This window comes from Cornus florida, unplaced genomic scaffold, assembly GCF_030987335.1.
Source record: "Cornus florida cultivar Cherokee Brave unplaced genomic scaffold, ASM3098733v1 CherokeeBrave_3.0.0_Hap2_Chr11, whole genome shotgun sequence".
Lineage (NCBI taxonomy): Eukaryota > Viridiplantae > Streptophyta > Magnoliopsida > Cornales > Cornaceae > Cornus > Cornus florida.
In genome coordinates this window covers 54196076-54257023 of record NW_026775581.1, presented here as the reverse complement: position 1 = coordinate 54257023, position 60948 = coordinate 54196076, and the positions used below count along the sequence as shown (strand labels likewise).

At 38.0% G+C, this 60948-nt stretch overlaps 3 protein-coding genes and 1 non-coding gene across 5 annotated transcripts; 2 read left to right on the top strand and 2 right to left on the bottom strand.

Annotated features, from left to right (window-relative positions):
- Nucleotides 1-690: 690 nt before the first annotated feature.
- LOC132282861 (uncharacterized) lies at nt 691-13964 on the bottom strand. Of its 2 annotated transcripts, XM_059784672.1 has the most exons (3): nt 13631-13964; nt 12970-13418; nt 691-1381 (listed from the first exon to the last, which is right to left on the bottom strand). In XM_059784672.1, the coding sequence occupies exons 1-3, from the start codon at nt 13793-13795 to the stop codon at nt 931-933; spliced, it is 1065 nt and encodes a 354-aa protein (XP_059640655.1). In that variant the 5' UTR covers nt 13796-13964; the 3' UTR covers nt 691-930. The 2 variants fall into 2 exon arrangements, 1 of the variants encoding a protein (XP_059640655.1); XR_009471906.1 differs by lacking the exons at nt 12970-13418; nt 13631-13964 and adding an exon at nt 11410-12963 and having other exon boundaries at nt 1244-1381.
- A 2452-nt stretch (nt 13965-16416) lies between these two features.
- LOC132281088 (uncharacterized) lies at nt 16417-20627 on the bottom strand. The gene is made up of 3 exons (XM_059782825.1): nt 20588-20627; nt 16661-16959; nt 16417-16569 (listed from the first exon to the last, which is right to left on the bottom strand). Exons 1-3 carry the CDS (start codon nt 20625-20627, stop codon nt 16417-16419), a joined length of 492 nt encoding a protein of 163 aa, XP_059638808.1.
- A 1325-nt stretch (nt 20628-21952) lies between these two features.
- LOC132281087 (uncharacterized) lies at nt 21953-30948 on the top strand. The gene is made up of 3 exons (XM_059782824.1): nt 21953-22078; nt 29842-30105; nt 30211-30948. Exons 1-3 carry the CDS (start codon nt 21953-21955, stop codon nt 30946-30948), a joined length of 1128 nt encoding a protein of 375 aa, XP_059638807.1.
- Nucleotides 30949-46432: 15484 nt separating this feature from the next.
- Nucleotides 46433-46541, top strand: LOC132287559 (small nucleolar RNA R71). Its single transcript, XR_009473064.1, has one exon. It is a non-coding gene; the product is annotated as a small nucleolar RNA R71 (small nucleolar RNA).
- Nucleotides 46542-60948: the final 14407 nt, after the last annotated feature.

Here is a 60948-nt window from a genome sequence, read left to right as displayed (position 1 = left end):
AAGTTCCAGAGATTTTTCAGCAGATAATTCCCCAGATCAATTGTCTGGCTTTCTATTATTGCTCATTTGGTGGTTGAGAAAACTGTACCTAAAGAAAAGTAGTTTTGTGATAATAATTTGGTGGTTGCAATGCTGTTTAAGAATTCTAATTTTCTTCCAATATTTTAGTTGTGACTTGAGTTCGAAATCGAAAACAGCCTATCCTGGGCTAGGGTCGAGAAACAGAATTGTGCTCTAAAAAGTGAATCAGGTAAAAATATATATATATTCAGAAATCACAATTCGATGAGGTTTGGTTTGTTCATAATAGGGCTCTTTCATGGTCATGCAACGCATTTCAAAGACAGCTTTGAAAGACATTTAATTAAAATTTTAAACTAAATTCCTTTAACTCTTCAAATTCCAAATATTCTTTCAAATTCCAATATACTCCCAAACACAACATGAGCTCTTTTACTAGGCTACCAATGCCAGTAAAATAATTTCTCCCCACTTTGAATTAATGAAATCACGCAACGTTATACATAAGACCATATTTTTCGCTGTCATGACCTATTCAATTAAAAAATAAAAAAATAAATAAATAAATAAAATAATTCCTCTGTTTTGCTCTATTCAATTAATGAAAAAATCAATTATCACCGCATTTGAACCCTTTCAAATTTGAAGGTCCTGGTAGACGAACCACCATAAAAAGCATGCATTTGAGAGACTAACCATTAATAACGGACGGTTCACACATCTTAAACATAGGGTACATGTTGGAAAAATACTTGAAGTTGAAGACATCATCTATAACTACCTTCCACATTAGACACAAAAGTTATTTGTTGAACCCAAACTTCAATAATTATCAAAATGACCAAACATATATTACACATTCTATAATGCATGAAGATGAGTTCATAAAACTGTTTCCTTCATTTAGAGCTAATACCACAGGAATTTCATCTCAGGGGAGCCAATAATTTGTTTCTGCTCCGCAGTCAGCCTTGTCGGGAACTTGATGTTGAATTTGATTCTCAGATTTCCTTTATTTGAAGGATCTTTTGGGACCGGCATCCCTTCTTTTTGAACCACCTCTTCGTAACTGGGATGAATCACATTATTGATTGGAATGGTTAAACTCCTGCCATCAAGGGTAGTGAGATGGACAGTGTAGCCTATCAAAGCTTTAGCCACAGGTATCTTCAGTGTGACAACCAAGTCATTCCCGTCACGAGTGAACACACTGTGAGGTTTCTCGTCGATGACGAAGACAAGATCTGAAGGTATTACATTTGGCCGCTCATTACCTTTCTCTGGGAAGGTGATCTTTGTGCCTTTCTTCCAGCCAGGCTTGATGTCAATAGTTAGAATCTCCTCCACTGGCGTGGTCTTGCTGCACCAACAAAAGAACACACAAGTTAGAAAAATGGTTGGGCATCATAGCAACCAAACAAGGTATACCAGCAAAATGCAACAAACACCGGCTTTTCTGCGCATCACTAATGAAGTATGAACTCTAGATAACTTCTATTAGTAACCTTATGCATATACAGCTGAATGTCACTGAGTGTAATAAATAAATTAGTGACAGCATCACCACCTGATACAATTTAAGGGAAAATTTTTATCGCTATGGAAAGCTAATAGTTCACACGCAACGAAAAGAAACATTGCTCTGAGGTCCTAACTTGAGACATCCTTCTTGTGATGTATAAGATCTTTTAAAGTATTTTAGTCCGTAGGTGGAACAAAATATAGAAGCTGCCGTTTCTGAGAAGAGAGATGGTCAAAAAAATTGATAAAAAGCACAAAATTTGGTATAAATTGAAGCTCAGAGTTCAGTGCCTAAAGTTTAGGTTTTTTTTTTTTTTTTTTTTTTTTTTTTTTCGATGCTACATTTCTACACAATGTTTGCTTATGCGGTTACTCTATCCCAATTGTAACGACCTGAACCCGTAGGTCCGAACCGCTAGCCGCGTCCTTAACCGGACCCGAGGTCAACTAAGGATAACACTATTTTTTTCTTACATCAATACATATTATACGTGTCATTCCGGGTTTATAAAGAATAAGTAATAATAAATAAATAAATAATAATAATAAAATAAGATTATATCTACAAATTATGTCAAAACAGTTCACTAGCCCATCGAACCCTGTTGAGGAGCGTCGTCCGCCACCTGCCTTCCGTGTCCTGAAAAATGTTAATGTAATGAGGTGAGCAAATTGCTCAAAAGGTAGCGCCTAAGACCCACCTCTTGTAACCCCGTGAATCCAAACAATGAATAGAAATTGAGAATAGGATTGTAAAGTTTTTGACTTTTCAATTGTGGGGCCCACTTGAGTTATAAGGGTCATTACAGACCCATTTAATCCCAAATTGCTTTCTCTCTCTCGGGCAGCTAAATCTCTCTCTCGCTGCTTCTATTTTTTTTTCTTTTCTTTTTTCTTTTTCAACTTCAATCCTTGATTTCTCTCTCAATTCTTGGCGGATTTAGGTGCCGTTTGAGGCAAAACGACGAGCACGACGAGCTCTACGTGCTAGTACAGGAAATTCCAGCTTATGGTCCTCTTTAGGAGCTCGAATTTAAGGACCCAATTTCAAGGGTTTGGTTCAATTTAGAAGTAGGGGCTCTTAATCCATGTTTTCTTGCTCCATTGTGAATTATATCTCTCTTGTTGTGACAAGCATGTTTAATTTGGAAGTTAATTGTTTCAATGATTATATAAATGATGTTTAGGAAAATTCATGATTATGAATATGAGTAGAAAAGCATGCTTAGAGGTTGTCTTGTTGTGTTTAATGTTTTGATAATTCATTTGGAGATGTTGAACATGATGTATGCTTAATTTTGTGGTGTAAAATTTTGTGTTGTCTTGTCGTGTTTAATGTGTTGATAATTCATTTAGAGATGTTAAATATGATGTATGCTTAATTATGTGGTATAAAATTCTAAATGCCATAATATTGAAAGCATGGGATATATATACATGTACATACCATTGGGTTTGCATGAAATGGGAGAAATTGTTCTTGAAATAAATATGGGGAATTTCAGGGAAGTGTTTTTGATGAAATGGTTTTATGCGAAACCCGGTCGCTGCGGGGTTACCAACGGGCCGGAGGTTAATATAGCCTAGAGGGGACTAGGGAGTCGCCCTAACGTGGTTGAGCTAGCTGGGCCCCATAATGACGCCGCGGGGTTACCAAGGGTCAGGGACACTAGCCAATCCTTCTCTCATGTCGCGGTGGGGCTACCAAAGGGCGGGCTGTATTAACGGTTTGGAAATGATGTTTTGGATTATGAAAATGGGGAGCGACATCGGCATGCATTTGCATTCCATGGCATTGCATTGTTTGTACTTGAGTTTGGTTGAAATGTTGTATTATCCCGACACTGTATGATCCCCATTCCTATTGATCTATTCTTTGTATGGATTCACAAGGACACAAGATGCGTGTCTTAAGTGTGACCTACTGAGCATATAGCTCACCCTGCATACTTATTATTTTTTTTCAGGAAACGGGAGGCGGATGACTTTCCACCACAGGCCTAATCTGAATTAGAAGACTTCTTTTGCTATTTTTGTATTAAGTCCCATATTTTTGTAAAATCTTAGTTTGTTATATTTGGTATAGAGATTCGTGAACACTTGTTATTGTAACTATATTTTGGGACTGTAATTATGATAATTTGGATTAAACGGTATGTAGATGTTCCACCATGAGATGAGCCACGTTGAGGTATATTTTTTTATGTGTTTTGTGTATTGGGACAGGTTTTTGAAGGCCCATTTTTAGGGGAGGTTATGCCGAATTTTTTTAAATTTTGGCATCAGCTAGGGTCGTTACAAATTTAGTATCAGAGCGATGGTTCGAATACCATTAGGACGACGGGTAGAGGCTTGCCTAGGGTTGTCTGGGAAGTCATTTGCATTGTTATTTTCTTGTTTGGAAAAGTGTTTAGCTATGTGAAAAAGCATGCTTAACTGCTTACTTGCTTACGTGCTTATGTGTTTATATGCTTACATTAATGTGTTCATTGCATAGTATTACATGCTAAATGTTTGTACAGTATGTTTTTGCGTTAGGTTGTTCACGGTTGGACCTTAGTGTTATCGTTCTTGAATTGTTTTCTTTGTTTTATAGAACGATGTCACGGCGTGAGGAAATCAGGGAAGTTGGCCCTAGACCGTCTAGGGGTGATGTTGGCGAGAGCTCCAGCTCCAATCCGGAGGAGCTAAATGATGAGGACACACTTCTTAGGGACTTTATTCCCCCGAGAACTGTCCCCACAAGGAGGGATAATGTTGAAGCACCCGTAGAAGTGGGTGAAGGTTCTGTGGCACTGGAGTTTAATCGTTTGTTGCAAAATGTCGTGAGGGCAACGATTGCTGCTCAGTCGCAGTCGGCACCACAACCTACAGTTCAAGTTGAGGAGACGCCAGCTCAGAAGCGTCTCAAGATTATTAAGGGGTTTTCTCAGCTGATGCCGGTTATGTTTGAGGGTGGTGCGGATCCAATGATAACAGATGACTACATGGAGCAAGTTGAAACTCAATTGACTTCTATGGATGTGACAGAGGATCATTTGAAGATCATCCTAACTGCTTATAATTTTGCTAAGGATGCTAAATTATGGTGGAAGTCGGTTACGAGCTGATACAAGCTGGAAGAGATGAGTTGGGACAAGTTCAAGGAATTGTTTTATGAAAAGTACTTTCCGATTTCCAAAAGATAGGAGTTACAAGACCAGTTTCATAACCTTATCCAAGGGAGCATGTCAGTGGCAGAATATGAAAACAAGTTCACTTCACTTTCTCGCTTTGCTCCAGAAATGGTGAGAGATGAAGTTAACAAGACTCAGAAGTTTGTTTCTGGTCTTAATGATCGGATGAGGCCGTTGATCACAGCACAGTTAATTAAGGTTTACTCTGAAGCAGTGGAAATGGCTTTGATGCTGGAAGCTGATAATAAAGAGAAGGATGCAAGAAGAGAGCAGTTGAAGCAAAAGAGGGGTGCAGGGCCATCTTCAGAAGGATCTTCTTGGAAAAGGAACAGGGGCGGTCCATCTCAGTTTCAGGGACAGCAGTCTGCACGATCTACTCCTACCACTCCGTTGCCAGCTGGATCTGATAGGAATGCAGTTGTTTGCTTTCAATGTCAGCAGCCTGGGCATTACAAGTCCAGTTGTCCTATGAGATTGACTTTAGTTTCTTCAGCTCCGAAGGCTTGTTATGGGTGTGGCCAGCAGGGCCATTTGATTCGGGACTGTCCGAGTCAGGGAGCAGGCACCACTAGTGGCAGAGGGTCACGGCAGAGGCCGTTACAGTTGGCTACAGTTCAATCAGGTTTCAGACCACCGCCGCCACCACCACAGCCTGCCTTATCTTCTCAGGGTTCACGACCAGCTAGGAGGGATACTCCTACTGTGTCGGCACAACAGTCTAGTGTTCAGATTAGTAATTCACAGGCACAGGCACCGCAGAGGCGTGTTTTTGCCCTTGCACCAACTGATGCATCTCTTGGATCTTTAGTTCTCCGAGGTATATTTCCAGTGTTTGGTTCTTAAGCCCGTGTTTTGTTTGATTCTGGTGCATCTCATTCTTTCATTTCATCATCATTTGCACTTGCATCGGGGTTAGAGGTCAGTTTTATGGATCGGGCGTTGTGTGTTGATACGCCAGTTGGAGTTTCAGTGTCTTTGAGCCAAGTCGTGAGGGACTGTTCCATTGTGATAGCCGGGCGAACTTTTGTGTTTGACCTTATCCTCCTAGAAATGACTAGCTTTGATGTCATTCTCGGGATGGATTGTTTAGCTTCTTTTCATGCCACGATCGACTGTTTCAGAGGAAGGGTTATAGTTTGTACTCCCGAGGGAGACTGTTTCTTTTTCGTGGGAGATCGGAGTGATTCCCACATTTCATCGTTTTATGGAATTCGTGGACGGAGTCGTGATTACTTTTTGGCTACCCTTATAGCCGAAGAGGATGATGTTGTGAAAGAATATTATCCTGCAGTTGTTCGTGATTTTCTGGATGTGTTTCTGAAGGATTTGACAGAGTTGCCTCCACACCGAGAAGTGGAGTTCTCTATTGAGTTAATGCCAGGTAACGCGCCGATTTCTATGGCACCGTATCGTATGGCACCAGTTGAATTGGAGGAATTAAAAAAACAGCTTGATGATTTGAGGATGAAAGGTTTCATCCGACTGAGTGTGTCACCATGGGGCGCACCGGTCTTGTTTGCTAAGAAGAAAGATGGTCCTCTGAGATTGTGCATCGATTATCGGAAGTTGAATCGCGCCACCATCAAGAACAAGTATCCTTTGCCAAGGATAGATGATTTATTTGATCAGTTGAGGGGAGCCAGTTGTTTCTCCAAGATTGACTTGAGGTCTGGTTATTATTAGTTGTGGGTTAGGGATGAGGATATCCCGAAGACAGCATTCCGTACACGGTATGGACACTATGAGTTCCTTATTATGCCTTTTAGCTTGACTAATGCTCCAGCGGCATTCATGGACTTAATGAACCGCATCTTTCACGATTACTTGGACTAGTTTGTGGTAGTTTTCGTGGATGACATTCTTGTGTATTCTCGGGAGGAACACGAGATCCATTTAAGTATTGTTTTACAGATTTTGCGGGAGCACCGGTTGTATGCCAAATATGAGAAATGTGAGTTTTGGATACAAGAGGTGAAATTTTGGGGACATGCTGTTTCAGAAGGCGGTGTGTCAGTTGATCCATCAAAGATTGAAGCTGTTTTGAATTGGGAGCGACCCAAGAATGTGTTTGAGATCCGTAGTTTTCTTGGTCTAGCAGGTTACTACCGGAGATTTGTGAAAGATTTCTCCCGTTTGGCAGCGTCTATGACCCGTTTAACCCGGAAAGGGATTAAGTTTGCATGGAATGAAGCCTGTGAGTCATTTTTCCAGGAATTGAAGACAAGATTGACTACGGCTCCAGTGTTGGTGATACATGAGCGTGGCTTGGGTTATGCGATCTATTGTGATGCTTCACGTGATGGTTTAGGGTGTGTGTTGATGCAGGATGGTAGAGTAGTGGCTTATGAGTCTCGACAGTTGAAGACTCACGAGTACAACTACCTTACTCATGATTTGGAGTTGGCGGCAGTTGTGTTTGCTTTGAAGTGTTGGAGACACTACTTGTATGGTGAAAGATTCGAGGTGTACTCGGATCATAAAAGTCTCAAGTACCTTTTCTCCCAAAAGGACTTGAACAATAGACAAAGAAGATGGGTTGAATTCTTGGAAGATTATAATTTTGACTTGCAGTATCATCCGGGCAAGGCAAATGTGGTAGCAGATGCCTTAAGTCGAAAATCTCGTGGAACTTTGGCCTGTCTGGTTATTTGGAAGTGGAAAATGCTTAAGGATTTGGCAGAGATGGGATTGTATTGTTTTGATGACGATGTTGACAGCGAGCCGGCATTCTTGTTTAGTCTTATGGCTCAGCCTACTCTTGTTGTACGAGTGATTGAGTCACAGAGACAGGACCCGGATTTAGATGCCATTCACGCTTTGATCTCCAGTGGTGCGACAGTGAAAGATTGGGCTTTGTATACAGATGGGGGTCTACGGTTCAGGGGTTTGTTGGTGGTTCCTACTGTTTGTGGTGAGGACGTCTTACGGGAGTTTCACACTTCCCGCTTTGCAGTTCATCCAGGTGGTACCAATATGTATCACAATTTGAGACGTCAGTATTGGTGGAACGGGATAAAAAAAGATGTTGCACAGTTTGTGGCTAGATGCCTTACCTGTCAGCAGGTGAAGGCCGAGCATCAGAGACCAGCCGGTTTGTTGCAACCATTACCTGTAGCGCAATGGAAATGGGAGCATATTGCTATGAATTTTGTGACAGGTCTTCCAAGGTCACGAAGGGGCAATGAGTCCGTATGGGTCATCATTGACAGATTGACCAAGACGGCTCACTTTTTGCCTATTAAGGCAACAGATGATGCAGAGAAGCTTGGTGTTCTTTATGTGAAGGAGATTGTAAGGTTGCATGGAGTTCCAGTAACCATTGTTTCAGATAGGGATGCTAAGTTCACTTCAAGCAGCGTTTGGCTCAGCGTTGCACCTAAGTATGGCATTCCATCCACAGACTGACGATCAGTCAGAGCGTACTATCCAGATTTTGGAGGATATGCTTCAGGCATGTGTGCTTGACTTGGGTGGTAGTTGGGAGGATCACCTTCCACTTACTGAATTTGCCTACAACAACAGTTATCAGGCGAGCATTCAGATGGCTCCATTTGAGGCGTTGTATGGTAGACCTTGTAGGTCTCCTGTTTGTTGGACTGAGGTAGGCGAGACAGCCGCCTTAGGACCTGACATTGTACTCGAGACTACTGAGAAGATTAAGTTGATAAGACAGAGGTTACTTACAACTCAGAGTCGACAGAAGAGTTATGCGGATAAGCGGAGACGGTCGTTATCCTTTGAGGTGGGAGACCACGTTTTTCTTCGGGTTTCTCCACGGAAGGGATTGATGAGATTCGGGAAAAGTGGCAAGTTGTCTACACGATTCATTGGACCATTTGAGATTTTGGACCGTGTAGGAGAGGTTGCCTACAGACTTGCTTTGCCACCACAGTTGGATAGGGTCCACAATGTTTTCCATATATCGATGTTACGGAAGTACGAGCCAGATCCATCTCACATTTTGAGTTGGGTTGATGTAGACATTGATGAGGATGTTTCCTACGAAGAAGGACCAATTCAGATCCTTGACACACAACAGAAGGTGTTGAGGAACAAGACGATACCCATGGTGAAAATCCTTTGGAGACACCACGGAGTCGAGGAGGCTACTTGGGAGCTCGAACAGGAGGTTCGCTCCAAGTATCCAGAGTTGTTTTCTTCTCCAAGTATGTCCTGATTTCGGGGACGAAATCTTTTTTTAAAGTTGGGGAGAATGTAAAGTTTTTGACTTTTCAACTGTGGGGCCCACTTGAGTTATAAGGGTCATTACAGACCCATTTAATCCCAAATTGCTTTCTCTCTCGGGCAGCTAAATCTCTCTCTCGCTGCTTCTGTTTTTTTTTCTTTTCTTTTTTCTTTTTCAACTTCAATCCTTGATTTCTCTCTCAATTCTTGGCGGATTTAGGTGCTGTTTGAGGCAAAACGACGAACACGACAAGCTCTACGTGCTAGTACCAGAAATTCCAGCTTTTGGTCCTCTTTGGGAGCTCGAATTTAAGGACCCAATTTCAAGGGTTTGGTTCAATTTAGAGGTAGGGGCTCTTAATCCATGTTTTCTTGCTCCATTCTGAATTATATCTCTCTTGTTATGACAAGCATGTTTAATTTGGAAGTTAATTGTTTCAATGATTATATAAATGATGTTTAGGAAAATTCATGATTATGAATATGAGTAGAAAAGCATGCTTAGAGGTTGTCTTGTTGTGTTTAATGTTTTGATAATTCATTTGGAGATGTTGAACATGATGTATGCTTAATTTTGTGGTGTAAAATTTTGTGTTGTCTTGTCGTGTTTAATGTGTTGATAATTCATTTAGAAATGTTAAATATGATGTATGCTTAATTATGTGGTGTAAAATTCTAAATGCCATAATATTGAAAGCATGGGATATATATACATATACATACCATTGGGTTTGCATGAAATGGGAGAAATTGTTCTTGAAATAAATATGGGGAATTTCAGGGAAGTGTTTTTGATGAAATGGTTTTATGCGAAACCCGGTCGCTGAGGGGTTACCAACGGGCCGGAGGTTAATATAGCCTAGAGGGGACTAGGGAGTCGCCCTAGCGTGGTTGAGCTAGCTGGGCCCCATAATGACGCCGCGGGGTTACCAAGGGTCAGGGACACTAGCCAATCCTCCTCTCGTGTCACGGCGGGGCTACCAAAGGGCGGGCTGTATTAACGGTTTGGAAATGATGTTTTGGATTATGAAAATGGGGAGCGACATCGGCATGCATTTGCATTCCATGGCATTGCATTGTTTGTACTTGAGTTTGGTTGAAATGTTGTATTATCCCGACACTGTATGATCCCCATTCCTATTGATCTATTCTTTGTATGGATTCACAAGGACACAAGATGCGTGTCTTAAGTGTCACCTACTGAGCATATAGCTCACCTTGCATACTTATTATTTTTTTTCAGAAAACGGGAAAGAAGTGGCGGATGACTTTCCACCACAGGCCTAATCTGAATTAGAAGACTTCTTTTGCTATTTTTGTATTAAGTCCCAAATTTTTGTAAAATCTTAGTTTGTTATATTTGATATAGAGATTCGTGAACTCTTGTTATTGTAACTATATTTTGGGACTGTAATTATGATAATTTGGATTAAACGGTATGTAGATGTTCCACCATGAAATGAGCCACGTTGAGGTATAATGAACGGATGAATGGGATGCTAGAGTATATTTTTTTTATGTGTTTTGTGTATTGGGACAGGTTGTTGAAGGCCCATTTTTAGGGGAGGTTATGCCGAATTTTTTTAAATTTTGGCATCAGCTAGGGTCGTTACAAGGATCATACTAGGCTGGAAAAGAATACGACATCAAATCCAATTTCAAAGTAACAATACCATGTCATGATATGTGATGCCATGAATGTCGCTCCTCATACTTAAAATCACTTCCATTTTTTACTTTTCAAACTGTTAATGTAACCCCCTTCGCTAACCCCTCAGCGCCGAGAGAAGGATTGGCTACTGTCCCTGACCCTTGGTACCCCCGCGGCGTCATTTGGGGTCTAGATAGCTCAACCACTCTAGGGCGATCTCCCTAGTTCCCTCTAGGTTATATTAACTCCACGGACCGTTGGTACCCCCGTGGTATCCGGGTTTTTATAAAAATCATTTTATCAAAATTTATTCTCCCAAAAGTCCCTTTCACTTTCATTTCAAAACATTTTCCTCTTTTCTTTCATGCCCAATGCTAGGGATGCATGTCATGTATTTTTCCAATAATATAAAAATAAAGAAGTTTACACTTCACAATTTAACATGCTTCTTCATAGAAATTTCTAAAAAAATAATAAACACCATGGTATTGAAATTAACATTTAAACATGCTTCTCACATAATACCATCAACACGAATAAACACAAACTCTTTATTATAACAATTATATCATTTTCAAGGCAAACAATTTAAATAAGGCATGCTTTACAAGAAATTCTAAAAAAATTTATACATGCTTCCATACATTATTTCTAGCAATTAGTAATATAATAGACATAGGAATTCAATACTTAAGCATGTTTTTCATACACATCAATTAATAAATAAAATCAAGAACTTTATACACCACAATAAAATCATTCTAGGATTAATTAACATCAATTAAATAAGTTAGTAATAATTAACAAGAAATTGACTCACAAAAGAACAAAAAATTAGGAATTAGAAACTCCTACCTTGAAAAAGAACTTTTTCACACTAAATCATCAAAGCTTCAAGCTCCAAGACCTCCCTTATTTCTCGAACTCTCAGCGCACTCTGCCTTCACGCTCTGTATCACTCTAATTTTATCTTGCGTTCTGTATTACCAAAGTCACAAGCAGATACATATACAGAGAAGGTCCACCGACACAATAAATATCTCAATACAACTCACTAACAAAAATCATTTCAATTGTAAGCTTATCACTAAAGTAGACCCCTCCACTATCACTTTACTTTCGGCTGTCTCCTTTTTATGTCCTTGTCTCTTTACATTTGATTCATTGCACAATACAAAGCCATTTGCACGCCAAAGTCAAACAAAGTTGCCCAAACAAAGCCTCAAGTGGGTCCCGCATCACATCATTTCTTTTTCTCATACTGCATTTCTTTCCTCACTATTCGGTGGCAGGTGCATCTCCTTTGCACCAGACCCTGTATATCTACATATGTCTAAATAAAGTAACTAAATCAACAAACCTTGTGAGACCCACGAAACTCACTACATTTCCATCACCATTTTCCCTTCAATTTTGCTGCATGCTATGCACAAATATATATATATATATATATAACAATTGAAAATCAAACCCATTATTCTTCAAAACAAAAAAAAGTCACGTGGGACCCGCACCAAAACCTTTTTCAATTTCACTCACTCTTTGTCACCTGCGGCAGGAAGTTTCCTTATTCCATCAGACAGTTATATATATATATATATATATATATATATAACACAAAATTACAAACTGCAAGTCTCCAATTAATTAAATACTCAATCCTAACTAAAAATCACGAAATATAGATTAAATTAAAATCGTAAACATCCGGTCACCACACCAATCCCAAAAAACGAAGTGGTGTATTTGTTTTGCACAATTTAATCAAGCAGCAACAAACAACAATATGTAAAATTGTGCACGAAGTTGAAGTACCCGGGGGGGGGGGGGGGGATGAATCTACATGTCCTTCCACTTCCACGCTCTTGAGACAACCAAACCATAGTAGATTGAAAAATCATATTCATTGAAAATCGGGGTCAACATGAGGAAAAATAATACTGAAGTCTAGATTTTCAAAATATATATACATTATCAACCATGGAATGCCCCTGTGCAAGTGCGTAGAAATCTGACATAGGCACAGTAAATACAGAGTCATTGATGCAATATGCATCCATACTTGAAAATGATACATTTCCGTAATAAGAAGTTTATACGGATATATACACAAATATTTCACATTAAAGTGTCAACAAAGAAAAATGTACTACCGAATTGGAACGTCTCATTTCATAAAACAATATGATGTCCTTGTTATGATTGTACGAAGAACACCTAGACTTTACCAGCTAAGCTACTATTGGGCACCGACATCCCATCCCATCCGAAATTTTATACTACTAAGAATCATTTTTGTAACACATACAATACACAACAAATTCTTATTCCTCATTACTTAAACAAACACAACCCTGGATTAAAGTAAAAGAATCAAAATTCAGAACAAAACAATGTTGATAGCTTAGTACTTACCCACTTGCATCGGCAATTTCTCTGGAGATCTTCATCTTCTTTGTTGTACCCTTATAAAGCTCTTCAAGGGTACAAGGCACAGTTTGCTCAATTGGAGAGGCTTTGCGAGGAGCAGGTGGGTGCATGTGCATTGATCCTCCACCTCTTTCTCCAAAAGACCCAAAAATATCATCACCAAATAACTCACTTGAGAAGCTGGACTCCCCTCTCATTCCTCCACCACCACCACCACCACCCATTCCTCCAGACGGGCTTGAAAAACCGAAAAACTCCGAAAATATGTCATCTGAGTTCCTAGGATTGAATCTAAATGTAGTCGGCCCGTCTCCGGTTGAGAAATAGGTAGCTCCGCCTGGTACGCCGCCATCTGGTGGAGGTGGCACCTGACCCTTTAGCCCGTCTTCACCATATTGGTCATATATTGCTCTTTTATGCGGATCACGTAGAACCTGAAAAAGTTCACATCTCAAACAGAAAAACCCATTAATTTTAAAATTAAATCATTTCGGTGGCAATCTTAGAAAGCTAAATTAAGAGGCAATCACAGATACCCATATAGCAAGATCAGATTTTGAGATCGAATTCCTCTATATATATATACAATTTTAATTATATAAGGGGGTAATCTTGCAATTGATGACGCATTGGTGAACATACATACCTCATAGGCTTCAGAGATCTGCTTAAACTTGGCTTCTGCTTCTTTCTTGTTATTGGGGTTCTTATCGGGGAGCCACTTCATGACCAGCTGTCTGTAAGCTTTCTTCAAGTCATCATAATTGGCCTTCCTATCCACCCCCAATATCTTATAATAATCCACCGCCATAGCTTCCTCTCTTCTCTTCCTCTTCCTCTTCTTCACTTTGCTACATATTTTACAATACTTCTACTTATTCCAAGTTATGAATTGTCTTACATCAGGCTTTGCATAGCTTACATCTGGTGCATATGTGATTGCTTAGATCAGGCTTTACTTACATCATCGCATACAGCATCAGGTTTTGTTTACGTTAGTGCTTACTCCTGTAAAGGTAGATTTGTTGGTTATAAATAACCCTTATATCTCATAGTTTCAAATCATTCGAAAATTCAAGAGCATTCAAGTAAGGATTAATTTGGATCAAGAAAAGAGAGGTTGAGTAATATTTATTTTCTCATTTGCGAGTCTTTTGTAACTTTTTGGATTTTGATATAAATACATTGATCTAGAACTCCTATGAACGTAAGTACATTGTCGAATTATATAAATTTTTGTTTTCTTTTTGTGTGAGTTTTTTCTTATTTATTATTTTATGAGTGCATTCTTATTACAACCACCATTATTTATTTGTTAGTCCCCGCTTTCGCACAACATTTTCTAACTATGCCTATCAGATTGGGTGTGTGGACGAGGTTTTGGCTTTAGAGTCTTGCTTGAGAGTTGTGGTAGAACTTTTATTTGAGAGAGAGATGGAGGAGGGAAGAATGAAGAAGAGAGGAGAGTTGTCTGGAAATTAAGATGAGAAGTACGTGAAACGTTCCTGAACTAGCCTTCAACTGACCTCCGTATCAATCTTCATTCTGACAGTTGGCAACAATTATAGCTCCGACCTCTGTACTTTTAGGAAAACTACTACTCTATTTTTACCATGCAACAAACAGTGAAAGTTTAGATCCACTTATGCCTTTTGATCCATAAAACCCATACGAGGCCCGCAACAGGATCATGATCATGGCCAGGTACATTTTGTGATCCACCTCTATCTGGTGCCCTTTATGTTAACAATTTCACACCCTATATCCGCGTCATTACATTGTGCAATTTATTGGGAAAAAAAATTCAATTGGCCCCTCCAAAATTTTTCAAAACATTTTTATTGGCAAAAAATAAATAAATAAAAATAGTTTTTTTTTTTTTTTTTTCATGACAAGAATAAAGATTTATTTCATAGGAAATCAATTGGTTACAAGCTTGTCCTGATCCTGAATACCATCAGGCAAAACATTAGTAAAAGTAAACTCTCTATGGGACCCCAAAGCCAATTGACCCACCTGATGGGCCAAGTCATTAGCTTCACGAAGAACAAACGCCACTGAGAAGAACTGATGAAAAAGAAGAACGTTCTTCATATCATCAACCACAATATCTAAATGTGGAGGGCAAGGACCGGACTTCAAAATAGCTTTCACCACTACTTCCGCATCGGTTTCAAAAATGACTATATCAAAACCCCATTGAAGTGCCTGAAGCAGTCCTTTTCTTAATACTAAAGCCTTTGCCAAAGAAGGATGTGAAACATACAGGAAAAGAAATCCAGCTCCTCTCAAAGAACCAGCATGATTACGAACCACAATACCTCCCCCAGCAATACACGATTTAGAATCAAAAGCGGCATCACAATTAATCTTTACAAAAGAAATAGGAGGACAATTCCACACAATACTTTGACGCGTAACATGCCCTTTTGAATTTCTGGAAGAAAGATGACCCACCTCAAGAGCATCAACATACTCGGTACAATGTTTACTTGCCACTTCGGCTATATCATCAGCTTTCCACCATTCCTGTTTGTAAATCCAAGCATTTCTCGCTTTCCAAATTTGCCAACAAATGCACGCAACCAAACTCTGCAATTTACCCAAATGATCTCGAATGGAACAATAGTGAATCTGCTCTCTCCACCATGCATCCCATTGCCCATGAGATGCATTCCCAAAATCAATTCCAATTTGAGAAGCCTGCCAAACTTGAATAGAACGAGGACATCTACAAAATAAATGACTCACTGTCTCCGGCTCCAAACCACAAAGCAAACAATTCAAATTAGTGCCCATATTTCTATGAACAAGGGTTTCCATAACAGAAATCTTATCAAGAAGACATTTCCATATAAAAATCCTAATTTTGGGCTTCACCTTTAACTTCCATACTATAGACCACTGCTTTGCTTTATCCACATTATTACTGCTTTCTTCCCCATTTTGAGCTTCAACCATCTGATCCTTTTCTTCCAAACCCAAAGCCAACTGATAAGCCGACTTAACTGAAAACTGACCATTAGAGGCATATAACCAAAAAGGCCTGTCCCTTACAGCAGTACAACTGAGTGGAAGATTAAGAATCCGTTCCCAATCTCTTTTGTCAAAAAACTGCTTGATGAGGCCTACCTTCCACCCCTTAGACACTGGATCTATCAAATCTACCACCCTAAAAACTGACGGGTCAACAATTTGAGAATACAACCTGGGATTACCCTTATCAGGTATCCAATAATCATCCCAAATTCTCATATCCGTCCCATCCCCCACATGCCAACATAGACCTTCCTTCACTAAATTTTTTGCCTTAATAATACTCTGCCAAGCCCACGAAGCATTAGACCTTTTAGTAGCGTCCAAAAAATCACAATGAGGGAAGTATTTGCTTTTCAACAAGTGATACAGTAGACCTTTTCTTTCAACTTGAAATCACCACCCATGTTTTGCCAAGAAAGCTAAGTTAAAAGCATGTATATCGCGAAATCCCAATCCCCCATTTGCCTTTACCTTTGTTAACTGCTTCCAATTAATCCAATGAGTCTTATCCTTTCCATTTGAATCCGCCCACCAAAATTTTGAAATCTGCCCGTGTGCAAGTACATACGTCTTGAGACAATTTAAAGCAAACCATAGTATACGCAGGGATAGCCTGGAGCACACTTTTGATAAGAACCTCTTTACCTCCTGCAGATAGCAATTTCCCTTTCCAACTTTGAATGTTGTCTGACACTCTTCTTTCTATATAGCTGAAAACTTCCTTCTTTGAACGACCCACAACTGACGGTAAACCCAAATATCTCTCTTGCACACCTTCTCGAACAATCCCTAAAAGATCACGTAGCTCCATCCGCAACTGCTCATCTGTGTTCTTGCTAAAGAAAGTAGCCGACTTTTCCAAATTAATTGCTTGACCTGAAGCCGTCTCATACTCTCTCAAAACAACAACTAGCCTTTTCACCTCTTCTTTATCAGCTTTGCAAAATAATTAACTGTCATCAGCAAATAGGAGATGGGAAATCTTAGGGGCTCGCCTAGAAATCTGAATTCCAGAAATCTCACCATGGTTTAAAGCAGTAGATAACAATCGCGATAAACCCTCCACACAAAAAATTTACTTTTATTTGAGAAAAGGTCTACTGTATCAATTTATTTGAGAAAAACCAAAAAAATTACTTTTATTTGAGAAAAGCCAAAAAATTTACTTTTACATTGTGCAATTTATTGGGAAAAAAAAATTCAATTGGGCCCCTCCAAAAATTTTCAAAACATTTTATTGGCAAAAAATAAAAAAATAAAAATAGTTAGCTTGGAAACAAATATAACTTATAATTTTCAAAATTAAATTTTAACTTGAATCGTTTTAGCCTTTAATAATATTCATATGCGAGTATTTGAAGCTAGGAAGAAGTGAAATTTGAAGTGCTATGATACAAAAATGACAAAAATGTCAATAACAACAAATAATATTATAGGGTCGTGATAGATAGGCCGATGATTTTGGCAGATTAGTTTGGCAGAATACACATGGTAGTCCAGGTAAACAATTTTAACAATTAAAAAAAGAATAAATAAAATAAAAGGAGAAATATTTCTTACCATCTTAACTTGAAGAAAGAAACAACCTTTGATTTTTAGGGTATGGTTGCAACTTCATATCATATGTCATATTCATATATATATATATATATATTAGAGAGAGAAATAGAATGAGAAAAACAAAGAAAGGAAAGGGAAAGAGAAAGAGAGGGAAGTATTCTTCGGCGCCGACGAACCAGCTTCAGAACAGACCCACTTTTTGCTTCTTTCCCGGTGAGTGAGATATTAGAGAGAGAAATAGAATGAGAAAAAGAAAGAAAGGAGAGAGAAGAGATAAGAGAGAGAGAGATGGAAGTGGCCTAGCTGGACAGGCCACATAGATTCTGTCAAAGTAATCGGCCAGATACTTCAGTTGAAATATCATTTTCCAATATTATATAAGCTAATATTTTTAGGTGTCACTTGTTAAATAAAAAATTCAATAATTACTCCTTATATAAGTTATTAAAGTATTTTATATTTTGTTCCTAATAATACTGTTTTATAAAAATGTGTGGAGTTTTGTTTAAAATGATACTTTTTATCATTAGTCTCTCATCAAGTTAATAATTATATATCTTTCTCAAACTATAATCGAAGTACTTTTATTTTGTTCTTTCAAAATTTGAATTTACCAGAGACAAAATTAAAATTTTAATTAACAATAGTTTTGCTTTACAACTTCTCTTATTACATATAACTTATCATTTTTTCTTCTCTATGTGTTTTCTTTTTCCATATCAATTTTTCATCTCTTTTTATTTCAATTGCAATTTTCTAATTTTTGAATTATATTTCCCTCTGTGCATATACCAAGACTAATATTGGAGAAAAAATTATATTACAATCGATTTATACACGTAAGTAAGACAATGCATCATTGCTCTGTAATACATGGAAGAGTATGAGAATAAGGGTGTGAATCTATTCAAATATATTTTATTTAATTATATCTATTAGATCGAGAATATAACAAAACCATTAAACGAGTAAAAATAATAATTTCATCTATTATGTTTGTCCAGATTAAAGTTGCATAGTTTATTGACTATCATTTTGCACGCAATCGTTTTAATGATGTTTCAATGAAATCCAAGCAAAGTGATCTTTCCACACAAATCAAATAAGACTCAAATTATGTTCGCAGTAGTAATCCTTATGATGCGTAAGAAGGAAAAAAATTGAATGGAAAAGAGAAAAAAAAGGATGACTGAGATATTCCTGGAGAAGAGATAGGGTTTCTCTCTTTTTATTTGGTTAGATGGAAAAGAATAAAAAAAACTGACAATTTAATTTGATCGGTACAACAAAAAGAAAGATAAATTTTTAAGTTATTTTTACCATTAAAACCATCCCTTACTTTATTTATGGAATTTATTAAATATTTATGAAGGGTAATGTAGTAATTAAAAATTTCTATAATAAGTTCACTTGTTTTTCTCATATCTTTCATCCATATTTGTGCAAATGAAAATTTGTAAAAGAGTACTCATCCTTCTTATTATCCTTTATTTCCTTATATCAGTATTTTAGTCGGCTTCCTATTATTCTTTATTTCCTTATATCAATATTTTAGTCGGGCAAATTTCTGAATACCTTGATTACTTAAAAATAATATACATACATACATATATATATATATATATATATATATATATATATATAAAAACTGACTTGACACTGAGGATTGAAATTTAAGTGGGTAATTTTTATAGATAATGCTATTACTGTTGGAGAGAAATTTTTGCTAAAAGTTCAGTTTGCATTTGCTATTATTAGTAGTTGATTTTTATTGCCAAAAAAAAATTTATTCGTGTCCAAATCGTTGACTCTTTCTCATCTTGGTGTGGACACCTTAATTTAGACATGGTAAATTGGTTATGCCATTCAAGCATCTATCTCCCATCTGGGAACTCATGGAGTCATGTGAACCCCAAAAGTCTGTCCATGGCGTTAATGCCTGGAATTATACTTGTCAACACTCTTTTGATCCATTTCAATTATAGGGTGCTGTCACATGCCCCATGTCTCTACTCACATAAAATAGATTCACCAATTCGAATTAGGAGGATGTATCTTTTTCCACGATTTATCAATTCAAATTAAGAGGATGTATCTTTTTCTAGTCAGATTTGATATGATCCTAACACCTAATTTCAGAACAAATCATACATCAATCAAATATTCAGACTTTTGATATAGAGTCCATTTTTTGTATCTAACATTGTGTATTGTGTATCGCTCGCTGAATGCAGTAGATAGATGAGAGAATAGCCATGGAGGGTACCGAGGATTAGGCGTCTTGTTGTATGGATATCAACTAAGAGAGTTGGATCAAGAATAGTGATTAGACTTAGGTTGTAGGTACATTTCTTTCTTCATATTTAGTAGATTGATTTACCAGCTGGTTAGGTTTGGTGATCTTTCCACGTTAACATCTGGTATGCATGATCGTGGATTATCTTACTTTTATTAATGTACTTTAAATTACTTATTATTATTATTGCATGATTGATAATGTATTCAGAAGCATAATATATTCCATGATATCAATTATTCACAAGCATAATACACAACTACAACCTCATCCTCTACACTTCCTTCAATCCATGTCCCTACCCACCTCCAACCACACATTAACCCACATATTTAGTAGTGATTTGCTTCTTTTATTTCTTTCCTTCCACACATGATACACAAAACTAGCCAAACCTAATTTTCAAACCATGACTCGGATTCTTTTCAGTTTTTGTTTCCAGTTGGAGGCCCAAATTAAGAAATCTTTCCCAAGAGTTTGGGTTTGTTTAAGCTAGTCCATATGGTTCGTGACTATCTACATTGATGGAACCTAAGTCACATAATTTTTTTCAACACTTGCTGTCTAACTTGTAATTCTGCTATTCACATCAATCGAAAACTAATTGGTATCAAAAGAATACCACGCTATCAGAGTCGAACATCCCCAGTACTTTCAGCACTGAATATCATGAATGCCCAGTCCTCCTGCATGCTTGGGACTGCATACCTACCTGTTCCCATTCAATCTTTGCTCTATATTTCGCCATACCATTTACCTCCCCACAAGAATCTCTACATGATTTGATTCATTTTGTCACAAACTTTTGCCGGTATGATGAGCAAATTGGTCCAGTAAATATGCATACTAAATAGAGTGGCTTGGTTCAGTTGCGATCTTCCAGCAAAACAAAGAGCTCTAGCTGTGCAACTTGTAATTCTGCTACACAGTGCTATTCATATCAATCGTAAACTAGTTGGTGTCAAAAGAATACCACACTATCAGAGTCGAACATCCCCAGTACTTTCAGCACCAGAAGACGTGAAGAAAATTACAGAACGACCTCAAACTCTCCCCTCGCCTAGCCAAATGTTAAAAACTTAAAATTCAAGAGAATAAACACACACACACAGTGGGGTCCAATGACAGGTCCGTCTCATCTTTTAAGGAGACACGAGCATGCATGAGAACACACATTATGTGCTACTAATAAGAAGGCGGTTTAAGACCCAAGGACAAATTTACAGACAACTTCTATCTGTTGGCACCCATTTTGGTGAACAATTGATCTGGTCTTCGGTTGGGGTAGTATGATACAGTTAGGAGAATGTTGGGCTTCACTCGTCACATGGATTGTGGTTGGTTTGGATGACATGGCAGAAATTACAAAGGAACAAATCTACATACAAGGGCGTTGCAAATAGGATAGAAGATGTTTGAATTGTAATTACATTAGAGAAGAGTTATATATTTATCTTGTATTTGAATGGAGTTAAGAGTTAGTATTTAGTTAGGATTAATTAGATTTGAATAATTATTTAGATGTATTATAACACAACTAGGATGCTTATATTTAGATTTTTGTTTTACTATTTACTCTACAAATAAACATAGAGGCATGCTGTGCAAAAGGTCCAGCACCCTCAGAATCTTTTAAGTTATTTGTTTGCTTTCTCAAGTCCTTTCTAAGAATAGCATCCTTGCTATTTCTTCTTTATCTCTATCTCTCTATCTCAATCTCTTGATCTCTCTCTTTCTCCCTTCTCATTCTTCTCCTTTCTCTTCTTGCTATATCTACTTTCTTCCCCTTTCTATTTTCTTGTCACGTTACTATAAATTGTTTATGGAAAGTCCTTTTAACTAAGGCATTTTTGAACTCAAAAGAGGAATTTTATTATTCCCTTTTTCCTCGCATCGTCTGAAAGTCAACCTTCTCAAAGGGACTAACTTTGACTATTCACAATCGAATCACCCAGGTGGTTCTGGCATGCCCGGTTTACATCAAATTAAGATCGACTCGAGTTAGCCGATTTTAGGGTCAACATTCTTGGCACACCCGGTGGGACCCCATAAGGTGAGCAAATTATAGTAAAAATGCCTCCAAAGCTAAGAAATTCGAAAGGTGTGGCTACAGGTGACAATACTGATGAAGAAAATCAACAGATCAGCATAGGCGATGTTGCCGACTCTTTTATTCCATCCGACGTTCCTTTGGGTCGGGTACTGGAATCAATTATGCAAAAAATCGATGCCTAGCAAGCACAGATCGACGAGGTGAGATCTCAAATGGGAGAATCAAATCAGCTTTTGGTTTCTCAAATTCATGAGATGAGGTCGATGACGGGGGAGTTAAACCAAATGATGTACGCTCAGTTGGAGAAGATGAATCAAAAACTTGAAACCAATATATCGGCTAATCAAAGCTGACATGATCAAGCCGAAGCATCTCATGCCAATGAGTCCATATTTTAGCATATGACGGCGCCATTGGTACATATATCCCAAGGGCCTCAAACAAGCACCGTACCGCCAAGTGCAGGACTTGGTATTACAATTGACAGTGTGCCGAATCATACACTCGGCATGCCAATGGGAAATCCACCAATCTTATCAGGTCCGCTAGTAGTGAATACAGTGCCGGTGTACCAGCCACAAATGAATGATCAGCATGTGCAGCGTCCCAATGTGCAGCCGATTCCACTAGTGAGAGATCAGCAAGAAGTGGTCGGCAATTGTGATACCCCTCGGATCTGAGACACGGATTGATCAGGCCCAGGCCCAAACATGAGGGAAATATCAAACAATAAATACTTTAATGAACACAGAATACAAGATGAAATAATAAGAAATAAATAAAAATAGCTAAAAAGAACCCTAACTGAAAATCCTCAAAATAATAACATAAAATCCAACTCCAAAACCTCCAATTAATTAACAATTCGGGAATCCATCTAGTGGACCCCTAATAAAAATTTCAACTGTAAAATGAAATAACTGAAATATGATCCAAGGCTAATAAGTAAGCAATCCTACGTAGTCGGTGCAATAGAAGTCTGTATCTGCTCTGCACGACCAAGCTCTAACCCTGGAACTGATGAGCACCTGAAAATAATAAAAGAGTGGGTCAGGCCCACATACAAATCCTGATCTACTATGATCCAAACAAGAATCCAATACGCAGATACATCTTAAATAGACTCAACAATATCTAGAGTAGTCCATATATGTATATACTACACACTATAGGACGCTCACTAGTCCAATAGGTCTGTCTCAGCGTGAGTAGAGATACCATGCAAATCGCACATTACGTGGTCATGTGTACCTAGACCTACCAGGGAACAACACCTCTGCTCAGCTATCCATCCTAGGCAATATACGCACCCTAACCATGGTCATGAAACTCAAGCTCATACCATGGCATCATAACATAAATATGTAAAGTCCGTGTCCTCCTAATACAGAATACTATCCATCTGATATAGTGGCTCGATATTTGTATAACAATTCATCCCAGAAATCTAATTATGTCATTCAGTTACTTACTGACCTGACACTAACAGAAGTCAGACTTAACTTTTATTGTTAATCTGAACCTCAATCCAGATTAGGTAGGCTGAGTGTTTGAACCAATCCATACCTGGTATGCCACCGTCCCATACCGGTGTATACTATCCTCCAGTTAACATAGTTGACAAAATTAGTATAATTATTAATCAACCACATTCCAAAATAAGCGTAAGTATAGTTTAACATGGGTGTAACTAAACCATGCCTCCACTGAAAGATTCAGAATCCAAGTTTCAGTCCATTAAATTGATAAAACAGGTTTATGCAACTTGCTTCTTCAAACAGTACCATAACTGGTGCATTTATGTATAGATTTAAGCATCAGTTTATTCCAACTAAGCATACACATTATTGAACAACAACATGCTTATAACAGAGCTGCAAAACATGATTCAAAATTTAAGAACATGCAAAGAAATCAAATTGCAAATCAGTACCCAACCTAGGTTGATTATTCAATTTTCCACATACGGTTCTGTGTTTCACCTTATGTTAATTTCGTCCCCAATAACTAATTGTAAACATGTTTTTCAACATATTCTTAAGTCCTGAGCAATGAACTACACCATCCAATATCCTTTAAACTGTTTTAGGAAACACAGTCTCAGCCAAACAGAACATAAAAACTCAGTTTTATGCAATACCAAGAGAAAAAGAAGGCTCTTAAACTCAGAGAGCCTTCTTTATTCAAGGAGAGCCTTCTCTACTTCAAGGAGAGCCTTCTCCACTTCAAGGATAACGTCTGTTCTTCTGTTGTCTTCTCCGACTCCGGTGGTTTCCAGTCTTTGAATTCAGTTTTATTACATGTTTTATGGTTCCATCCTCATCCCAGATTGATCACAAGATAGAATTATACAACTAAGAATTTATTTACATATCAATGTTTAAAGCAAATAACAACCATATATACACTGCACTTGTAACAACAGCACAACAGATTTAATTCAATGATGCTAAAAACTGATTTAACATGTATAAACGATGTAATTAAAACTTAGTTTAATTCCTGGAGTCTAACTAAGCATGCACAGAACACAGATTCATAGGAAAGAAAAGAACAGAGACTTGCCTTTGAGTTTCAGATTGGAAACTCTAATTCCATAGTTTCTATATGATATGTTTGTGTCCTAAACTACAAGTCTGCTCCTCCAGTGCTTTGGTTCAACCTAGAAACACCTCGTCCAATTATCCTTGAACCTCTCTGGTAACCTTTCTAGTTTTCGCTCTCTGTTTCTTTCTGTCTCACAGTATAAGTGAATAGGATTTTGTGTGTAACCCTAAACAACTGTATAATGAATATATATATAGGCACCACTAGACTTTAACCTAATTCTAATTCCTTTAGGAACAGGAAACATAACCCCAGAATCCATTCTCTAACCAAGTCGGCGACATGCGGGTAAAGTAAAACCCTAATACTATTAAAATAGTTAACGTAAACAGTTTAAATTACGTAATATTAAAGCACTTAATTTAATTAATTCAAATATCACAAATAAATCATATAATTAATTTAATAATACAAATAATTCAAATAAAACAAATAACTCAAATAAACACATAATTCAAATTAAATAAATAATTCAAATTAAATAATAATCACTTAAAGCACCACAATATAAAACACATATGATCCTATAAAAAAAAAAATGCAATTAAATACCAGAAAATATGCAATTAACTACCAGGAATACCCTTTTAAAATTAGGGATATTACATTCTTCCCCCCTAACAAAAGGAATTCCATCCTCGGAATTCGCTCTTACCTTCTTCTAATATTTCAGGAAACTGCGAGCGAATGACATCCTCTCGTTCCCAAGTGGACTTAGCCTTATTGTGATGACTCCACTGAACACAAACTAATGGAATAACGTTGTTATGAAGGATTTGATCCCGCCGGTCGACAATACGACACGGTGGCTCCAAATAAGTTGCATCCGACTGCAACTCAATCTCCCTAACATCGATATGCTAATAACGATCCTCATCGCGCAGAAATTTTCGCAACATGGAAACATGGAATACATTGTGCACACGATCCAAATTATCCAGAAGTGCCAACCGATAAGCAACAGCTCTAACTCGATCCGCAATCATAAATGGACCGACAAATCACGGTGACAACTTCCCTTTCTTCCCAAAGCGTATGACTCATTTCATAGGAGACACTTTGAGTAGAACCTAATCCCCAACCTGAAACTCCAAAGCACGAGTGCGACGATCAACATAGCTCTTCTGCCTACTCTGGGCAGTACGCATGCGATCCCGAATAAGAGCGATCTTCTCAGAAGTATCGTTGATAAACTCAGGACCCAAGAATCTGCTCTCACCAACCTTCATCCAACAAATAGGCGATCAACACGGTCGGCCCTATAACGCCTCAAATGGTGCCATCCCAATAGTCTTCTGGAAACTATTGTTATAAGCAAACTCCACAAGCGGTAAATAATCCTCCCAGTGGCCCTTGAAATCAAGAATGCACGATCGAAGCATATCCTCTATGATTTGATTAACCATCTCAGTCTGACCATCAGTCTGAGGATGATAAGCAGTACTAAGGTGCAACTCTGTACCCAAAGCCTGTTGAAAACTCTTTCAGAATCCTGACACAAAGCTCAAATCCCTGTTCGATATAATAGACAATGGAATGCCATGCAACTTCACAATCTCTGTAATGTAAAGTCTCACCAACTGCTCCGAAGTGAAGTCAGTACGAATAGGCAAGAATGAGCTGACTTCGTCAATCTGTCCATGATAACCCAAATGGAATTGTGATCCTTGAAGAAATTTGGCAACCCTTCCACAAAATCCATAGAAATACTCTCCCACTTCCACTCCGATATCGGCAGTGGCTGTAGAGCTCCTGGCGGCCTTTGATGATCAATCTTGACCATCTGACAAGTCCTACATCACGAGACAAAAAGAGCAATGTCCCTTTTCATACCTGCCCACTAAAACTGCCGCTTCATATCCTGATACATCTTGTCGCCTCCTGGATGAACAGAAAACTCAGAGTGGTGAGTCATAGTCATCACATTCTTCCTTAAATCATCAGCAGAAGGTACCACTAACTGTCCCTTGTACCTAAACCTCTATCAGCCCCAACATAGTAGAATGGAACCTCTCCTGAAGCTATCTCTGCAACTTTATCAATACACTGCTGATCCGTGAGTTGTGCCTTCAAAACCTTGTGAATGATAGAAGGTGTAACTACCATGCAAGCCATGAAAGCATCCGACAACTCATCCACTATCCTCAAAGTATTCCACTCAGTGGTAAATAGAGCAGAAAGACTACCGACAGGTCGGCAACTGAGTGCATCCGCCACCACATTCGCTTTCCCTAGATGATACTGTATAGAAAAGTGATAGTCTTTTTCAAATTCCAACCATCTGCGCTGTCTCATATTCAGCTCCCGCTGAGTGAACAAGTACTGCAGACTCTTGTGATCACTAAACAATCTAAAGGACTCACCCAACAGATAATGCCTCCAAATCCGTAAGGCAAAGACCACAGCTGCCAACTCCAAATCATGCGTTGGATAATTAAGCTCATGAGACTTAAGCTTCCGAGATCCATACAAAATCAGTCGCTCCTCCTGCATCAGAACACATCCAAGACCCTGCAACGAAGTAGCCATGTAGACCAGACACTCTATCCCACTCTATGGGGTAGACAAAACCGGTGCAGAAGTCAACTTAGTCTTCAGCTCATCAAAAGCTTTCTGACAATGTTCATCCCACACGAACCGTACACCTTTCTTAGTCAGATAAGTAAGTGGTCCTGCTATTTTTGAGAACCCCTAGATAAACCTCCTGTAATATCCTGCCAAACCGAGGAAACTCCAAATCTCGGTAGGTGAAGTAGGCTGTCCCCACTTAACCACTGCTGAAACCTTGGCTGGATCCATCGCTATTTCCCTTTCTAACACCACGTGACCCAAAAACTTCACCTCCCGCTGCCAAAATTCACATTTCTCGAACTTGGCATACAACTGGTGCTCACGAAGCATCTGCAAAACTATCCGTAGATGTCTAGCACGATCGTCCTCAGACCTAGAATAGATCAAGATATCATCAATAAAAACAATGACAAACTGATCCAAATAGGCTTTGAAGACCATGTTCATCAAATCCATGAAGACTGCTGGTGCATTAGTCAACCCGAACGGCATCACCTGAAACTCATAAGATCCATATCTAGTGAGAAACGCTGTCCACAGAACGTCCTGCTCTCGAACCCGAAATTGATGATATCCAGACCGCAGATCAATCTTAGAAAAATAGGTAGCTCCCTTCAACTGATCAAACAAGTCATCAATCCGGGGCAAAGGATACTTGTTACAAATTGTAACCTTGTTCAACTCCCTGTAATCTATATACAGGCGGAGCGAACCATCCTTCTTCTTCACAAATAACACTGGCGCTCCTCAGGGTGAAGTACTCCTGCGAATGAAACCCTGGCTGAGTAGCTGTTGAATCTGATCCCTCAGCTCACGCATCTCCACTGGTGTCATCCTATAAGGTGCCCTACCAATAGGCGTAGTACTTGGAGCTAAGTCTATCACAAAGTCGATCTTGCAACTAAGCGGCAACCCTGGAATCTCCTGAAATACATCCGGGAAATCTTGTACAATTGGTATATTATCCAATGATACAGTAGTCCCCTCCTCCGTTTCTTCTTCCACATGGAACAAATAGGTGCTAGTGATCCTGCTAGAACGTGGCATAGCGACGACATACATATCATGTCTAGGTATGGTGAAAACAACTGACCTATTAAAACAATTAACTTAGGCAAGGTAGTGAGACAACCAATCCATCCCAAATATCACATCATAAGTGTGCATGTCCAGGACTAAAAGATTTGCTAGAAATCTGAGTCTACCAAAATTTAGTGTCACATGTCCATCCTATATGGCAGTGTTGCCTAAAACAAATATCCTAAGGTTTATTGTATAAGTGTATCACCAACCAATTTATAAAAATTCCCTGTTTCTGAATATTCCGTAGAGCAAAACATATAAAGTGAACAAAATACCCCGCAATCTTCCCATATTCAGACTATTGTTCTATCCTGGGAATTCCACCTTCTAAACCAAACCTACCATATTGATTTACACAAGTTCTCTCACAAACTCCTTGGTAATCATCCTATCTCAACATGATGTACAACAAGCAAATATCTGTTTGCCTAAGCAAAACCAATCTCTCTACTGTGATAGACATTTATGAGCCCAACATACACATTCTAATACAGCCTAATAAAACCATGTGTATATAAACCACAAAAATGCCATCACAAAACACAATAGAATAGCCAAAACTATTAGTTCACTTTATTAAGAACTTTTCCAAACCAAAACTATCAAACAAATAACCGTAAGGTATTCTTTAACATAATCCTAATATACGTGATTAAATCCGTACTACATTCTTACTAATACCTCCTCCATTACTAGTAATTCAAAGTACTCTTTAAAAAAGTAGTCATTCTTGAACTCTGGTGCCCTCCATCTTGGATACTCTGGTATCTCCCCCATCCTGATCTTCTTTGGGGTCTTCCTCTCCGCTTGGCTCAGCTTCGAGCACCACCGAAGTTGTGTTAGGTCCATAGTATGGTGGCCAATCCCGCACATAAGAAACTTTCCTTGACTTATACTCTGAAGCAACGCCTACTGGAATCAACTCCCTGGTCTCCAATTCCGCCTTCTTGGTCGGCCTTCGTAGGGGAATCACCGGAGTAACCTTCCTCGGCCTTGGGCCTATCTTTACTTTCATCGCGGACCCCATCCTTTTCCTAGTGCCAAACATTCTGCAATTACAGAATAAACTTGACATCAGTACTCTCTAAACGAACCGGGAAGGAATACTATGAATCCTAAACTTAAGCTCTAATCAAGAGATAACGCTACGCGGAAGTCTTAATACGAAACATCCTAGAGACACTTGAACCTGGAGTGCTCTGATACCAACTGTGATACCCCTCGGATCTGAGACACGGGTTGATCAGGCCCAGGCCCAAACCCGAGGGAAATATCAGACAATAAATACTTTAATGAACATAGAATACAAGATGAAATAATAAGAAATAAATAAAAATAACTGAAAAGAACTCTAACTGAAAATCCTTAAAATAATAACATAAAATCCAACTCCAAAACCTCCAATTAATTAACAACTCAAGAATCCATCTAGTGGACCCCTAATAAAAATTCCAACTGTAAAATGAAATAACTGAAATAAGATCCAAAGCTAATAGGTAAGCAATCCTACGTAGTACCAAGCTCTAATCGTGGAACTGACGAGCACCTAAAAATAATAAAAGAGTGGGTCAGGCCTACATGCAACCCAAATGATCCTCCAGGAAGAAATGCAGGGATTGATAGGGCTCAGATTTTGGCTTTAATATAGGCCGAAGTAGCACAGGGTCGCAGACATGCTCGGCCAGTATACAGAAAGCCGTATCTTGACCATGTCAATGCTCATGAGCTGCCTAGAAATTATCGGTATCCCAATTTTTCTATGTACAGTGACGAAGAGAATTTCTCTACGGTGCAGCATATTGCAAGGTTCATTGCACAATGTGGTGAAGCAGGTCCTAGCCCTTGGTTAAGGATGAGGTTATTTTCTAGTTCTCTTGCCAGGGTGGCATTTGAATGGTACAGTAATTTACCGGTAAATTCTATTCAGACTTGGGATGAGATGGAGGAGGTGTTCCATACCCAATTCTACCGAACAGAGATAGAGGCTACGCTAGCAGACATATGTCGATTATCTTAGTTACCGAGCAAATCGGTTGAGACTTTTGTTACCAGGTTCAGAAAGGTTAAACTCAAATGCCGAGTAAGTTTGCCAGAACCAGAATACATCAAGTTGGCATTGAATGGTCCAGACATTGAACATCGCAAGAGGTTTGATGGGGTTGAGTTTCAAGATCTCTTCAACTTAGCAAACATGGATTCTCGGTATGAAAAAATACTAAAAGAAGAGAAAGAAAGGAAGAATTCTTTTAAGGGTACTTGGTACAAGGACCCTAATTATGAGGTATTCTCAGCAGAAGTTGGAGATGAATTAGATGTTGACGTTGCAGAAGTCAATATCAAAAAGCCATACGTTTGTGAGGCGTTGGTTAAACCTAAACCGACCACGGGGGGCAATGCATCATCAACATCAACATCGGCAGCGAGGAAAGGTCCTGCCGATACCGGGAAGAATTATTCGTTCGACTTATCAAAAACAGATCAAATCTTTGATCACTTGATGGCCGATAAGATGATATTTTTGCCTAAAGGGCATAGGATTCCATCAGCAAGTGACTTGAAAGGAAAAAAATATTGTAAGTATCATAATTCTTGGAACCATGCTACTAATGATTGTATTGTTCTACGAGGTGTATTACAGAAGGCTATCAACGAATGTACTTTAAAGTTCCCAGAGAAAAGTTCAGAGACCATGAAAGTGGATACTAACCCATTCCCCAAGATCGCATCTACTAATGTGATAAACTTTGCCAAGTGAGAAGATCGGCAAGAGGTTGAAAATGCATTAGGTGAGTTTCTTTCATCAAATGTGACTTTTGAAAAGATGGTAGAGCTGCAGAAACAGTTGAGAGAGGCCTAATTGGCTCTGATAGATCAGGGTTGTTGCCCAAATTGCAAGGGAAAGCAGAAGTCTAAAGAAGAAGAGACAATGGAGGTTCAACCAAAGAAGAAAGGAATTTTCAAAAGACTTACCTTCCCAATCAATCCTGGTGAAAAGCCTCGGCAAGATAGTTACACTAGCAGTTGTGTGAAGGCGGAGAAGGAGAATCGGCAAGAAGATATATCTAGCCGATCTCATCCACAAAATCGGGATCTTTGTTTTAAAAGGCAGTTACCAGTTCAATTAGAAATTTGGGTACAAAAGGGAGCCAATTTATATAAGGTACGGACTGTAAAACCCAAAACAAACTCAGCGGAGGACAAATGGAATCGAGTTAATCATCCAAAATTCCCTAAAGCTCAACAATATCAGAATGAAGGCCTAACTCGATCTAAAAAAGGAGAAGGGCTGAGGTAAAAAAGAAAGCCAAGGAAAGAAGCAAAGTAGTACCAGCCGAGGAAATCGGTATTCCAGATCAACTGGATAAGGAGCATCAACCTACGTAGCCCAGACGCAACAATGAGTTCAAAATTCAGTTTGGTAATTTCCTAGATGAAATGTTATGTAATATGACATTTGTCTTACTAGCAATGTTCCAAGCCCCATCAGCATCAAATGCAAGTATTAAAAAAAAGGCTTAGCCGATTTGGAATTTATCAATTCTTTCTTCAGAATCGGCAGAGAAAGTAGTTTTCGAAAAACCATTGTTAGCAATGGCTCAACAACTCAAGCCTTTGTATGTTAAGATATGGGTAGAAGGTCAACCTATTAGTCGAGTCTTGATAGATAATGGCTTGGTTCTGAATGTTATTCCAGCTAACACATTAAAGAAACTCGGCAAGAGTATGGAAGATGTCATTCCTACTGATGTAGCAATTTGTGGTTTCAATGGAGGTTCTACTAGCACTAAAGGGATCCTTCCTTTAGAAGTAGAAGTTGGAGGAAGGACGTCTTTTGCGGCAATTTTTATTATCGAGTCCACAACTTCATATAATTTGTTATTGGGCCATGATTGGATTCATCCAAATATGTGTATTCCATCATTGTTACACCATATGCTAATTTTTTGGGATAGAGATAAGGTAAAGATAGTGAATGCCGATGACAAGCCATTTATGGCAAAAGTATACTCGGCAGATGCAATTTTGTATGATGAAGAGTGTGTTCTTATTTGATTTATGGGAACAGGAGCTGATGGAAGACCTACATCGGCAACCATGAGAAGAAGTTTCGCCGATTGTGAAATTGGCGAGTTGCAGTAGGAGAATTCTAGGCCGAAGGTAGAGATCCCTCGGCTTACTATAATTAAAGAAGTTGTTGATGGAAGTGAAACTTGAAAGGAAAGCTACTTGGCAGCAGGCCTTTAGGGCCGGTTGCTTTAGGGTACAAGCATATATAGCTGAGAAACGGCTAGAAAAAGAAGCAATAATAGAGCCAGGACCATCGGTTAATCTTACTAAGATCGATCGGTTCAATAATGAAAAGTTAGATGCAATTCAGTTGGAAGACTTGGAATTGGCACTAGCTAAGCTCGATGATCTTAAAGCAGAAACTCAGGATCCATTAAAGGAGGTGAATCTAGGCACTAACGCAAAGCCTAGACCAACTTATATCAGTGCACTGTTAGAACTAGAATTACAAGCCGAGGTTATTGGCATGTTGAAACAATACAGTGACTGTTTTGCTTGGAATTATGAGGAAATGCCAGGTTTATCTAGAGGTCTGGTAGAACATCAACTGCCCATCAAAGATGGTTACAAGCCATATAAACAACCACCTCATCGAATATCTCAAGAGGTGGTAGACAAAGTCAAAGTGGAAATCGAACGATTGTTGGATGCTGGCTTCATTCGAACTATAAGGTATGTTGAATGGTTATCAAATGTAGTTCCTGGTATCAAGAAGAACGAAAAATTACGTATATGTGTTGATTTCTGAAACATAAACCTGGCAACTCCAAAAGATGAGTATCCAATGCCGATAGCCGATCAACTGATTGATGCGGCTACAAAGCACCAAATTATGTCCTCCTCAGCTATATAAATCTGATTATAGCCTGAGTGTCTATCTATAAACCTTTGAATGGGTGGTAATACCTTTTGGGTTGAAGAATGCTAGTGCCACATATCAGCATGCCATGAATTCTATTTTTCATGATATGCTCTGCAAGTTTATGGAGGTATATATTGATGATGTAGTAGTAAAATCAGTAACAAAAAATGAGCATTTGGTTCATCTCAAAGCATCATTTGAGAGGATGAGGGCTCATAAGCTAAAAATGAATCCAATAAAGTGTGCCTTTGGAGTATCGGCAGGAAAGTTTTTGGGTTTCTTGGTTCATCAAAGGGGTATAGAGATTGATACGAATAAAGCTAAGACAATTATTGATGCTAGTACGCCGAGAAGCAAGAAACAGTTGCAGAGGTTAATTGGGCAAGTGAACTATCTTAGGAGATTTATTGCCAATACAGTTGGGAAATTACATGTGTTTCCCCGCTACTCAAGTTGAAGCCGATGGAAGAATTCAAATAGGATGATACACATCAGAGGGCATTTGACCATATTAAGAAATACTTGTCGAGTCCTCCTGTCATGATGCTACCAAGGAAGAAATGGCTGATGAAGTTATATTTATCAAATGCTGAAGAATCCATTGGAGCTATATTAGCACAAGAGAATGAAGCAGGAAATGAACAAGCAATATATTATCTTAGCCGAGTTTTAACTCCAGTCGATTGTAGATATACACCGATTGAGAAATTATATTTGGCTTTGTATTTTGCAGCAATGAAATTAAGAGTCTATATGTTACTTGTTTTGGTTTATATTACTTGTCAAACCGATCTTATAAAGTATATGCTATCAAGGCCATTAATCACATGCCGAATTGGCAAATGGGCTTTGGCACTAATGGAGTTCAACTTTGCATATGTTCCACAAAAGGCAATTAATGGAAGGGCATTGGCGGATTTTCTTGTCGATCATCCCTCGCCTGAAATTGAGTCACAAGTATTTAATGAACTTGACTTGGCATCCATATTCCTGACCCATGGACTTTAATGTTCGATGGGTCGAGTACCAGTGAAGGCTCCGGAGCTGGTATAGTCATAGTATCCCTAACAGGGAATCAAACTTCATTTTCCTTCTTTTTGAATTTCAGGTGTTCAAATAATCAAGCCGAGTATGAAGCATTAATTATTGACTTGGAAATCCTGCTAGAAATGGCAGCCAGAGACGTCCACATTGATTAATCAAAATTCAGAAGACTTTAGGTGTTTAAATTGGCAATTGAGACCATTCCATTTGTTGGCAACCCAATTGGTCAACCAATTTCACAATGTGACTTTGGAATACAGACCGAGGGCCATGAATAAAATGGCTAATGATTTAGCACAGATTGCTTCAAGAGTCAGGGTGTCGAGTAGTATGAAGGAAAGGATAATGAAAATTACACGCCGATCTCTTCCATCAGCTGAAACAAGAAATCAAGTTATGAAAGAAGTCTTTGCCACTGATGTTGCCGAGTTAGATGATGATGATTGGCGAATCCCTTACATATTGTTCTTGCAACATCCAACTCCAGAAGCCGATCGAAGAATAAAAAGAAGTGCAGTTGATTATGTGTTAATGGATAGAGATCTTTACAGAAAATCGGTTGATGATGGTTTGTTATTTTAGTACATTAGTAAGTTTGAGGGTTTGAAGATTATGGCGGAGGTACATGAAGGGATATGTGGAGCTCACCAAGCAGGCATAAAAATGAGGTGGTTGATACGTCGATATGGATATTATGGACCTGGAATGAGAAAAGATTGTATGACTTATGCAAAAGGTTGCATAGACTGTCAAAAGCATGGCCCAATGCAATGGGTTTCAGCAATAGAGATGCAATTAGTAGTTAAACCATGGCCTTTTAGAGGTTGGGCCATGGATTTAATCGGCAAAATTAATCCTCATTCATCAAAGGGTCATCATTGGATTATTTTAGCTACCGCTTACTTTACCAAATGGGTAAAAGCTGAGGAATACGTATCAGTAACTCATAACATGGTGATACAGTTTTTGGAGCGACATATCTTTCACTGATTTGGCTTACCAGAAACAATTGTTGCCGATAATGGATCTGTGTTTCGAGCAAATGAAGTATTACAACTCGGCATTGATATGCAAGTGAAAATGGTAACCTGAACACCCTATTATGCTCAAGGAAATAGCCAAGCAGAAGCTTCAAATAAAGGTATGATTGAAATTATTGAGAAGATGATAAAAGACAAGCTGAGGTGTTGGCATGAAACCCTTTCAGAAGCCTTATGGGCTTATTGAAATTCAAAAAGGATGAGTACAGGAACAACTCCATATCGGCTAACATTTGGTCATGATGCAGTGTTGCCGATAGAATTGAATGTAAAATCAATAAGGGTAGCTTTGCAACATAATCTTATACCTGCCGATTACAATCAAGCTATGCTTGCCGAGTTGGAGGATTTAGATGAGGTTCAAAAACTTGCTTTAGACCACCTTATGGTCCATAAAACAAAGGCAATGAAGGCCTACAACAAACGGGTGAAGTTCAAGTCATTTGCAGAGGGTGACATAGTGTGACAAACAATTCTTCCACCTGGAAAGGTGGATAGAGTTTATTGAAAATGGTCACCCACTTGGAAAGGCCCATACATGGTTCATCAAGTGTTGCATGGAGGAGCTTACAAGTTAACAGATTTAGATGGTGAAGTGCATGAAAGGCCAATATATGGAAGGTACCTTAAAAAATATAAGCCAACTATTTTTGAGCTTATGGAAGAAAAGAAATCTCCAGTTAAGTCAAAATAGATGGATTATATTTTGCCTTTTTGTTTTCAAGCAAATTATGAATAAGTTTGTTTATACAGTGAATAAAATCTCAGTATACTTTAAAGGTCAAAATATCATTTAGCAAGACTGTTCAAAACATTCCATTCCCAAAAAGCAAATTGTTTAAAACCATATCACAGACCATTATAGAAAAGATAGTAATAATTGATCAAAGTTGGGTAAAGTTCCTGTGGAAATCTTCAAATTTGGCCTTGAAATCAACCCAAGAGGTGGTGGTTTGTTGGACCTTGATCTCCACTTGCTTCTTAGATCACTCCAACTTAGGCAATTGGGTCTGCAGCGCCTTGAATTTGGGAGTAGCAGTTTCGGTCTGAACTTTTAATTCCATCACCTTGTCATTGAGTTGGGTTTTGTCTAGCTGCAACTGGGCAAGCTCGACTAGAAGTCTCTTTTCTCGGGTTTCTAGCTCGGCAGCTTCTGTCTTCAAGGAGGAGTGGAGTTCTTTACCTGTTTTCAATGTTCTAGCAAGCTTCTTTTTCTCTTGGTGTTGAATGGAGTAGTGTTGGAGCACCTGGTTTGATTCAATAAATGCAGTGATAATAGTAGGAATTTGAAGCTGAAATTTTTTGAAAATGGTCGAATCACTTAAGGAGAATCCAGGGTAGCTGCTCAGGAAAGAGAGTGTCTCAGTCAATTCGTTTTTGAATGAGAGGGTGAAGGATAGGTCTTGCTGCACCATGTTGAATAAAACTTGCACAGCCTGTATTACTTCCAAATGAGTGTCGGGAACTGGTCCAGTTGGGATTGCAGGGGATTCAGAATCTAGGGAATCGAGTACAGAGTCAAATAAAGAGTCCAGAGTGGTGAATAGTGAACTTGGGTTGGATCTTGTAGGCACAATAGGAGAAGAAGGGTCTTTCTGCACCTGTAACATCTTGAATCAATTTCAATCATCATAAATAAATAAATATCATGTTCATTTTGGATACTTACTTCCTCAGAGTCTCCAACTTGTTCTTTCATTGGAACTAACGCTAAATGTTGAGAAGAAGCTGGAGAGATCTTTCCTGAAGGATTTTGTTATTGCTCCGCTGAAAACTCACATTTTCCTTGTCAATGGTGTCCACAGTAAAATCTCGACTTGACTTTTGTTCCGAAGAAGGTGGAGTTTCCTGCTGTCGGTTTCCTTGAAGAGTTGTGAATTTAGGAGGTGGCCAAGTTTTACATTTATAAAAAGCCACTTCTACCTTTCCCTATATAAAATATAGATAGGGCAAGTAGGGATCGTCCCAAGGGATTTGATGGTATATCGAATTGTGAAACTATGGTAATTAGGGTTAGTAGGTTGAGTGATCACACAATTGATTGATTGGTTGATTAAGCTAAATTGAATTCAACTAAATAAAATAATATGAAGTAAATAAGAGAGAGAGAGGTCTTGGGGTGTAGAGATCACCACCAAGCAATACTTTTCTATACTACTAACAAGTGATCAATTGAGGGTAATGGATGTGTTGCAATATGATAAGGGTGTGTGTGCATTAGGTTGATTCAATTGGCAAGGATGACAAATCAAGCAAGTATTGTCTAAACATCATGTGAAAAGCACAATATATCTAAACAATAGAGCATATATTGTCTAGACAACATGGGGATAGCACAATAGATCAAAACAAGTCATTAATCCTTCATTAAGCTCACAATCCACATACAACACAACATTAGAGGAATATGCCATTTGGACTCATAAGCATGGAACATCAAACATCAAGAGTAGATTGTCCTCCCATCAAACATTACACTACCACTACACTAAATCTACACTACTAGCATGAAAATAAACTAAGGGAGAGGCACAAACCATCAAGAATAGGCATAAACCATCAAATGAACCAAAATAGCATTCATTAAGCATATCATCTTGATAATCTCTAGATCTATAGCATCAATACACATAGACATGCATCGAAAACACTAAATCTAGAGATAAGCATATGAATATCCTACTCTAGCATACATAGACATATGGATAGAATAGAATAGTCAATTGGAAGCATTAAACCATACAAACCATGAAATAATCAAGATTTATATATACATGAATATCAAGATGTATCATACAACACTAATCCCTCAATAATACACAAGATTAGAGTATAGAAAGCATGTTTGGGGCTAACTCTAGCCCCAAGAGGATGTCTAGCCACTCATGGTAGTGATGATCCAACCCTTAAGGGCTAACTCCATGGCTGCTCCTTGTTAGTGAAGATCTCCTCCAATGGTGCTCTCGCTTCCTCCCTTCTTCCTCTCTAAGAATAGCCTCCAAGATGATTTTCAATGTGTGATAAGAGACTCTAGAGACTCTCCCAAAAAGTGTATCATATTTCTTATATAGGTAGGTCAAATACACCCCATGATGAGCTGTGGTCGTGCAAGGCATATTCTCCAATGATTGGATGAAGGATGGAATAAATGGGTTGGACTTTAACTTTTTCTCGCTGGAGGAAGTTCGATCGATTGAACCTTAACTTGGATCGATCGAAAATGTGTTCGATCGATCGAACTGCATCTTGGATTGATCGAAGTGGTCTGACTCCTCCGGATAAGGACAAGGCTGAGATATTTGGAAGATATTTATGGGGAAAAGGACAAAAGTGGTTGGTAGGCGTACAACTGTGGATAAGATCAATCATTTGAATAGGACAAAATAGGGTTCGATCGATCATAGATGATGTTCGATTGATCGAACTTGGAATTTCAGCAAAGGCCAAGGTTGGATCTATCGAGAAGTACTGTGATCGATCATAGATGTTCGATCGATCAAACTCTAAGTTGGATCGATCGAACTTTTCAGCTGCACAACTTAATTCCTTTTTGCTCCTTTCTTTCTCCACTTTGCTCCCTCCTTTGGTTTATCTCAGGATTGCTTCAATTAAGCTCTTATTTGGCTGAGTTGGCTCAATTTTGGGATTAGTGCTTGAAAATATAAATAACACGTAATAAGTCTAAAATGGCAAAGTAAGATAGATAAAGGTACTAGAATGCTTAAGCTTAACGGGTTTAAATGCGCACTTTTCAGTGCTCATCACACCCCCAAACTTAAATATTGCTAGTCCCTAGCAATGAACTAAGAAGTAAAGGAATGAAATAAACAACTATATAAGTATAAACTGGAAAGCAAGTAAAATGATAACACCATTTTCGTAGGAAACACGATTGCATTTAGCATATGCAACAAGCCTTTTAAACCCCTAGGTTACCCCTAGTGGACGAGTAAAGTCTCGTGAGGGTTTCCAGAAATGGTACCCACAAACATTAAGCTCATTCTTTCAAAAGAGGCACCAATATTACAAACAAGCATTGGGAGAAAACTACCTCAAGTATGCAATTTTTCAACCGTTTCTAAGCAATCTCCCAAAATTTCAATATCAAGCAAGCAAGTATGCTCCTCCACATATCAAGAAAATGATCATGAAAATCGAAACAAGTCTAGAATCTATGTGAGAGGTCCGGCATTAAGTGTGTTGCTATCTTAGCCAACTAGGGAAGTAATCACATCCTTACCCTCAAACTAGCACACAAATCTAGTACCGATCATCAAGATAAGAGAGTGGACCTTTTATTAAAGCTTTATTGTTCTAGGTGCGCTTATTCTCTTCACTCTTTTTCTTTTTCTTTTTTTTTTTATTTTTTTTTATTGAGGATTAAAGATGGAAATATTGTGTAATTTGTTGATCTCTTAAGCTTTCTAGAAGATTCATGTAGCGAGCTTTAGGTCAATGACTCCCAAACCAGATGGCTTTAGGGCATTAGGTGTTAAGACACCCCTACGGACTTACAAACTCAAATCAACTAGGCTACAAATCAAGACAACAGCCATCTAATCATTTCCCACTTCTCGCCTTTTGGGAGAAGTCCTCACTTTTATTACTTTTTGCAACTTTTTTTTTTTTTTTTTGAAATCAATTATTAACCTAGAGTTTGGGCCCTCCACCTTTCGGCGCAAGAAGTTCACTGCTTAATGAGGCAAGAATCCCGGCTACTTAATGAAAAGGGGTTGTTATCCACCTTTATCAAGAATGAAAGCTTTCAATTCACTACTAGCCCAATTGGGATATAACCAATTCAATAATCAACAAAGCATGTACCCCACAAATGAATGCTAGTGTGCACCGGTGCTAATGTAGAATCCTAGAATGAATCTCAAAACAATCACAAATTCAGGATGATGTGGACCACAAATGCAAGCAAGATATCAATCTTTTGAAAAATTTACTCCTAAATGGCATCCTCAAGGCATACAAGGAGTATTGGACTCTCAAGTCAAGCAATTTTTAAATTTTAAGCAATATAGTCCTCAAAAGATCAAAATCATAGCTAGAAATGGACCAAGTATAGAAATATCCCTCAAATACACAAAACATGCTCAAAATTTGAATTTTAAAGCAACACTGAAACATACACCAATACCCCCAAACTTAAACTGCACACTGTTCTCAATGTGTGAAGAGAACAAAGGAAAGAGTATACCAGTGCTGTAGACATGAATGATCAGGATAGAAGTATCCAAAGTAGGTGGCATGGCCCCCCCAAACTTGGGATAAACTGTGGTCCTGAAAAGTTTGCACTTGGATAAACTCATTAGATAACAAAGTAGGATAATCAGTGCACAGTGGACATGCAAGTGTAAATAGGATAAATAGAGAATAGAGAGAGAGGTGTAAGAGTGGTCTTAAAAAATTGGGCAGCACTCTCTCACTGAAGTCACTGTGGTGTACCTGATGGAGTCAAACATACAAATATGAGATACTAAGAGACATCCATAATCAAAAAGCAATATATAGAGAATATAAAGTGCAGGTACATCAATAAAATAATAAAGCCGACAGGCCGGCCACAAAGTATAATATAGTAACAGTGACAGTATAATACAGATCCAGAATAAAAGAAATGAAAGCATAGAACAACTGGAAGTGGAGTCTCAGGAAGCCTGATCGTGAAGATCTGCAGTGGCTGGAGGTGCAGGTGCAGGTGCAGGTGCAGGGAGTCGGCTGGAAAGATCGGCAAAGCAAGCCATGACATCCGCCCTGAAAGAGGTGAACTCAGCTCGGTGGGCAGTGATGTCGGCTCGCATGGCTGCTACGTCCTCCTCCAGTGTCTGCAAGCGTGCTCCAAATCCGGGAGTGGGAACTGGAGACTCAGGCAGAGATGCCTTTGAAGAAGACTCCCGAACTCACTCCTGAGCAGCGGCTCGATCACTGGTATCATCGGCATCTGCATCATCTGCAGCATCAGCATACTCCTCCGCAGGTCGCTCCAGGTCAATGTCCATGCGATCGGCAGCCGGACCGACTGGTGCGTCGTCCGCTGCGATATCTGCTGCTGCTGGAGATGCCGGCTGTGCCTGGGCTGCCTCCTCCTCCTCTAGTTCGGCTGCTGCTTCTACAGCTGGCTCCTAAAGACTCCGAATAAGAGCATTGTAGCTCTTCTTCCAGTCGCTCCTCCCATAGAAGCTGGACCGTGCAAGGGGCTCCTCATCTGGGGGCACTATGTAGCGCTGGTCAAGAAGGATCTGCGTGATGAGGTGTCCGAAGGGAAAGACCTTGGACCGCTTAGGGTCCTCCCTGGAAATGAAATAATCATACAGCAACCTCATCACGCTCCAGATGAGGGCTGGGATAGATACCCAATAGCCCGTGTAAAAAGCGTAAAGAGCTGTCAAGTAGTCATGACGCCTCTGGATCTTATGGCCCGCCATGTAAATGTTCTGGAAGAGAACTGTGTCGATGAACCAGAGGTCGTCAGGCAAGAAGGTCCTGGTGGTGAATGTCTGACCACCGGCATGATGGCCTGTCAAGGAGACAGCCATGTCAGAAAATGAAGGCCTATGCAGCCTCGGGTATGTCTCGGTAAGCTCAGGTGGACACCGGTGTGGGCACCGGCAAGCACGGGCCAGAGTGTCAACTGTGATGACAATCTCGTGGCCTTCCACTGTAGTGATCATCTCCGAGGTAGAACGTGGCGAGGGCCGGAGATGCTGAAAGAATAGCCGCACCAGTTGCAGGTATACAAGGCCGGTAACTGGGGCAAGGATGGCTGAGAGGCCCCGCTGCATCATATTCTGATAGCCAGACCGGGTCAGGATAGACTCGGAGAAGTACTCAGCATCAAAGTACGACTCCTGAGCCATGGTCATGGCTGCATATCTTGGCAGCAACTGGTCACGGTGCTGAGCCGGTAGAGGTGGCTGCGGTGATGGCATGGCGGCTGCATCTGTCTGATGGCACGCAGGAGAAGGTGATGGTGTGAAGGCTGGAAGAGCCTGGGATGTAGATGGCGCGTGGTCAGCTCCCTCCTCAGCCTCGTGGGATGGGGACTGAGGGGGAGTAGCCTGTGCGGGCTCCTCCTGAGCATGAGATGGCTCTGCAACCATATCTATCCTGGGCCGTATATGTCGACGGGGTCGCTGTGGCCCCGAAGATCTCCTGGCTATACTCTTGTACCTCGGAGGCATGATTTGTAAAAAGACAAGAAAATTTCAATATATAAGTCAGTGCCAGATATATAAGAATTTAAATGCATAATAGAAACATGTATGTCAAATAAGATAGACAAAATACGGATGACATGAATCTATGATGATGATGAAATGTGAATCATGCTAAGCAACGTAGGTATGAAATGCATCCAATGTGGAATATCACAAGCATTGTGCATATAAAGATAGCATGAAGACGACACAAGATGAATGGAGTGTGTATGTGTGATCTTTGAAAGTTCGATCGATCACCGAAAATTTTCGATCGATCGAAGTGAAAAATGTTCAAAAGTTGGATCGATCGAAGTGAAAAATGTTCAAAATTTGGATCGATCGAAGTGAATTGGATCAATCCAACACTTGGATCGATCGAAGCATGAAAGTGCACAAGATTGGATCGATCGAAGGTAGTGAAATGAAGTTCACTACTTCGATCGATCGAAGCACAAGTTCGATCGATCGAACTGTGCGAATGCTGAATCTGAAAAGTCGCAGATCTGTGAGATCTAGAGCACGGGGCCCACACAAACGTGTTTGTGGGCCCATCTACACACCAAACATCAAATCAACAACACCCAAACACTCCCCAAACTCCACAAATCACATCACAATCCCCAATTTGGTTCGGCCGAATGGATATGTATATGTATAGCTGTAACATGAAACTGAGCTTCAAATTGAACAATTCATACATATATAACATGATTGAACAGAGAAAATCAATAACATGCATCGATTTAAGCTTGAAATCATGAAAATGTCATTCGGTTTACCTCAAAACCGAGAGAGATGAGATGAGAGAAAGGTGTGAAGCCGCGGGGAAAATGAGACTTGAGTTGGCGGGAATTTGCTCGCCGGAGATGGGGAAGATGATTGGGAATTGGGTGTTTTTTTGCCGAATTAGGATGAGATTGAGAGAAGAGGGAGACTAGGGTTCGGTTTGCTTGGAGGTTGGATCGATCCAAGTGTATCAATCTAACTCAGTTATATTTTAAAAATATGATATGCAGAGTTCAATCGATCGAAGATGGATTTCGATCGATCGAACTTAGGTCTCCACTCTTAATGGCATTTTTTTGAATTTTTTGGATTTTTTTTTTTGAATTTGAATTTTGAATTTTGAAAAATCAAAGGAAATTAAATTAATGAGATGCAAATTTCGATCGATCGAAGAAAGATTTCGATCGATCGAAGAGGATAAAGAATGTACAAGTTTAAGGGCTCAAGAGTTGACATGTGCTGGAACCTTGGATCGATCGAACTTGGAGTTCGATCAATCGAACATGAAAAATTTTGAAAAGTCCTGAGAGCATGCATTTTGGAATTTGGATGCAAGTCCAAAATTTTTCTAAGTGTTGGGAGTCATGATCGATCGAACCACATGTTGGATCGATCGAAAGGTAGTTCGATCGATCGAAATGGTTTACGATCGATCGAACTTTTGAAAATTTGGAGATCCCGAGAGCATGCATTTTGGAATTTGGATGCAGGTCCAAAATTTTTCTAAGTGTTGGGTGCAAAATGAGAGCTGGATCGATCGAGTCCATAGTTGGATCGATCGAACCAAAACTTGGATCGATCAAAATTATGCCTAAATGCTCAAAATGACTTGAATGCTCATGCAATCCCTTACTCAGTTCCTTCCAATGTATATGAACCACAAAAACAGTATCTAGACTTCGTAAGAATGAAAATGCAAGATAGAAATGAGGGAGGAATAGGGTTTTGACATCCTACGAATTTCGGTGATAGTCTTTAACGTCTCTAGCAAGACCTAGGGTTCTTTTAACCCGGATCAAAGATCTTGTAATGCATCCCCTCCTTTTTGGGATGAGAGATGTTTTGAGTCACTCCCAACAAATGGTTCTTGGAAGAACTTGTTGGGATAAACTCAAAAGACGTCTTGAGTTCCTTGTCAAAACTTTCCTTGGGCTTCCACGCCCTTTCACTTTTCTTGCTGAAGATGAAGATGAAGGCTTTGAAACATTGTTCATACACAAAAGCTCATTCCTTTCACAAGCAAGATCATGACATTCCTCTACCACATTAACTTCTTCCTCATATTTGTCAAATGGATTGGGTGTGGGGTTAAAGATGTTCAACTTCACTCTCATGTGCCTAAAAGAAATCTTCATTATCCCCATCCTACAATTTATGTTGGCATTTGAGGTTGCCAAGAAAGGACGGCCAAGGATAACCGGAATTTGGTTCTTTGGATTGGGCACCGGTTCCGTGTCAATGACGACAAAGTCAACCGGGAAGAAGAACTTATCAATCTTAATCAACACATCCTCAATTATCCCCCTAGGCTTCTTAATGGATCGGTCGGCAAGTTGTAAAACCACCGACGTCGATTTCAATTCACTTAGGCCCAATTTGACATAAACCGAATAGGGAAGAAGGTTAACACTAGCCCCTAAGTCAAGAAGTGCCCGGTTGATGACATGTTCACCAATGACACAAGATGTTGTAGGTGCACCGGGGTCCTTAAACTTTGGCAAAGTGTTGTGTTGTAGAATGGAACTCACTTGTTCGGTTAAGACCACTTTCTTTGATGTTTGGCTCTTGTTCTTCCGCTTTTGGGTGCATAAGTCCTTCAAGAATTTGGCATAAGCCGAAATTTGCTTAATTGCATCCAAAAGTGGAAGATTGACTGTGACTTGCCTAAACATATCCATTATCTCATTGTTCTTGGTCTTTTGCCTTTCTTTTGAAATGGACCCTTTCAAGGCGTCCGGAAATGGAGCTTTTTCAAAAACTCTTTCAGCATTTTCTTTCAAAGAATTTTCAGCATTCGACTTGTTCAATTCATTGGATTTCAAATCACTTTTCAAAGAAGAATCATGAATAACATTTTTCAAAGAACTTTTCTCAAACACATTTTTCAACACTGTTTTCAATGAATCTCTTTGGAAATCATCTTTCAACTCACAATTTGAGGGCTTCTCATTCTCAAGGTCATGCACATGCAATGAAGGAGGAATAGTGTGTGGAACGGGACAGGTGACAACTTGAGGTTGTACCGGTTCACTCTCTTCATTAGGCATTCTAACTTGATTGTCTACTACCCTACCACTTCTCAAGGTTGTTACCGCATTGACATGCTCAACATTATGCCCTTCCAATGAGGATTTGGTTTCTACAACACATTGTTGTTTGATTGGGGCATTCATGTGCATCTTTCCCTTCTCTCTAGCATTAAATGTTTCAGCTATTTGCCCTACTTGGGTTTCTAGCTTGGCAATTGATTGAGAATGAGAATGCAACAATTGAGTATTTGCTTCTAGAGTGCCCAAAGCATTTAAAACCTTTTCCTCAAAAGCGGAACCTCTAGAATTTCCTTGAGAATATGATTGGTTAGGAAATTGAGAACTAGCAAATTGATTTCCTTGTGAGTTATATGGTCTTGAACCTTGGGGTCCTTGGTTTTGAAGTGGAGGTGGAATGTATTTCCCTTGAAAACCGCCTTGGGAAGAGTTTGGGCCCTCCCCTTGGTTTTTCCAAGAAAAATTAGGATGATTCCTCCAACCGGGATTGTAATGGTTACCATAAGGATTGTTCCCTTGGTTCACAAATGTTGCATTAACTTCCTTAATGGGTTCATTTTGAATTTGTCCATGAGGACAATTAGAAGTAGAATGAAGAACACTAGAACAAGTCATACATGATTCATTTTGAGCTCTAGGAGAATGGTTAGGAAAGGAAGACACTTGATTCGCCAAGTTTTGATTGATCAATTGATCAAACTTTTGAGATAAAGACTTCATCTCGGCGGTTATATCATTTGAGTGGTCAACTTGATGCAAGCCAACACTCTTCCTACCTTGAGAATTTCTACCATTCCTAGATGACAATGTTCTATGCAAAGAGTTTTCACTCATGCTCTCATAAAGACGCCACACATCTTCCTCTTGCCGGTCTATATAAGAACCTCCCATTGAAGCATCAACCATGCCTTTATAATTGTCCGATAAGCTTTCAAAGAAGAATTGGACCAATTGTCATTTAGGCATGTCATGGTGAGGACACTTCCTAAGCAATTCATTGAAGCGTTCCCATGCCTCGTGGAAAGTTTCTCCTTCCCCATGTGTGAATTCTCTAATGGCGGTTCTCATAGCATTGGTCTTAGAAACCGGATAGTACTTTTTCAAAAATTCTTGTTGCATTTCTGCCCAAGAAGTTATAGAAAAAGGCCTAAGGTTGTTAAACCAATACTTCGCCTTATCTTTAAGGGTGAATGGAAAAAGTTTCAGCCTTAAAACTTCTTCCGGCATGTCCGTGTATCGAACGGTAGAACAAACTTCAAAAAACTCATCCAAATGCTTGTAAGGTTCTTCACTAGGAAGTCCATGAAAGTTAGGTAGCATTTGGATAGTTTGTGCTTTAATCTCATAATGGTGTGCTCTAAATGGTGGCAATTAAATGCATGTGGGTGCATTATACTCATTAGGTACATAGTGATCTCTCAATGCGAGTGGTGGATTAGCAACTTGAGGTGCAACATGGACACCTTGGTTATATTGAGCTTGATTAATGATGGGGGGTTGTGGTGCATACATTGGCCTTAGAATTCCCATTAGAATTTGGCCTTGTTGTTGAGGAGGTTGATGAATGTATGGCCTAGGCATGCCTAATGGAACTTGCATATTATTATTTTGCACATTAGGATGAAGGATGCTTTGTTGGTCTATGTGACCAAGGTCTTCAACATGATCATTATTGAGAGCGTCCATTGGTAGATTGGTTCTATGTGAACTTCCTCTTCCCCTTGGATTCCTAATAGTGGATTCTAAATGCAAATCAAGAGGGACAAGAGTAGGTCTCAATGAACGACGACCATGCATGCACAATGCAACACGAATAAGCAACTTTCTCAACAATGCAACTAAACTTCACAACCACAATTTTCAAATGCAATGTATGTCAAATAAATGCCTCCACATGGGCCCCTGATTTATCTAAGGAGATTGAGTAAGAAGGTCTCACAATAGTCCTTTAGCACTTCAACTCCAAAATTAAAAGCTTAGCTTAGCAATTTTACTTAGCAATTTTTCATTTTAAGCATTTTTCATTTGCTTTGCTTTGCTCCTTAGCTTGGAATTACTTTGCTAGCTCCTTACTCAATGCACCTAGTCAATGAAGAACAAACTTAATAAGTAATCAAAAACAGAAAATAAAAAGAAAGTAAAGACACGATCAAAAGAGTACTAATCCTAATTGAATTTCATAATTTGACGTTGCCAATTTAAAATCCCCGGCAACGGCGCCAAAAACTTGCTGTCGGTTTCCTTGATGGAGTCGCCACAACCAACAAAGCTTGAAGAGTTGTGAATTTAGGAGGTGGCCAAGTTTTACATTTATAAAAAGCCACTACTACCTTTCTCTATATAAAATATAGATAGGGCGAGTAGGGATCGTCCCAAGGGATTTGATGGTGTATCGAATTGTGAAACTATGGTAATTAGGGTTAGTAGGTCGAGTGATCACACAATTGATTGATTGGTTGATTAAGCTAAATTGAATTCAACTAAATAAAATAATATGAAGTAAACAAGAGAGAGAGAGAGGTCTTGGGGTGTAGAGATCACCACCAAGCAATACTTTTCTATACTACTAACAAGTGATCAATTAAGGGTAATGGATGTGTTGCAATATGATAAGGGTGTGTGTGCATTAAGTTGATTCAATTGGTAAGGATGACAAATCAAGCAACTATTGTCTAAACATCATGTGAAGAGCACAATATATCTAAACAATAGAGCATATATTGTCTAGACAACATGGGGATAGCACAATAGATCAAAACAAGTCATTAATCCTTCATTAAGCTCACAATCCACATACAACACAATATTAGAGGAATATGCCATTTGGACTCACAAGCATGGAACATCAAACATCAAGAGTAGATTATCCTCCCATCTAATATTACACTACCACTACACTAAATCTACACTACTAGCATGAAAATAAACTAAGGGAGAGGCATAATCCATCAAGAATAGGCATAACCCATCAAATGAACCAAAATAGCATTCATTAAGCATATCATCTTGATAATCTCTAGATCTATAGCATCAATACACATAGACATGCATCAAAAACACTAAATCTAGGGATAAGCACATAAATATCCTACTCTAGCATACATAGACATATAAATAGAATAGAATAGTCAATTGGAAGCATTAAACCATACAAACCATGAAATAATCAAGATTTATATATACATGAATATCAAGATGTATCATACAACACTAATCCCTCAATAATACACAAGATTAGAGTATAGAAAGCATGCTTGGGGATAACTCTAGCCCCAAGAGGATGTCTAGCCACTCATGGTAATGATGATCCAACCCTCAAGGGCTAACTCCATGGCTGCTCCTTGTTGGTGAAGATCTCCTCCAATGGTGCTCTAGCTTCCTCCCTTCTTCCTCTCCAAGAATAGCCTCCAAGATGATTTTCAATGTGTGACAAGAGACTCTAGAGACTCCCCCAAAAAGTGTATCATATTCCTTATATAGGTAGGTCAAATACACCCCATGATGAGCTGTGGTCGTGCAAGGCATATTCTCCAATGATTGGATGAAGGATGGAATAAATGAGCTGGACTTTAACTTTTTCTCGCTGGAGGAAGTTCGATCGATCGAACCTTAACTTGGATCGATCGAAAATGGGTTCGATCGATCGAACTGCATCTTGGATCGATCGAAGTGGTCTGACTCCTCCGGATAAGGACAAGGCTGAGATATTTCGAAGATATTTATGGGGAAAAGGACAAAAGTGGTTGGTAGGCGTACAGCTGTGGATAAGATCAATCATTTGAATAGGACAAAATAGGGTTCGATCGATCATAGATGATGTTCGATTGATCGAACTTGGAATTTCAGCAAAGGCCAAGGTTGGATCTATCGAGAAGTACTGTGATCGATCATAGATGTTCGATCGATCGAACTCTAAGTTGGATCGATCGAACTTTTCAGCTGCACAACTTGATTCCTTTTTTCTCCTTTCTTTCTCCACTTTGCTCCCTCCTTTGGTTTATCTCAGGATTGCTTCAATTAAGCTCTTATTTGGCTGAGTTAGCTCAATTTTGGGATTAGTGCCTGAAAATATAAATAACACGTAATAAGTCTAAAATGGCAAAGTAAGATAGATAAAGGTACTAGAATGCTTAAGCTTAACGGGTTTAAATGCGCACTTTTCAGTGCTCATCATTTCCTGAAATTCATGCCAAGTTAGTCATAATGATTGACCAAAAGTGTAATCAGGCAATAACGGAATTTTACCAAGGGAGTTTCAATGGTTGGTCTCTTTTTCTTCGACACAACCTCATCTTCATCTTCGTCGTCATCATCATCAATCAAGACAAAGTGTCTTTTGGCCCTTGATTTTCTAGCGGGCTTCTTTCCCACAGTTTTCTTTCTCAGTTTTCTCTGGAGTAAAAGAATTAGCAGTAAAATGGTATGCATAAAAGAATAGTTGAAATTTGATCATAGGTATTACCTGAGTAACAGTTACGGGTGGTATGCATTGAAGGGGAGTGTAGAGATCAGGAGGAGTTGATGCTGACATAGTTGGGTTTGTTCCTTCTGGTGCAGAGGGTAGAGCTTCTGCAGTTTTTCTTTAAATAACAAATCCATATGGCAGTGTAGATATAGTTGTTGATTAGGTACAAATAAAGACCACAACTTACTCTGCCGAGAGTGTGACCTAGTTCTACCTACTGGAGTTGTAGGTGGAGCAAGACTGGTGGATTTAACGGGCTTATTCTCTGGTATAAGAATTGTGGTGAGGATAACAGGTGTGATGTTTTCTACTTCTTGAAAAGAGAGGGAGATACTTGTAGGATCCAAGGAGAGTATTGACAAGCTGCATAACTTCTTTTGACCTGGTAAAGCAGATGTAGGAAGACCACCATTCTTCAAAGTTTGGATCGGTGGCCGGTTCTTCTACGAATTCTTTGTATTGAAAATTGGTTAAGAGTGTTTGAAATTTATTTGTAACATCACGGACTTGGTCGCTATCAGTCAACTTCACTCTTGTATGAAAATTATTGTTATAAGAAGAATGAGGGGGTACTGGAATTAGCTGAGTCAATCCAAACTGCCTGGCTAATTGTGCAGGGTTATAGAATTCTACCCCAGTCCGGTTCTTTGCATGGTGGGGAGCAATGGTATTGCAAGAAATATCTCTTGCAGTCAAGAAGTGGCCCCAAGCAGTCTTGTGCAGTTCAATTTGTTCTACTAAAGAATCAACAGTGGGAGGAAGCAACCAATAAAAGTCAAACGATAGTCTGAAAAGGGAAGGAATTGAGAGCGAGTTCGAAAGGTACATTGATGATAAAAGAATTGAAAACAATCAAGGAATGATTGTTCCTTGGGTTTAGCCTGGGCATACCTGTCGCGCCCGAATTTTTCCCACCCTTTATATAAGGGTTATATTAAACACTTATGGGTCAAAAAAAATGGGTTTATTATTTTATCATTTAATGTACCTTTCGAACCCGCTCTCAATTCCTTCCCTTTTCAGACTGTCGTTTGGCCTCTTCTTGGTTGCTTCCTCCCACTGTTGATTCCTTAGTAGAACAAATTGAACTGCACAACACTACTTGGGGCCACTTCTTGACTGCAAGAGATATTTCTTAAAAATGGGTTTATTATTTTATCATTTAATGTACCTTTATATAAGGGTTATATTATACACTTATGGGTCAAAATAAATGGGTCAAATTATTATTTATTTGGAGTCGCCACCTAACATAAGATTTTTTGGTGTGTTAGGTCACCCTAAAATGTCGAAGGACTTTAGAAAATATTTTATTATTTGACCTCCATTTTTTAGTCTACGAAAACCAGAGTGCTGGGTCCGGAAGTTTGATTGTGCATAGGGAAGGTATTAGGCACCCCATGACACCCGTAAAAACACGGTTACCTTACAATCTATGTTGCATTCCAAAAAATAAACAAATATATTTATATATATATATATAAGTATAAATGTAGCATCTAAAGATGCCTAAATATGACTTTGGAAACTTAACCTTATCTATGAGAGAAAAGATCAATTTTTGTAAGCTGTAATATATAAATAAATAAAAAATAATAAAAATAAATAAAAATGACCTTGGTATATATATACATATGTTTAAATGTATGGGTTTTAGAAAATTTGAACTTAAGAGTTCTTAAAGAGATTTGAAAGCATATAAAAATTTGTCTTTAAAAAGAGTAAGTTTTGAAAAGAAATATATATATTTTTAATTGTTTAAACATAAATTATTTAAATACAAAATTATTTAAAGTCTAGAGTGAATTTCATTATGACCCAGTTTCAATAATATGAAATTATGTTTTAAAATAGCATGGAAAGAGCTCCAGTTCAGGTCTTTAGGAAGAACTGATCCTAGAATTTAAAACCTTTAAAATTAATGATCTGTAGGAAAAAAAAAAAAAAAAAAAAAAAAAAAAAAAAAACACACACACACACACTTGGGCTGTTTCTATGGAAACTAGAATGACGCCATGCGAGTCCTTGAAAGTTTAAATCATGAAATGCTGTTCTGTTTTAGGTGACCAGGAGACTAAGCCCAAAACTTTTAAATAAGCTCATGTCTTAAATCTGATGTTTTTTTTGAAAAAAAGTAATCTAAGAAAATTTATTTGTTTTGAACCTTTAGCTCCTAATTCGTTTATTTACTGTTATAAAGATCCTGAGTTGGAAGTTTTATTTTAAAAGTTTATTGAAATCCAAAACCAATTTTTTAAAGGATCTCGGGCTTACTAGTTTTTGAAAGAAGTTTAGGAACTTAAATAATAAATTTTCTTTTACGAAGAAAAAGTGTAAAGAAAGTTCATACTTTTAAAAAAAATGTTTTTTTTTTAAGTACGTGCTTACTAGAATGCAAATTACGAAACCATAAAACTTTATTCATATATGTAAATATAGATATAATTTCCTTGAGACAGTAAGTTTGGAAGTATTTTGATACTGCAAGCTTGCGAAATAAATAATTTTTTTGAGGATTTAAGAAACCTCAATTTACCAAGACCATATATATAAGTCATTTAAGGACTCCTTGAACCATATGTGCTTGAATAAACTACAAAGGAATAAATTTGTGTTTTAAGATAAGTTTTGAAAACATGACCCTCCAGTTACTTAGGAGATTTCTAGTATGAAACCTTTAAAAAAAATAAGGGTTTAATGGCACTTAAAGAAGTTGCTTTGAATGATAAAATAAAGACAAAATAAAGAATGTCTAAGGAATGTATTTTCTTAGGAGATGGCAGGTCTGCGCATTTCATAATGATGATACACGTAGCTTCCTTTTTACAATTCTACAGAGAAACGAAAAAGCAATCCGAACTTCACAATCATACATGAGTGGGCTTAATAAACCATTCTATAGTCTGTTGCCAAAAAAAAAAAAGTGATCAATAATATATATATATATATATATATATATATATATATATGTAAAACACAGCATAGCTTGTGCCCTTGAGAGTATCACCAAGTTCTAATGGCCCTACGACAGCCCTCATGCTTTGGAATTATGGCTTACATAACAACTAGGGTGTCATGAAACAATTGTATCCGTGGAGTTCAAAAATCAAATACTTGAAAAAAAGAAAAAGAAATAAAAGAAATAAATAAATAAATAGATGCAGAGATGATGAATAAAGCAAACTACTACTATCATGACAACTAAGGTGTCATGTAGCTATTGTAGAGATTCTATATAAAAGAATGACCAATATGACAACAAGGGTGTCAGACGGCCACAATATTTACGAAGTAAATAAATATGCACAGTGATCTGTAAAAAAAAAAAAAATAGAAAGAAAAATACTTCTACCTTCTATATTTTTTTAAACGCCTTTGTTTTTTTGGACAGAACCTTCACTGTTGAGTGGTTGCCGGCATATGATGGAAGTAGAAAGTTTGGTGATGGCTGAAGAGGGGTGTGAATAGTATTAGGAAAATGCTTCTTGCTTTCGGGTCCCCTTCCTCCACTACAAGAAATATGAGTTTTAGTAACAGTCCTTTAGGGACAGTCTTAAAAACTATCCCTAAAACATGCTTTTTTAGGGATAGTCTTTAAAAACTGTCCCTAAAACATGGTTTTTTGGCACAGTCTTTAAAACTGTCCCTAAAGACTTTAAAACTGTGCTTAAAACATTATTTTTTGGCACGGACTACAAAACTGTCCCTAAAACCATAAACAGCCCGTCCCCAATTCCACAAAAAAATAAAGCGGCAAAATTTAGCCTTCATTTATTGTTTGCCGCTTTTGTAAGAATTAAAATATAATATATAAAATTAATTTATTTCCATCAAACTATGTCGTTTAACATCTATTTACCTAAAGTCTTCAGTTCTCACGCCTCTTCCACCCTCACCCTCACGCCTCTTCCACTCTTTTCACTCTCAAGCCCTCACGCTCTCTTCCACTCTCACCCAATCGTTCCGACAGCCACATCGATCTAAACTCACCCAATCGTTCCGACAGCCACATCGATCTAAACTCTTGGACTTTTGGAAAGAAATCCCGCGACACTGACACTTACAGGCGCAACTGTTAGAAGATTCAAGATGTAAGGGACGCGTTTAGGTGATATCCAGAGACTTTTAATCTTGAGGTATAACATTTTTTTTTGTTTCAAATTTTTAGGGATTATGCCTTTTTCTTCGATTTTCAGAGAACCCCATCTTCGATTTGTCATTCATATAACCCACATCGATTTCATGATCCTCACCCTAGTTTTTATTTTTTTTTTTTTTTTTTTTTTTCTGCAAATACATGTTGTAGGGTTAGAAAATTGCAAAAGGCCTAACAATCGAAAGGGTAAATTACAATCTGGAGTCAGCTTGTAGCCTGAGTGTGAATCGTTGTGGGAAATACAGGTTTGAGATATAACAAGTTCAATTTGTTATGTGCTTGTTAAAAAACTCGTTATGTGCTTATTACACTATGAAATCACTTTGACAAAATTTGAATTCTGGGTTCTATTTAACTTAAATTATGATAATAGGTATTTGGATATAATACGGTTGTGTATACATACATATCGATGTATATATATGTATCTATGTATAATCTCCTCTGTTTTATCTCTTTGATCTTATATGGTATCTTTTATACATCGGCTTTTGTGTTGCACAGTTTGCGTAATCAATGTAGCAAAAAAAATTTCACTATTAAAGTTCTAGGAAGATTGTTGATTTTCTAAAGTTCTTAATATTCCAAGGGAATATATAAAATGCATAATGCATAATGGTCATTCTAGAAAAAAGAACCCCACCAAGTTGGTTTTATAAAGCTAGGAACAAGGAAATTAGGGATTTCAACAGGTTTTCCATGCTCTCTCTCTCTTCCTTCTTTTTTTTTTTAATTTGTTTTTTTATTCTTCTATTTTTTTCTGCTTCAATTGTTGATTATCAAGCAGAATTGTGCATGCCAGCCTTGATTTAGCTGTTGCTTCAACTGTTACTCTATGTCTATTATATTATTCCCAGTAAGTTATAGAAGTTTGATTTTTAGAATTGTTGTTTGAAAATTTTAAAGTAGTGTGATATTATAATATTGGCGGGTATTATATATATATCTTCTCTATGAAAATGTTTGAAATATTATTTAAAAGATGTGCATAATCTGTCTTTTATTGTTTTTCTATTTATTATTTTTTTAAAAAGGAAAAATATATTTTAACTAATTTAATTGGAGAAAGTTTAATTCTTACACGTATGTATATGCATATACCTAGTTTAAATTTTTATACCGACCAGTACATTTTCTGTCTCTAGTTTAGTTGGATGAACATGCTGATCTGCAAATGCAGGAATGTTCATGTTGTGCACTTATTGCTGAAAAGTTTGTGCTGACTTCACCAGAGATATTGGCTGGGAAAGGAATCAGCCGACTTCTGGTATGTAGTGCTTCTGAACTTGCAACTGCTAATTTCTTTTCTTATTTTTTCTTTTTCTTTTTTTTTCTTTTTTTTATATTTTATTTTATTCCGTTTAATCTTTTTATGTTTCATATATTCAATACCTACTTCGCCAAAAAAAAATTGCTGAGATGTTCCAATGCAGGACGTTGAAGGGAACTATCAATATGTGCCCTTTTCCCCTCCGAAATATCCAACACAAACTGAAAAATAAAACTTCTGTTATGAATTCTTCTTAGGAGATTTGTAGATTTATCAACATTTTAGGATATGGGCTATCAACTTCCTGACCATGCCATTAAACGTAAAACTACATTAGGTCAAGATAGAATTGAAATGAAGTTAAAAGACAAAGAAATAAGTGAAATGAAGAGGTCACACTTATACTAAATAATAAATTTAATAAAAAAAAAAATTAGAATTACCCCATCTACATCATTCTTCTGTGCTCTAGTATTTTATTAGAAAAAAAATATGAGTCCATTGATCCGGCACATATTTATATTCAAGTGATTTATGTAACATGCATCACAAACTATAAAAATTTAAAATTGTATATAGAAAGACATATATGCATCAACATTTAAATTGAGGAGGTATTTGCTCACACCAATTCTATCAGTTGATGCTTGGTAGAGCACCATAGTCATTAATAAGATTAGGTTGAAGCAGACTTGATGTAGTATAGTTATCTTTCTAGGTTAGGTCTGTGCTCGTTTGTTTTGCATATTTATTAGTGTAACTTCTAAAATTAAGCAAGCAAGGATGGAAGATAAAGATAGTAATCGGTCCTTCAAGGACTCAGAATGACTCTGTAATGCTAGGTGGTATGACTTTAAGCAGAATAAAATTTTTGCATGCTATATTGTCATTGCTTGTCATACTAGTTCTCCCCACATTTTTACAACTGTGAGTTCAGGTAGGAAGAAAATCTTTTTTGAACTATGTTGGCCAGAAACAATCAAGCATCCTTAGTTTTCATGAACATCTAAATGCCACATTAATTAGTTGCAGCATGTTGCTTCTATCCTTGCTCTATCTTTTGTTTGATGACTTCTTTCCTTGTGATGATCAGGTTTGCAGAAGTGATTCTTTGGTGTTTCGAAGAGAATCTCGGGCTTAGAGGAGGCCAGCTATCAGAATCAGGAGGTAATCTAAACCCTTATATATTCTGTGATGTGTTCCTTATATATTTTGTTATGTGTTCCTTATATATTTCTTGAGATATAGTTGAAATAGGCTTTCTGTTTGTTCTTACATTGAGATTAGGAAAGTAAAAACAGAGAAAGTGATTGAGCTGAAAAGTTTTATTGCTCATGCCCCCACAGTTTGAAAATGAGAAATTGAAAGAAAGGAAAAACAAATGATATATTGATTGTCAAGTTTGTTTTCGTGGCTGGCAGAATTGAATTTTTATTTTGAAAATTTCGTTATATGGTTGATTGTTTAATTACAATTCGCAGAAAGATAATTTATTTTTTCGTTGCAATGATTAATAACATTATGTAGATTACCCGTCACAAAGGGTTTTATTTTGGAATTCAAAAGCCAATTTTATCTTTGGCTTAAATTAGTCATTCACATTTGGACCAAATTTGAAAACTGAATTTTTAAAAACTTGGGCCAGCTTTGATCAACCCAAGAGCTTTTAAGTTTCAGATTTCTTGGTCATGTTTCACCAAATTTTAACTGAGCTATTAATTTTTTTTTCTTTCTTTCTGATTTTATGGTTGGATTAATGGAGTTTAAATAGGATTTATCACTACAAATTTTCAACAAACTCTGTTTCAACAACCATATTTTCTGATTTTGACATGTGCCTAGTTCAAGAGATTGAGCAGGGAGATAGGAAGAAAAACATAGCTTAAACAGGGAGAGATAAAACTAAATTGGACCGGGCTAGCGTTTGCAGAAGAATAAAAAGTTGCTGCCCTTTATATTATTATTATTATTATTATTATTATTTTTGCTTCTGCTCTTCTCCTATTTACTCCAGATTTTGGTTAAAATAACAGCACTAGTCATTAAAATTGCTTCTCTTAGTTTTTGGCTGTTGGTGTTCTCCTATTTACTGGACAATTATTTTCCATTGTTTGAATTGTAATCTTGCAATGTTGTAGAAGATTTTAAGTCAGTTTGTAGTGCAGTGGTAGAAGTCTTTTTCGCCCCTTGTTTAACAAGTTTTGAATTAAACATATTAGACTTGCTACAGTAAACGAAAACCGTATTTGTCTACAGTATACCATAAACAAATTAGAAATTAATTATCTTAAGACTTACCCAAAGCCATGGTGAGAAGGCTATAAACAATTTGCTAACTACTGCCCCAAATTTGAATATTTGGAGCTGATGAATCCCTTCTCAAGCCTCCAAAAAAGATACAATATAAATAAGACTAAATATTTAATGGGGAATAAGTAGAATCAAAATTTACAAGTTTGGCATGCCGACGAGGAAGGGAAGGAAACATTTCTCTGATGGAGTTACTCGACCTTCTTTTCATCCCAAGCCTTCAAATGACCATTAATTTCTCAGAAATATTAGGAGAGGTTGCTAGAGAAGATGTCATTGAAACTGAAGAAGTAAAAACAAAACAAAAAATGACATGATTACTCTTTTCCACTGTTATACAACCTAAAATAGAATCAATCATATATTCATATTGAATAAAGATTTAAATCTCCATTCCATCACTCATTTTATATCCATCTAATGTTATCCAACACCATCATTACATGAACTCAAATTAATAATGAAACAGTTAACCAAATAAAAATAAAAATACAGCGAAAAAATACTTTAACAAATTTCAATTACCAAAAAAACCAATAGAATTACAGGGAAATTCTATTATGTGCGCTCCTATTCTGGAAACCCTTATCATCTACACAACTTCCAAGATCTACACCTCCATTTCTTTAACACCCTCATCTCTAATTAGAGTTAAGGGTTCCCCAATTTCATGAATATCCAGAAAGACATCTATGTCTATACAACCTGCATACACCTGAAACATCTAAAGTGCATCTGAATCTTCCTCTATCATCCTCTTTTCACTGGGTCAGAAGATAGATCTAGGAAATTATACCTACTAGTATCTACAATACTAATGCCATGTGACCATGGCAGTGAACCAACAGAGTATGAAGAAACTCCATTTCTTAATTACTATGTCTTTCAATTTTCTTTAATTGTATTTCACTCTTTTTTTTTTTTTTTTTTTTTGGTTCTTTTTAAAGAAATGATAAGACGGTTCTTACACTCATTCATTGTTCCTTCCATGATGGGCTCCACACACTTATATACATACATATATATACACACATACATATATATATATCCTTTATTAACTCTTGATGGATATATGTTCTTTTTTTTCTTTTTTTATTTTATTTTATTTTATTTTATTTGTGTACATTTAAGCAGTTACATGGATAAGTCTTAGATTCATCATCACACTAGGGGTAGTGTAAAGTATTTTGATGGCATACATGACTTCATTGATGTGACTAGGCGTCATGCAGAAGTAGATGGTAGGTCCCGATGTCCATGTCGTCGTTGCAAAAATAGGACTTATCATCAAATTGAAGAAGTTAAGCAGCATCTCTTGAGAAATGGGATGGACAAGGGGTATACCAATTGGATATATCACGGGGAGGCTCGTCAAAGCAACAATAATGTTAATATTGATGCTAATGTCAGTAGGGAAAATGTCCACAATGAAGATGGAAATGTAGATAATGTGTTTGAATTGTTGGATAACATACAAATGGGAAACTTCACTAATGCACCACAACAAGAAGATTCGCCTGAAGTTGATGTTGGAGGAGGAAGCTTTGATAGATTGTTAAATGATGCACAATGTGAATTGTGGCCAGGTTGTGAAAAATACTCTAAGTTGTCAGCGATATTAAAGTTGTTACATGTGAAGGTTACAAGCCGAATGAGCAACAAATCATTTGACATGATGCTTGATGCATTTAAGGATATGCTTCCTGATAATAATGTGTTACCAAAGTCTCATTACGAGACTAAAAGCTTGTTATGAGACTTGGGTCTCGGATATGATTGTATACATGCATGTAAACATGATTGTATTCTATTTTGGAAGGAAAACGCAAGTAAAGAAAATTGTCCACAATATGGTGAATCGAGGTATAAACCTCACGAAGGTAAGGGCAAGAAAATCCCTCAAAAGGTTCTCCGGCACTTCCCATTGAAATCAAGACTTCAACGGTTGTTTATGTCAAAGGATACAGCCTTAGATATACGGTGGCATAAGGAGAAACGTGTGAAGGAGACAAATGAGTTAAGACATCCAGCTGATTCAAAAGCTTCGGAGGATTTTGATAATAAGCATAGTTGGTTTGCTGATGATCCTCGTAATGTTCGTGTTGGATTAGCAATTGATGGATTCAATCCATTTGGAAATATGAGCAATGCGTATAGTATGTGGCCTGTGATAATTGTGCCTTACAATTTGCCACCTTGGATATGTATGAAGGAGCCATATATATTTATGTCGTTGCTTATTCCTGGTCCAACATCGCCTGGTAATGATATTGATGTGTACATGCAACCTTTGGTTGAAGAGTTAAAAGAATTGTGGCGGGATGGTGTGATGACATATGACGCGTACAGTAAATGTAACTTTAAAATGCATGCGGCAATGATTTGGACCATTAGTGATTTTCCCGCCTATGCGATGGTATCTGGATGGATGACAAAGGGTTATCTAGCATGTCCGAATTGTAATAAAGAAACATGTTCTTGTTTTTTGAAACACGGACGTAAGATATGCTACTTGGGAAGTCGTATGTTTTTATCGTTAGATCACATTTTCAGAAACCATCACAAGCAATTTAATGGCAAAAGTGAAGACAAAGGGCCACCAAAGTAGTTGACGGGTGATGATATTCTGGAACAACTTAACCTCATACCCGAGGTTAGTTTCGGAAAGGGGCCAAATAAGAAGAAGCGAACTCGTGAGGAATTTGAACTTAACTGGACGAAAAAGAGTATTTTCTTTGAACTACCTTACTGGAAGACCATTTTGTTGCGGCACAACCTAGATGTTATGCATATAGAGAAAAATATATGCGATTGTGTGTTGGGGACATTATTGGACATTGAAGGGAAAACTAAGGACACATTCAAAAGTCGGTTGGATTTAGAAGCAATGGGGATTAGAAAAGAACTCCACCTGAGACGTAATGGTGAAAAATTTGAGATGCCATAAGCGCGCTACACATTGTCAAAGAATAATAAAAGACAACTATGTGAATGGCTAAAATCAGTTAAGTTTCTAGATGGCTATGCATCGAACATAAGTCGGTGTGTGAATGTTAATAATTGTAAGATATCTGGATTAAAAAGTCATGACTCACACGTTCTCTTACAACGTCTCCTCCCTATTGCTATACGAGGATTCTTAAATTCAGATATTTGTAACATAATAGCTGAGCTTGGTTTATTCTTCAAGGAATTGTGTTGTCGAACTGTCAAAGTGGATGTCTTAGAGGCTGGAAAAGGACATTGCTGTTATACTAAGTAAGTTAGAGATGATATTTC

Excerpts from the sequence above, each read along its gene's own strand:
- LOC132281088 (XM_059782825.1), bottom strand. The coding sequence starts at position 20,627 with ATGGCGAAATATAGAGCAAAGATTGAATGGGAACAGGTAG. Across the intron at positions 16,960-20,587 it reads GATTGAATGGGAACAGGTAG|CTGATAAAGAAGAGGTGAAA; the intron begins GTATGCAGTCCC and ends TATTTTGCAAAG. Across the intron at positions 16,570-16,660 it reads TATCTGCAGGAGGTAAAGAG|ATTTCAAAATTTTGGTGGGC; the intron begins GTTCTTATCAAA and ends GCACACGGGCAG.
- LOC132282861 (XM_059784672.1), bottom strand. The coding sequence starts at position 13,795 with ATGGCGGTGGATTATTATAAGATATTGGGGGTGGATAGGAAGGCCAAT. Across the intron at positions 13,419-13,630 it reads AGATCTCTGAAGCCTATGAG|GTTCTACGTGATCCGCATAA; the intron begins GTATGTATGTTC and ends GAACTTTTTCAG. Across the intron at positions 1,382-12,969 it reads GAAATTGCCGATGCAAGTGG|CAAGACCACGCCAGTGGAGG; the intron begins GTAAGTACTAAG and ends TTGTTGGTGCAG.
- LOC132281087 (XM_059782824.1), top strand. The coding sequence starts at position 21,953 with ATGCCTCCAAAGCTAAGAAATTCGAAAGGTGTGGCTACAGGTGACAAT. Across the intron at positions 22,079-29,841 it reads CCGACGTTCCTTTGGGTCGG|GCCGAAGTAGCACAGGGTCG; the intron begins GTACTGGAATCA and ends GCTTTAATATAG. Across the intron at positions 30,106-30,210 it reads AATGGTACAGTAATTTACCG|TTACCGAGCAAATCGGTTGA; the intron begins GTAAATTCTATT and ends CGATTATCTTAG.